Raw genomic sequence first — 72089 nt, 5'->3', positions numbered from 1 at the left:
GGAAAGAGGAGATTCGTATCACTGAACATGCAGAAATGTTGAACATGGCATCACTGCACGCGTTGTTACTGTGGATGACTCTCCAGGAACGTACTTAAAACAGGTGACATTTGGCAGAACAGCCCCCACAAAAAAGACCATGTTTCAGAAATGACACTTGGATATCAGTGCATTAACATAGATTTCCTATTTTAACTCATCATGTAGGAACAACTTGGAGCGGGGTGCGAGGGTTATTCCGCAACATGGATTTACTGACGCTGAGGGACTAGTACTTATGGATGCAAAATTAAAGCATTAGCAATTTCAAGAGGGCCTTTCTGTACCTGCTGGAGGAGAGAACCCTAATCCCTTGCAAACAACGAAAATGTGCCCTTGGAAATAGTAGTCTGTTACTCTGACCCAGTGGGGCTCATTTTATCCAACCTGATGAAAGGCTGAGCCAACACTGGTGGGATTTCAACTCCAACTCTGAGCTTTCACAAAGAACATTGCAGCAGGCACACCGGGCCACTGAGCTACAAAATCACCACTTGCGAACTGACCTCAGTGTAAACCTGCGTAGGACGTAGTCTGTGGCCATTTACCAGTGGAATGCCATTTACAAACGAGCTCAAGCAGATCACGAAACGTTACAACTTACACATCTTCGCGGCGTCGGCCTTCAGGTGGAAATCCCAGTCCCGGGCGGGCAGCCTGAGGGACATCTTCAGGAGACCCTTAGGAAGGATTGTATCCGACATGGGCAGCAAACTCCAGGATCCGCCTTGCTGCAGTGCTCCTCTATGCACGGGCAGCACCAAAACACGAGGCTCGTCTGTGCACGGTCCCTAGCACTGTATGAAACTGCTTCCTCGCACGCTTAGGCCTCTGCTTCCTTGCCCGTACATCTGCAGGGCCCTGCCGGGCGCTCCTCCGGCTATATGGACCCAGAAAGCCTGGTGCTAATGCTATCACCCCACCGGATAAGCCGACCTCGAATCCCGCGCCCGCCCTCACCTCAGCAGGAGGCAGCCTTCCCCTCAGCACTCTTCCGCGCTTCAGCGAGTAAGTCGGTGTGTCGATAAAACGATACTTTCGGCGGACGGGCACGTGTCGCAGCTTTCCTTGCTGAGATGATACCGGTTCCGGAAGGATTTCCCAGCCTGGTACAGAACCTCCCCAGAGCCCAGAGGAACCAGTAAGGAGACTCAACTGTGTAATTTGTGAGTCACAGTGTGGAGTCCTGGCAGGGCTGACTCTCAGCCTTTCATCCTTCTTAAGGCCAATAAAAGTACCGGTTGCTTTGGTAATTACATGTTTATTGGCAGCCCTTGGAAGTCCGAGTGCGGTGTATGCTTTATATAAAAAATAGTTATTATGATTATACCATGTGTGCGTGCAGGAGCATCGACGCAAGAACATGAAAAACAAACATTCAGTTAAAGTCCATTTTTACTGAACAGCAGCAGTCGGGTTCCTCCTAAATATAAAGCAGAGCAGAGGCAAGGCTGCAGAGCTGTGTTACACAGCGTAATCTGATTGGTGTCACCCCCTGGGATGGTGTCACCCGGTGCGGTCCGCACCCCCCGCACCCCCCTAGTGACGCCACTGCTCCCGCGACCGGCGTTAGCCCGCCGCCATGTTCCTCAAGCCCCAAACAGAAAGAATCATGTTGATGCAATACCTCGGTTGTTCGAACTGGCTGAGGAATTCGGTAAAATCTCTGGCTATAAGATCAACCGAGTGAAAACTGAAATAATGGAGTGGAATTGCTCGGATACCATACAGGGGGCAAAGGGACAGATGAGATATCTGGGGATCCATCTAGCCCAGAAACTGACGCCTATACCTAAGATCAGTTGGGAGATGGTATCGAAGGATGTTTGCAAGTTATTACTGAGATGGGGGAATCTGCCATTGAATATATATGTGCAAGTTAATCTCATAAAAATTATAATTTTGCCACAAATAACCTTTTTGTTTAATACAATTCCTTTGCCTTTTAAGGATCTCGCTACCCTTCAAGGTAAAATTGGCTCATTCATCTGGGCTACCAAAACCCCTAGAATAGCATGGAAAAAATTAGGGAGAGGGTTGAAGCTAGGGGGTTTGGCCCTACCCAAACTACTCTCCTATTGTCATTCCTTCCATTTTAAGGATTTTAGAATACTAACCAACAAATTAGATTCTTCCTCGCATGGCCTCTTATCTCAGGCAATGTTACATGATGTGCCGCATGGACAGGATTTTTTTCTTTATAAATTTGGTGACGCAAAATTTTACAAATAGGTCTGGCTCAAGATCTTGTTAGCTGCCCTTAAGAATTGGGGGTATATCAGGAGAGTTCTGTGAATATTGTACTATACTCCACATGCTCCGATTTGAGACTCCCCCGGCACCGGACTGTCTCCGGGATCAACTCTGTCAGCCGCTTAAATTAGCTGCTATTGCCACGTGGGGTGATCTATTTAAAAACTCACAACTTATGAGCTGGGAGTCCCTTTCCAATCTGACTAACGGGACTTTAACAAGATTTAAGTTTTGCCAGCTCTCCGCATGGTGGGCAACAGAGTCATGGGGTAATGAGGAAGCCAGTATGTTCACCAATTCTGTCTCCAGGGTGAGTCCATGGAAATGTGAGGTCTCTTTCTGGTATAGGGCCATCATCGGAGCAGGAAACTGCTTGGATGTGGAATTGGGGAACCTCTGGGGCAATGTTTTCTCAGGTAACAGGGAAGGATTACGGAAAATCTGGTGTGACTCCTTTACTATGTTACAGACAGTGATCAAACCAGCGACGCTCAGGAGGAACCATCTGTACACCATCTATAGAGCATACTGGACTCCGGGTAAACTATCTAAGGTGACAACAAGGATATATCACTGTCCCAGATGTAAGTACCCAGCCGCAGATGATCAACACATGTTTGCGGAGTGCCCCAAGATTGGTTCATACTGGACTGAGGTATGTGGCTTCCTGGAGGATGTGTTATTGAGGCGGATTGAAGTAAGCCTAAGATTAAGCACTCCTGCCTCAAAATTTGTATTCTATGTAATAGTTATTGCCAGAAGGGAAATTTGTAGAGCATGGAAATCAGGGGCTCCACCCTTATTTGCGGAATGTCTTAAAAATATCATTATGATCAGTCAGTCAGATATGGCCTGCGACAAATCAAGTCCCAATAAGATCTGGGCAGCTCAAGAGTCCTGGTGAGAGAAGTAAGATTGATCCAATGATTATGCCAGAGGATTTTCCGGTCCTCCCTCTTAACAGGTGGTCTGTCAAGTATGGTGAACAGGAGTGGGACCAGGAGACAGCCTTACCTCTGGGCGAACTCTGTCTGCTCGGCACAGACTACCAGGGCGGTTATTGAATATGCTTGTATGGAATGCGTAGAGGGATCCCATCTAGAGTTTATTTGTTCTGGTGGCATGTATGAGGACAAAAAAAAAGGATGTTAATCTTACAGTGTTGAAGTGTAAATATGCCTAGGAAAACAGTGGCTTTATAATTAGGACTAGCCGCAATGGTACTTGTCTCTGATTGTGAGTAAAGGAAATTAAAAAGGGAAATGCAAGCCTTTGTTTATTTGGTTGTTTAAGAAATGCAAGCCTTTACAGTAAAATTTAAATCAACCTTCAAAAATTCTACTGTTCACATGTACCCGTAATGGGTTGAACATTTTGTCCGCTTGTAACATGGGCTTGTGAGGTGCTGCAGTGTTTGAGCTATTACTCATACCAGCATTGTTCTTAATTTTTTATTTTTCTCTTAGTCGGCTTGCCATAAAAGCGTATCACAGCTTGCATGCATTTGCGAATGTTCAATGCATTAAAAATGGGTTTTAAAAGCAGTTTCCTGAACTCCTTGACTGCAGGGCATGCATGTAGCAGGTGAGTTAATGTTTCATTAAAAAAGCTGCATAATCGACAGTGCGCTGCTTGTTGTTTGCTTTTCCATGATGGCTGTAAGTCCATTGAATCATGCGCGCTCAACCTGTAATAAATAAAGTTTTTTTTTAAATCAATGCTTAAACGGGTTACTAGGTAAGCTTGAGGCTTTACAAAGGTGTAGGAGTATATCACTGTCCACCCATGACGGCATTTGGAAATTTCTTTTTTATCTTCAAAAAAAGATTTCTTCTTTGCTGCATCATTGCCAGATTTGCAAAAGTTTGCCTGATCTACCATGCTGTCCCATGTGTATTGTATTTCAAGCTCAGCCAAAGATTTTCTCTGGTACGCTCCCCATGAATTGGGTGTTTCTTGATTGATCTAGTTAATAATATTTTCACAGCATAGACTATTCAATGAACCAGGCTCGGATAAACAAAATTTATGGCATAGCTCCATGAAGCCATTCATACCCCTGAATCTCTGATCCTGGTGGCCGAATTCCAGCCGAACCTGGGCCAGGGAAGTGGACTTTGGTAGGGTGAAAATGGGCTCGTAAACCTTTGTCTGGAGCTCATTTAAGGGTTCAGCCTCCTTACCGCACCAGGTAACTAGAACATATGACAGAGTGGGGAGCATTTGAGCTGCCATCACTTTTAAAAGGTGGTTATAGTTCGGGCAGCCCAATTTTTTGTTTAATAATCTATATGCAAATATTAGCGATTGAGCTTTAGCTCTTAAGTACATTTTATGTTCCTTGTGTGTTGTTCCCTGTCCCAGTTTTATTCCAAGGTATTTATAGGACGCTTGCTCTTGTCTACTATTGCCCCTTTTACGAGATATTTGAACTTTAATTTTTTGGGGGCCACTAGGCGTACAACCCTGGTTTTCTATTTGTTTAGTTCCAGGTTTTCCTGGTCCAAGTAAGTAGCTAAGTCGTTTATTGCTCTTTGTAATCGAATGGGTCTTTGGTTCAACACCACAATGTCATCCGCATACCGTAAGAAGGGGATTGGCTCTTTGGCCAAGTTTGGTGGATGGCAATCTGCTGCGTTCATGTATTTGACGATATCTGTGAGGAACAAGTTAAATAGGCTCGGAGCCAGGATGCAGCCATGTTTTCGGCCTTGCTGAGTGTAGATACTGGTGGTTGCACAACACCCATCGCCTAGTTTTACTCTTGCCCAAGTTTCACTGTGTAGGACGATTATAGCTAACAATAATTTGCTCTGTAACCCCCAAGTTTTTCGTTTTTCTCACAGAGGATTTCTGCTTACTCTATCGAACGCTGATTTCAGGTCGACGAAACATGCATACAACCAAGTTTTCATTTCATCTGCTTTTTCAGTTAAAATAGCCAAAATAGCCAGATTTGTTGTGATGACCATCCCTGGCCTTAAGCCCATTTGAAACTTAGGGATTATGCTCTTTTCATCTATCCAATATCGAAGGTGAACTAGGAGACATGATGCGTATAGTTTAGCCTCTACGTCAATCAAAGATATCAATCTGTAGTTTTCCTGCTTGTTATGATTTCCTTGTTTAAATATTGGATGGATTATGTTCCCTTTCCAGGATTTGGGAACCTTATTATGGCTATAAATGTGATTAAAAAGGGGAGTAAAATAATCTGACCAGAAATCTGGAGCTTGTTTGAAAAGTGCTATTGGGAAGCCCGTTTGGACACCCTGTCCCTTCCGTTTTTAGTTTTTTTTTTATTATTCCTCTTAATTGTTTGGTATCAGTTAAGGTATTTGATTCATTGCTGCTTGTCACTAGTCCTGGTTCATTACATTCTGCCTGGAGCTGGGTAGTGATTTTATCTTCATCGAGCCACTGTTCTTGAGATGTTTCTAAAGCCGTCGTCACTGTAGCTTGCTTTTCATGCTCTTTCCTATCATGCATGTTTTGCACATGTTGAATCCAGATCTCTTCTCTGATTCCTGCTTCTCGTTGGAGTCTTAAACCCTCTGTCAAGTTATTGATGATGCCCCAGAATTCCCTGCTATTTGGCAGATTTCTTGCCCAGTGTAGTTTTTTCCAGATTGTTTCTTTGTACTCTGTTTTTGCTTCCCTCAGCTCTTCTTGCAATTATTCCGTATTTCCTTCAGTTTACCATTGTCTATTTTCCTGCCTGTTCTTGCCACACGAGCTTGTAATCCCCCTTCTCTTGTGATCCATATCTTTTGGTTTCGCAATTCAATATTGAACCATGGCTCTCTTCTGGTGTCTAATTTATTTTGGACTTCCATAAATGGCTGGGGATTTTTTAATTAGAACAAGGCTCAAGTTTTACTAGCTTTTTACTCTGTCCTCTTCTATCGAGACCACATTTGACTTGTGTATTCCTTAGGTGTGTCCAGTATTATCTTCATGTCCGATCCTCACCTCTTCAATTTCCAAAGGTTAAACTTTTCTGGGTGTTGTACTAGAGAGTTTATTTTTTAGACCTGAGCGAGAGTGATATTGATGTTCGTCATGTGCGGAAAGTGATCCCTTTTTATATATGGGCAGACTTGAAATGAGTCATGCCAGGCTGCCTGTGCCTGGATGTTAAAGCCCCTGTAGAGAAGAAAGGCAGGTAAGCCGGGGATCAGCGGGGGCGCCTTGAATAGCAGTTCGATACAAAAGGAGATGATGGAGCAAATCAAACACTCACCCCCAGTCAACTGATCTGGGTTTAAACCATCACCATTCTTTAGCTTGCTTAGCCACCCCAGTTCAGACATGGCCATATGCAAATCAGTCTGACCCTGTGCCTTATGGGAACAGTCCAGCCCGAACTGCCAAGCCATGTCTTCCCTGGACCGGAAACAAGCATCCTGGGAACGGTTTGGAATTCATAATCCTCATCAGCCAGGCTATCTTGAATCCAGTGATCAAGTGAGCAAGGGGCTCACGTCTGAGCATACCCTGCCACACTTAGGGCAAACAAAGCGATACAAAAGGGGATGATGGACGGAGCGTTTGAGCAAATCAAACACTCACCCCCAGTCAACTGATCTGTGGTTTAATCCATCACCATTCTTTAGCTCACTCTGTCACCCCAGTTCAGACATGGGCATATGCAAATCAGTCTGACTATGTGCCTTATGGGAACAGTCCAGCCCGAACTGCCAAGCCATGTCTTCCCTGGACCGGAAACAAGCATCCTGGGACTGGTTTCAGATTCATAATACTCATCAGCCAGGCTATCGAATCCAGTGGCCAAGTGAGCAAGGGACTCACGTCTGAGCATACCCTGCCACACTTAGGGCGAACAAAGTGATACAAAAGGGGATGATGGATGGAGCGTTTGAGCAAATCAAACATTCACCCCCAGTCAACTGATCTGGGTTTAATCCATCACCATTCTTTGGCTCACTCAGCCACCCCAGTTCAGACATGGCCATATGCAAATCAGTTTGACCCTGTGCCTTTATGGGAACAGTCCAGCCCGAACTGCCAAGCCATGTCTTCCCTGGACCGGAAACAAGCATCCTGGGACCAGTTTCGGATTCATAATCCTCATCAGCCAGGCTATCTTGAATCCAGTGGCCAAGTGAGCAAGGGACTCACGTCTGAGCCACATTTAGGGCTAACAAAGCGATACAAAAGGGGAGCATGGACGGAGCGTTTGAGCAAATCAAACACTCATCCCCAGTCAACTGATCTGGCTTTAATCCGTCACCATTCTTTAGCTCACTCAGCCACCCCAGTTCAGACATGTCCATATGCAAATCAGTCTGACCCTGTGCCTTATAGGAACAGTCCAGCCCGAACTGCCAAGCCATGTCTTCCCTGGACCGGAAACAAGCATCCTGGGACCGGTTTCGGATTCATGATCCTCATCAGCTAGGCTATCTTGAATCCAGTGGCCAAGTGAGCAAGGGACTCACGTCTGAGCATACCCTGCCACACTTAGGGTGAACAAAGCGATACAAAAGGGGATGATGGACGGAGCGTTTGAAAAAATCAAGCACTCACCCCCAGTCAACTGATCTGGGTTTAATCCATCACCATTCGTTAGCTCACTCAGCCACCCCAGTTCAGACATGGCCATATGGAAATCAGTCTGACCCTGTGCCTTATGGGAACAGTCCAACCTGAACTTCCAAGCCATGTCTTCGCTGGACCGAAAACAAGCATCCGGGAACGGTTTCGGATTCATGATCCTAATCAGCCAGGCTATTTAGAATCAAGTGGCCAAGTGAGCAAGGAACTCAGGTCTGAGCATACCCTGCCACACTTAGGGCGAACAAAGCGATACAAAAGGGGATGATGGACAGAGCGTTTGAGCAAATCAAATACTCACCCCCAGTCAACTGATCTGGGTTTAATCCATCACCATTCTTTAGCTCACTCAGCCACCCCAGTTCAGACATGGCCGTATGCTAATGAGTCTGACCCTGTGCCTAATGGAAACAGTCAAGCCGGAACTGCCAGGCCATGTCTTCCCAGCAGTTCAGCGGTTCTGCATCTTCCTGCTTGCTCACTTGCACACTGCTCATTGCTTACTGCAACATGATTGATAATGTGTTAAATACACTTTGAACTTGCATAACAATAGCCTCCGTGTCATACTATAACATTTTGATTTTTCACAGCTTGCTTGGCAGAAAATCAGAATTTTATTAAGAACATACGGGCAGATTTATGAAGGACTTGCGCGGCCGGTGTGTCACTTTTTCCCATGTTAAAAATGATGCACCGGTGGCGCAAGGCCTTCATAAATCTGCCCAATAGAGGCTAAGATTATCCCTCCACTTCACATTGTTACCCTCCTGAGTGGTATTAAATATATGATGTCACTTATTATCTAAATTATTTGGTTTTCTTTCAGAATAAGAAGTTACCTCTGTTTGGGATTACTACTGGTGAACTGTTATCAACCGAAGTTTAAGTTTCTTTGGAGTTATCTTGTTTCGCAGAAAAAGGAAGAAGGCTGTGATGGGGGAGACTTTATACCTTGTAAGAATGTTCCTTAAAGTTCTATATTCTTTAATTGTTGCTACTGTGAAATGGCAAAAATAGGAGATTTGAATAATCCTAGCCTCTGTGTGTTTCATAAAATCCAGATTTTCTGCCTACCAGGCTGTGAAATATCGAAATTGTCCTGCTGGGAAACCTGATCTGCACCCAAGGGCATGCCTGGTGAAGACTGTGCCTGCTGTGCTATCTGGGACTACAACTTTGAGGAGTACAGAGTGCACTCTGTGCAGCTACACATTAACAGAGCTTAACTGACCCTTTTCCAGCCAAAGTCCGCATCCTGGAGTGTGTCTAGCAGAGTTTTAACTGGTTGATAAGTGCATTGTGAGAAATGAAGACCAGGCCCGCCAAAGATAATATAAGAGATTTCAGACCCTTAGATTTGTGTTTTAGAAACTTCAAAACCACCAGTAGACCTGCTAGAAGGAGGACCATAAATTTGGGAAAGTTTGGGAAACTTTTTGGAAAAAGCTCCAAGAGTTGACCGACCCGACCTGAAGAACCGGGTTTTAGAACCCAGCGGTGCCAGGGGAAAACGCCCGAAGTCTCCGGATTCACCTGTCTTAGAGTACAGAGACACGGGACACTTCTTGATGATGTCAAAGACCAAAGTTTATTGGCTGCAACCAGGAACAGAGGACTAGGAAGCACACACAGGTGGTTCGCTAGAGACTGCACAAATTCAATGAGCAGCGCATGGTCTTTTATGCCAAAAATCAAATTCCAAAGTAGCATCAATTATATACAAACTAGCCAATCACAGTGTGACACTTTCAAACATATCGCATAACGACAATCCCACTTTCCGTTGTCCAGCCCACCAGAAATAACCAAGCACATTCCAATTTCTTGTTCAATCAGGCCAGACAAACCCATCATAAAACCTCAACCCAAATTAGTGATTATGTCGTACAGGAAGGAGCAGAAACAGATTGGAAGCAAGATAGAAAGGTGGATACAGTGTACCATAAACTTCGGCACGTCCTGCTCTTTGAACTTTATCTGACCAGCTGCTAACAAGGAACTAGCTCAGCGAGGTCAGCCTCGGGCAACGAAGTCAGTTTGGCCAGGTCATTCAGAAGTCAGCTAAGGTGTACGTGTCTCAAGGACTCGCTCGGCTGTAGTCATCGGCCTATGTGAGGGCAACCACACAAAATGGCTGCCGCACACAAAATGGAACCCGAAGGTTCAAACGAAATCCCTAAATACATAGTGTTCTCATTGATCGATTAATGCGAAAACACTTGTACATACCACATTCTTGATTTGCGGTCCGCTGACACCAAAATCGTCTATTTCCGATGACCTTTATTGAACGGGTTCGGAACACCGAACACAGACCCTCAATCTACGGAACTACAGACCCTCCTTTTGCCCTAACATAGGCAACAGACACAAACCCATGCTAATCTGAATCTAGGTCTATCATCATCAGATCATTGATATGTTACTGTAGCATCATCCTCGTACTTTGTACCTCTCTCTGGACAGGTCTCCTTGCACACGAAGTAGCACAAAGGCCACAAATAGCAGGAGCACACTGTACACTGAGACAGAACAGGAAAAGGATAGCTAAGACCATTCCAATGACCATCAGAATCTTCCATCCCCATTTGGATATCAATCCCCATAACCATCCCATCAACGACCAGTCTCCTTTATCTATATGGACAGAATCGGACATCTTATGTAGCTTGGAAATGGCCTGGAAGGCTGACAGAGCGTTGTCTGGTGTGAAAACACAGCAGCTCGATTGAATCAATTTACATACTCCACCTTTGTCTGCTAGTATAACATCAAGAGCAACTCTATTCTGAAGTGTCATAAGTCTATCCGATTGGAGCTCAGCATTCAAGTTACTAAGGGCACCGGCAGTCTCAACTATGGTAGACTCAACCACTCTCGTCAACTTGCGAATGTTCCTGCTGTTTGCCATCGGTCCCCAGAACGGCAGAAAACCCTTAAACAAATCTTCCAACTCTTGACCTGCGGTACCTTCCTGACTGAAGACACCTCTAGCAACTCTCGTCTTATGGTAATTTGCCGCAGCTGTAAAATTGGGAGGCAACAGGAAGGAAATAAAACATGTCCCCGAAAAGTCAGGGGGCAACCATGTATACACTTTGTCGTAGCAAACAAAATAAGTACCCTTAGCACCTAGAAATGCTGGGGAAGACTGAGACTTAAATACATAGGTGTCAGAACAAACGCTCTTCCCTAGCTTAGCTCTCGGATTCTTGCCACTACCCTGCAGACAATAGCGACCCTGATGGGGCACTATTCAAATCGGTGGAGAACTTTTCGCTCGTTGGTTAACACTCAGACTAACTCCATACCCAGTACCATTCCAACCAATATATGCTAGTGTCTCATCTCTCTGGATAGTCTCGTAGGAATCTATTCCTCTAATCATATCTACTATATCCTTGACCAGAGCACTATTCTTTGGATTGTCTTTCGGTGAACGTAGGGGATTGACACTATGGGCATGAATAAAAATCGTTCTGTAAGCCCAAATAGAACCATTTAAACTAAAAGGCAAAACCAAGTACGGAATACCCTTATCGGTCGTATGGGGCATTAGACCACAAATCCAACAATTCGCTATGTTCATCACTAACTGGTGTTGGTGCAAAAGTTGAATAAAGTAATTATTCGCAAATTCCAGTCGTCTAACTACCTCGTGTTCAGGCAAAGGATGAAAAGAATGAGAAGAAATAGTAGGTGGAGGTGTAGGTTGCACAGTGGGAATAAACGTCACTTTAAAAGAGAATGTCACATAACCAATTATAAATATCATTAAACTCAATAGCAAAAACAAACACAATAATACAAATCTTTTCCGTGTGATTAGCTTTTGTATCTTATTCTTGAAATTCAGTGTCCTTACAGGTCTCTCCAACTCGAAGAAATCCATCCTAACTAAATATGCTGCTCACGATGGTAAGGTGTTCTATGCTAAAAAATGCCTCTGTCAACCCAGGGCAACTCCCTTGGGCCAACCAGAACCTTCGACCTAGTGTCTCAGGCCTGCACTCCAAAGACTTTCGGCAACCGCGACCCTACAGCTGAACCCGGATGGCGGTTCGAAAAACAAAAATGAGTGGATCTTCGGTGGAGAGTTAACCTGCAAACTGAAAAATCATTAAAAAAAATATTTTTTTATTTGTCCCACGACTCTTGGTCGCAAATTATAGTGATCCTTTCTGTGAGAAGTTGGCCCGATATGCAACGTTCGCTATTCTAGCGACCGCTATGTATCGTTCCAACGACCCTTATGGTGTTTGGTTGTAAGTCAACCTATAGTCCAGCTATCCTAGTAGCGTGGATACGAGCAGTCTAAGGCTAAAGACTCGAGAGGGCGCGTTAAGCCAGCTGTTTACCACACATGTACCCCTTGAACACCCAGTGAAAGGACACCACACAAGTGTTATGAAAATAAACAGGATATTTATTAAGATTCACAACAGCCCTGGACTCTTTATGAGGACAGGGTACTAAGCACAAACCAAATCTCTTAGGAAAATACTTCAAGTGCACAATTAAAACAAGTGTCCGAGGACACGGAAAGTTTAAGGTCTCGGGCGGACCCGATAAGGCAAGTCGGAAGCGAGGGACTCGGGACCCTAGAGTAAAGAGGCTATGCAGGCACCGAAATGCCGAGTTACCTAGCCACGAGGGCTGCGGCTGCACAAGTCTTACAGGCGTCGGGGTCTTCGCTGACGAGCCAGGAGCCGGAAGAAAAGGAGTTGCTGGCCGGCGACCAGTGATGAATAGTTCGTAGGGATCCAAGCCTGGATCAGAGATTGTTGATACCTGAAAGCAGAGGGGACCAAGTTCGTACTACTAGCCAGTAGTCAGAGGGTACCAAGATGGCACCTGTTGGCCGTCACCTCGACCAGGTGAGTGGGCGACGCTAGGCTCTGCAGTCTCACGGACCAGGAGGCGTTGTCGGCGACCACGGTGGAGGTGCGAGCTGTCCCACGAAGGATGATGCTGTCGGCGTCGCTGGGCCCAGGATGGGGCAACAAGCCTTGGCAGATCTCAGGACCACGTGGTGGGCCTAAGATGGCGTCTTGAGTGGACCAGGAGGGTCCGGGGTGCTTCTCGCAGAGATGGAAGCAAGGGCCAGCCTGGAGCAACCAGACCAGCAGTGATGATTGTCGGATGTCGTCACAGAAGGACACAAGCCAGCGGCTAGTGACCAGACAACGTGCTGAGCAGCGAGCAGAAGGGCCCCACGCAGATCGTGGAGATGCTGGGAGACTGCACTTCGGTGCTGGAGCGGCTCAGGGTCGGGGCTTCTCGGACCCCAGAGCACTCACCAGAGAATTGCTTCGATGGTCGTGCTGGTTAAGAAAGCGTGCAGGTTTTGATGATGGCCGGTCCCTCGAGGTCTCGTCGCACCCACAGATCACAGCTGAGCTGATGACGTGGGTAGAGGTCAGAGGTGCCAGGGAAGCCGGTTCTCGTCGAGCTGGGCCGTCGGATTCCTTGAGGAAAGACGTACAGCAAACCGCAGAGTTCTTAGATGGTGCCCGCTGATGCAGGGTGACTACTCCTTAGTCACAAGGGAGAAATCTTGAGAAGAGTCTTGAGTGTCCTTTCGTAGAAAGTAGTTCTTGATTCAAAGATGATCTAATTTGGAAGGGTCCCCGCTCCGGCCTTTATTCTAAAGAAAGGGGTGGGTACATGACTAGGTCCTGCCCTGAGGGTGGGACCAGGAAGGGGGGTAGTTACACCCCTCTCCCCTGCCGGACTTTCCCCAGGCCAGGGCTGGTGCCCCTGGAACTGGTTCTAACCGGCAGATGCGTAGTGAGCACCGGGGTGCCACTCCGCAGTCACCTTCTCGCAAAAGCCCTACCTACCCAGAATACACAAACCCTGTCTGGGACGGTGCGAACACCCCCCTCGACAGGAAACCCTTTGTCCAAGCTCTCCTCGCTGGAAGGACTCCCAGCAGCAGGAGGTCAGACTCGTGTCTGTGGTGGCAGCATCCATTTTGTGGAGCTGAGGCTTTAGTTAACTTTAACTGGGGTTCACAGTTACGTACATGTCGTGTCCCTCTAGAAGGGCGGAATGCTAACCTCGTCGCCAGAGTTGGTGAGAGGGCAGCATCCCGATTCGTATGACACCTTACTCGACATGTCTTGATAACGCGACACCAAAGTTACCGATGTGGTACGCGTTATCATGGAACAGCCATTGGGTCTTGACTCCGCAAGCTGCAACCGGGCTCGGCTCGGGCCAGAGCCTAGTTCACACGAGCCCATGCACTCTGCCTTCAGGATTGTCAAGGCCTGCCATAGGAGTGACTGATAGGAACTCGAGTGTCCATTGTATGGTTAGATATAGGGCTACCATATCTAAAGCAAAGTGTGATTACACGACTTCGCCCCAGCTGTCATGCAGCCAGTTGTGTCAAATTTAGGAGGCCAGCCAGGGGTGGCATAATACATGCTGCAGCCCCTGGCGGCCCTGGGTACACCTATGCCCGGAGTTACAGGGTCTGATAAGGTGGCCCAGTACCAATTGGTGAATGCACCTAGGGTACATATCGTAATTTAGAAAGAGAACAGCCAGGCTGTGGGTCTGATTAGCAGGCCCACAGCCAGAGAAAGTCGTAAACCAGTGAAACAACAGCGAAAAATCTGGGTGATCATAGGATTGCAGACCCTACTCTCCTACACTTTTCAGGTAATGTTTGGTCTGGGAACAATAGTTCAGGCTCAGTAGTGTTCAATCGATTGAAAGGAGGCACAGCTTGTTGCAAAAGATCGTCACTTTCTTACTCAGAGTCTGTTCCAACCAAACGGGCATCGCTGAATGGCAAAAATCGTGGCACAGTGTCTGTTTCAGAGTCTGGGAGTCCTTCCTGGATCCACCGGTTGTACGGTAAGGGCATCAGAGCCCGCTTGCAGTGTACGACGTGGATCCAGTGTTTCTTTCCTTGCACTCGAACTGCAGAACGTGTAGACAGAAGGACCAGGTATGGTCTTGTCCAGCTGGGCTGCTCGTTCTTGCTTCGCTGAAAGTTTCTGGTGAAAATCCAGTCACCTGGTTGAATGGCGTGACCCGGATCTTCAGAAGCCTGTGGCAAACTGTCATGCACCTGTTGATGTAAGACACGCAGTTTAGCTGTCAGTTCGTGCAAGTAATCAAGCAACACAGGATATTCGAGATCACTAAACTTTGTTGGTCTTGGTACGCCCCAAATATTTGCCGGGCGACCAAACACAACCTCATATGGACTCAAACCCATTCGAGAATGCACAGTCATTCTTGTGGAGAAGAGCGCTAAAGGCAAGGCATCTGGCCATTGTAAACCAGAACTCGCTTGGATTTTGGCTAATTTTAACTTCAAAGTGCCATTATAGCACTCGACTAAACCAGCTGATTGGGGGTGATTTGCAGCGTGGAACTTCTGCCGGATTCCTAATCCCTTGCATACTCTCTTCATCACTTGACCCACAAATTCACTCCCATTGTCACTCCAGATAATTCTCGGCAATCCAAACCTAGGGAAGAATTCTTTTATAAGGGCTTTAGCTGTGGACACTGCAGTATTGTCCTTCAAAGGATAAGCTTCCACCCATCTAGAAAAGGAGCAAACAACCACCAAAACATATTTCAGGTTATTGCACCTCTCCATGTGGATGAAATCTAGCTGCAAAGCCTCGAACGGATACGTAGGAGGAGCAAAATGACCAGCTGGTGTTGGAGTTCCCTTACCAGGATTGTACATCAAACACACCATACAGTTCTTAACCAAATTGTCTGCACATTTGAGAATTCCCACATTCTGCCAAACTGAAGCCAACAACTTACAAATCCCTTTCACGCTGATATGTGCCATCCCATGAGCCATTGTAACAACTGGAAGTACATACGCGTCAGGCAACAACCATCTTTGATGCTCGGACAAATCAGTCCAACAACCACTTGAATCCAATCTACCCTTACTTTCTCTCCATTCATTCAACTCTTTCTCTGTAGCTTCAGCTTGGATGGATTTCACACTCTCAATCGTATCTTCACGCATACTTTTCTCTGGAACCCATCTCACCGGACCTGTAACAGACATTCGGCTCATCACCTTTCTCGCAGTTTCTTTCGCGACTTTATCCGCAAACGCATTTCCGCGACCAACATCATCCGTAACTCTCTTATGGGCACTACATTTCACAATCGCTACTTGTAATGGCAACGTAAGTGATTCAAGGAGATCATTGACCAACTGCCCATGTTGGATCTTTGTTCCATGCGAAGTCAAAAACCCTCGTTCACGCCACAAACGTCCAAAACTATGAGCCACACCAAATGCATACTGGCTGTCAGTATAAACATTCACTCGTTTTCTTTTTGCCAACACACATGCTCTCGTTGATGCAATCAACTCTGCTGCTTGCGCTGAATTATGTGGAATACGTGCAGCTTCAACAATCGTATGCAAAGTCGTAACAGCATATGCTGCAGTCGTATCACCATTCGGCAACTTAAAGCACGAACCATCAACCCACAAAGTACCATCACACTCTGGAAGAGGAGTATCCCTAAGGTCTATTCTCCCTTTCGTTTCTTCCTCAGTTCTCAGAAAACAATCATGTTGTTCTTCAATATCATTATCTGTCTCAACTGAAATCGGCAACAACGTAGCTGGATTCAATGTGTTGCATCGTTTAATGTGCGCATGACTCGCTAACAAGGTCAACTCGTAACCCGACAACCGAGCACTAGTTAGGTGCTGTGTCTTGGTACAGTTCAACAAGGTATCCACTGCATTTCGAACCATTACAACTAATGTGTTGTCTATAACCAAACCAGCAGACTGTCAAATTGAAACAGCTGCTGCCGCCGTAGCTCTCAAGCAACTCGGCAACGCTCTAGCTACTGGATCTAAAGTCGATGAAAAATAAGCACATGGACGTTGCTTATCGCCGAACTGTTGAGTCAACACTGACAATGCACATCCCTCTCTCTCGTGAACATACAATGTGAAAGGTTTACTGTAGTGGGAGCACCCAACACAGGAGCCAAACACATCGCATTGCGTAATTCCGAAAAGCTCTTCTGACATTCGTCAGTCCAAGGAATAGGATTTGGATTATCCTTAACAGTAAGAGCTATCAAAGACTTCGCTAGCAAGGAAAAATTAGGGATTCACTGTCTACAGTACGACGTAATACCCAAAAATGCACGTACTTCTCTCTGTGTTGTAGAAGCACTCATTTTTGCAATAGCTTGAATTCTTTCTGGGGTCAGTTTCCTTCCCTCCTTTGATAAGAGGTGACCTAAGTAGGTTTCTTCTTGTCGACAATATTGCAACTTGGAGAGAGAAACTTTATGATGAAAATCAGACAAGTGGCGTAACAACAACAAAGTGGCTTCTCTACAAATCTCTTCATTGTCAGCAGCGCCTAACAAGTCATCAACATATTGAATAAGGGCAGCACCATCAGGTAAAACCAACAAATCCAGTTGTGTCCTCAAAGCTTGGCTATAGATCGATGGACTCTCGCAATAGCCTTGAGGAGCGCGCTTAAAGCGGAAACTTCGTCCTCCTAATGAGAATCCAAAGATATCTCTACTTTCCACGGCAATCGGGATGCTGAAAAAAAGCATTCTTCAAGTCAATCACCGAAAACCATGTGGCTGTAGCCGGAATCAGAGTCAACAAAGCCGTAATATCAGGTACAACAGGAAACTGTGGAACAACAATCTTGTTTACTTCGCGAAGATCGATCACAAACCTATATACAGGAGGCTGTGAAGCATCAGTTCTCTTCAGAACAGGCACAACTGGACTATTGCACACATTACCTCTTGTTTCCTCAATCACATCCTTTTCAATCAGATCATAAATGATCGCCAAAAGTGCTCGCTCACCATCATTCAAGATACGATATTGCGGAATGCACGGTAGCTTAGCATTCGCCTTCAGCGTCACAACATATGGAGGAATCTCTAAAACACCTACATCGTTTGGACCAACATCCCCCAATGAATCTGGTACAGAAGACAATTCAGGTGGAAGTCTGTCTTTTGACATGTACATCGGAGAGATCACTCTCTCACCAACATAAGACGTACTCCTGACGGAGAACAATACAACGTTGCATACAATCTCTTCAATAAGTCCAATCCCAACAAGTTCTCACCACATCCTGTAGTCAAAATGAGGGGTGCTTCAAATTTACGAGGTCCAACAGAAAGAGACAACGGAGCAGAAGTCGGATTTGTAACCGGGGCGCCAGAAAAACCTTCAGAAACGTTCTCAAAGCCAGACAAAGGTGCAACAGGGAGTTTAGAGTGTATTATAGAACTCTTTGTAGCACCAGTGTCTAACAAAAAAGGCTCTGACACACCCGGTGCAATCACTTCAACATAGGGTTCACTCTGATCTACTGCAACTGAAACAACTCCCTCCCTTTGTCCATGGCTGTCCTAACAATCATTACCGTCCACTTCCTCACCTTCGACGTAGTAATCGTCCGTGTAGTACTGAGCTGTCCTACCAGACGAACCTTGCTGCTGATCAAAACTATTCATTGAGTTCTGTGGAGGCAAAGAACGTAGATTCTGTCCTCGACCTCTACCTCTAGGCGTTTGTTGAGCACCTCGACCTCTTACACCAGAAGAACCATTCGTGCGCTGTAACAAAACCGGACAACTATTTTTGAAATGGCCCTCTTCTTTACAATACGCACACTGATTAGGCCCATACGGAATACGCTGTTGAGAAGACTTGTTTCTTTGTGAGTTTCTCGAATACTGCTGATTCTGCTGATAATCACGTTGATTATTATTACAGGGTGGATAAGCTTGCTGTGAAAGAACTTTAGCCTTCAATTCTTTAGTCTTCTTATCCGCTTTCTCTAACTCATCTTTATGCCTATTTTGATAGTACTGGGCCGTAGCTAAAACCTGCGCTGACGTGGAAACATCCAAGCACTCTCTGAATCTTTCAGCTTATTACATAGTTCGGAAAGCAGATTATGTACAAATTTGTCGACGAACAATCTCTGACCACCTTCAGTAGCCATATCCTGACCACTATGATCTACAAAGGTCTCTTCAAACCGCGTGAAAAAGTCAGACACAGTTTTGTCTTTCTTCTGCTTACACGCCGACAACTTGTCCCAATTAACACGCACTTCAGGCATCAAAGTCTTCATATAATCAATTATCCTACCAGGGAGTTGAGTAATGATATCTTCAGGCATCGCACCTCCTACTTGTCTATCATTCGCAGCACGAAGATTAACCCATGTATCACCCTATTCCTGGTCATGATCCGTATGTAGAATCTTACTCCAAATAGGCTGTGGGACAACATTCCCAAACAACATATCTATATCTGCAAAATTCATGATGCACGAACTCACAGTCTGAGTGAGCTCTTTATAATATCCTGCTGGATTTTTTCGCAGATCAGGCAAAGACTGCTTGATTGCCAAAACTTCAACACGCTTCCACGGAACATGTACCCATACTCGCTGAAAGTGTGGAAAACAGGTGGATTAGCTTGAGCATCACCTGGTCTCCAAACTGGAGGAACCTCTCGCATCGGGTATTGACGCGCTTTTCTCCTAACTGACGAATCAGGCTCGAACAATCGCTCAGAAGGAGTGTCACTGCGAAACGACAAAATAGTTGCAACCGTTCTCTCAACATCACGAGGACCCACAACGGTCCCTTTCGCAAACTCAGAACGTATTCGGTACAACTCATCAGGAGCTTTACCTACTTCTTCAACCCATTGTTCATGGAGGAACCCAGACATCATTTCAAAAACATACCGTTGCTTTGGTGCTTCCCATTGAAGGAAGACATCCATAACACCTTCAAGATCATACTGAGAAGCGTACGTAATCCATTTATTCGCCAAATGATCCAAAACTGTACCTTCATCTGTATCAGGCAACTGACTACGTGATTGTCTACGCTCACTAACAGGAGACATACCCAATTGTCCCAACAAAGGAGAAGGAAAACCAGAAAAAGCAGCAGTCATTCTCTGTCTAGCAGAAGAAGATGAAAGAATAAGAGAAGATGGAACAACAGTAGGAGAATCCAAAGTTGAAGTAGAAGGAGTATTATAGGTAGGCGTAGAAGTAGCAGACGAAGAAGGAAGCAAAGTTTGGCGGCCCCTGAGGAGGCTGCGCCAAAGGAACAGTAGCCAACGGAAAAAGGAGCTGGCTGTGGAGGAATTTCAGGTGGCACTACAATCAGAGGTTGTGGAACTACAACTGGTAGTGGTGGTGCCATAGCATCTTGTGCATAAGGGGGTGGCAAACTCAGTAAATGTGACATTAAAGGATCCTTCGCAATGTCTTTCTTTTCTTCCTGCTCTTTAAGCGGCAAAGCTGGGTAGCACTTATCTACCGCTTACTTCCTAACCCTGAGCATCTGTTCGCTCTCTTGCTCTTGCTCTTCCTCATTATTCCTATACGCTATAGCAACTTGCACTATTGACAAACCTCGTTCGCTCTTGTTTTTCTTCGCTAATTTAATTACCTTCTGTTTGGCTTCTTTGCGCCATATGCGGAAGGAGTCAAACATTGCCGTCCGGGTTTTCTTCTTAAACAGTTTCACTTCAAGATTATATAAAATCTCTGTTTCAAAACTACCATAACGGGGCCACTGTAGGACACCGTCTTTCTTCGTATATTTTATCCAGATGTCATTATAACCAATAGGACCTACTCCATGCTTAATATAAAGTTCATAGGTTCGAGTCCCAATCGGAGGAACCAGACACGAATCTTCTAAACAGGAATCCTTAGAACAACCACAACCAAATATCTTTCCAAAACTGCTAAGACCAGGCATCTTGCTCACTAGTCTAGCTTCAAACTACGAGGGAAAATCTGAAAACTATAGTCTCGTGAATACACAAATCCCTTGGCTTTGGGGCCTGCATGTACCAAATCAAAGCGATCCACTAAAGGATACAAAAACAAACTAAGGACTAGGAGACGCTCCACTCATACTTAACCGAAATGTCGATGGCGTCACCAGAAGACCCGTCAATCGTCTCACTCTACAAATCGTCTAGGCTCCAAGACAGGGCGACAGTCAGGACAGCAGTCCTTCGTAGCCGTCGGAAAGCAGGGAACCTTGCAGCAAAGACTTTCGGACCATGACGACATACAGGGGTCGATGAAGTGGCAGGCCTTCCTCCAGAATTTCCACACGAAGCTCTCCACGATCTTTGGGCTTGGACCGGTACCGCTGAAGTCGCCCCACGTGGGGTGCCAGTCGAAGAACCGGGTTTTAGAACCCAGCGGCGCAAGGGGAAAACGCCTGAAGTCTCTGGATTCACCTGTCTTAGAGTACAGAGACACGGACACTTCTTGATGACGTCAAAGACCAAAGTTTATTGGCTGCAACCAGGAACAGAGGTCTACGAAGCACACACGGGTGGTTCGCTAGAGACTGCACAAATTAAATGAGCGGAGCATAATCTTTTATGCCAAAAATCACATTCCAAAGTAGCATCAATTATATACAAACTAGCCAATCACAGTGTGACACTTTCAAACATATCGCATAACGACAATCCCACTTTCCGTTGTCCAGCCCACCAGAAATGACCAAGCACATTCCAATTTTTTGTTCGATCAGGCCGGACAAACCCATCATAAAACCTCAACCCAAATTAGTGATTATGTCGTAAATGAAGGAGCAGAAACATATTGGAAGCAAGATAGAAAGGTGGATACAGTGTACCATAAACTTCGGCACGTCCTGCTCTTTGATCTTTATCTGACCAGCTGCTAACAAGGAACTAGCTCAGCGAGGTCAGCCTCGGGCAACGGAGTCAGTTTGGCCAGGTCATTCAGAAGTCAGCTAAGGTGTACATGTCTCAAGGACTCGCTCGGCCGTAGTCAAAGGCCTATGTGAGGGCAACCACACAAAATGGCTGCCGCACACAAAATGGAACCCGAAGGTTCAAACGAAATCCCTAAATACGTAGTGTTCTCATTGATCGATTAATGCGAACACACTTGTACATACAGCATTCGTGATTTGCGGTCCGCTGACACCAAAATCGTCTATTTGAACGGGTTCCGAACACCGAACACAGACCCTCAATCTACGGAACTACAGACCGCGACTGACAAGTCGGACACATTCAACTGCGAACCTACCCAGATTCCAGATTCATTCTACTGAAGAGCTCTGGCGGTCCAACTTCCTGAGTTTGACTGGATGTTCCCTGAATGTCAAGCCGGCGAACCCTCACCAAATGCAGACTGGTGCAGAGCAGCGAGGGCCCTTGGTGGAAAAAGCTCCATAAAAGTTTCTAAGTCCGAAATTAACATTTTGACTGAGACCTACAATGTGGCGTATCCGAGTTGCGCTCCATCATGGTCTGCCTCAAACTTTGACTTTGTCCCGGTCAAGTGCGACCAGATGTCCAGAAGTGGTGCTATTGGTTTCTGAGCAATAGAAAGTGTTTATTCTTAAAAAATTCATATCTCCAGTTCCCTGCATTGGATTTTCATATTTCCTATTTTTATAAATTGGTGTGGAATTTTTTGTGTGTGTTGTGTCTTACTTATTCAGTGTACAGGTGTATTTAAATGCTTTACATGCCTGTCTCCTAAGTTAACCTATTTATTCGGAGTCAGCTTCCAAAGGTTGAGCAAGGGACTAATTTATTCAGAAACTATTTAAGACCCAGTACCATGTTGGCCTTGTTGCTGTGAAGTAATTTGACAGCGACTAGAGTAAGCATTAGCAGAAGACATCTTAGTTTTAGCTGTTAACTTGACATTTAGTGGACTCCATCTTGTATTCCAGGCAGCCATTTTGTTTGCTGCATGCTGCCTCGTGCCGACCATGTGTTTTGTCCTACCTTCTTGTCCATGACACTTGAAATCTGCCTGGCAACAAGTTCTATTTAGCATCCCCCGCTTCTGCACGTACCCTGAGGGGTCTACATCTGTTAGTGAAAGCTCCACAAAACAGCTCTTGTATATTAGTCTCCAAACCTATAGCTCCTCCCACTGATCGATTGTGCCTCTCGATATTACTTTATATGTACATAAACTGTGCTCTTGTGTTTGTACAGCCTTCTTTTGAGCCCCTGTGCGGGTATAAATAAACCACGCTTTCCTAGCTCGTGGTGCTACTTCTTGCAATGTCGAAGGGTACTGTTTGAACCGTAGCACCACCTCATGAAGTGTAATAAATATTACTTTGAAACTTGTTGTAATACTTTATTCGATACATGTATCATAAAAGTACAAACATAGAATAACATAAAAAGGGTTTATCAAGTATTACAATTCCTCCTAAAAACATGACATCATTACAAACAGTTAAAAGCTGAGGGAAAAATATCATAATTAAATTCATACTAAAAGGGGATCTGTGCAGGGGTGGGACAACAACTTTGACCGAATAATCCAGGCGCTGGCCAGAAACTTAGCAACACCTCAGACAATAAACATAGAGGTAGTATTAGTTAAAATGATGCGGAGAGCTGATCTATGGTCCCTAACTCCTAACACTCTACGGACTGGCTTCAGCCACTTAACTCTTGCCTGCTTGTATGCTTTGCATGCAAAAAATAAGTGGCCTAGAGATTCTTCCAGACATGGGCAACCTGGGCATTTTAAATCATCTTCCCTCCTATCCTTCCACCCTTCCATAAATTTTTTGGGGGGAAGGATGCCATATTTTAATTTCAGGAACAAGGTTCTATCTCGAGGTGTCTGAATGAAATCCAGAAATGGCTCTAACTTCCCAAGGAGCTTGTGTTCAAACAATTTGTTCGTTAAGGAACCCCAGTTTGGGTTATGCAAGACCTTGGCCTCTACCCACTCCCAGTATAATTTTTTTACTGTTTGTTTTTGTGGGGGGGATTGGGTGGCCCAGGAGCCCCTCAGGCCTATCGATTCCACAAGCTTCTTTAAATTGTTTAGCCACTTTATTTTGTTTGAAACATTCAAACTAATTAGCTCGTCCAACACTAAAGCATATTTTGCTAATTCAGGGGTCCTTCTAAGGCGCACCCAGAATAGCAGTGGACGGAGTTGAACTATTTCAAAGATCGATCTTTTGCCCATATCAAGAAACAATGGTTTCAGAGGGGTCGAGAGAGGGAGCGAGACTATGTCTCTCATGAACTTATTCTCTGCCACTACCAATGCCTTGGTGTTCTCAACGCCCCACAGTTCGGATCCGTAGACTGCAGAAGCTAACGCCAAGGCAGGGGTTATTGGTCTACTAATTGAAAGTCGCTGTTTTTTTAATATTGCACCAGAGACCCTTTTAAGATTTAAAACCATTTTGGACAAATGGGATTCCCAGCTCATGTTGTTACTAAGCCTAACCCCGAGATAATAAAATGTTTCCACTACCTCTAGGGGGGACCCATTCATACAGAGATAAGCCTTCCTATGGTTTCTTTTGGTGGACATGACCATCAGCTTCGTTTTCGCAGTATAAACCGTTAACCCACGGTCTTTGCAAAAGACATTAAAACGATCAAGCAGTTTTAGCAGGCCCTTGGGGGTTTTGGACATCAGGAGGGTGTCGTCACCAAAGAGGAGTGTGGGTGTTTTCTCGCCGGCAAGGACAGGGGCATCAGCTTGATCCTCCATCAAATGGTCCACCACCCCATTTATAGAGAGGGAGAACAGGGTCGGGCCAACACACATCCCTGCCGCACCCCTCTACTGACTGGGACCCTCCTAGTCAATTGGCCCTGATTCCCCCATCTAATCCTTGCATAATTTCCTTCATGGAGTTTGATGATAAACTGCAACAGATAACTAGGGAACCCCATATCCAAGAGGACCTCCCAGAGTTTAACACGTGGGATGACATCGAAGGCTGTTTTCAAGTCTATAAAAGCCAGGTATAAACTACCCCTGGTAATAGACACTGACTTCCAATAGACTGTACAGAACCAAAAAACCTGGTCTATGGCGCCTACATTGCACCTAAACCCTGCCTGGAAGTGGGTCAAGATATCCTCCTCCATTAACCAAATCTCTGTCCGGTTTATGATGACCCTGCCAACTACTTTTTGGATGGTATCAATTAGACTTATTGGTCTGTAGTTGGCAGGGTCCTCTCTGTCACCTTTCTTGAATATGGTAATGACCTCTGCACCCTTCCAGGATTCAGGTACAGGGTGACCGGACTGAATTAAATTCATTAAACTGGCTATGAGATCAGCCCATAATTTGGGGTCATGCAATAATAGATCACCCGGCAGGCCATCTGGGCCAGCAGCCTTACCCGGGATTATTTTTAAGATGGCGTCCTGAACTTCTCGAGGTGAAAAAAACTCTTGGTACCTAGCTCTAAGGTGGGCTCACTCTCCATTGCCGTAACTGGGGATTTTAGGTGGCCCTCATCACAGACCTCGCAAAACAAATTTAAAAAATGAGAATACCATTGGTGCTCAGTTATGTGATTTAAAATATGCTCTGCCCCTCTTCTATCAAGAGTATTAATTAATTTCCAGAAAAGAATGGGGTTTTTTCCACAGGCTGCAGCCTTAGGTTCCTGCCAGTGCTCCTCCTCCCAATCCTTTTTAGCTGCTGTTATACTTCTATGGTAGTCTTGTCTAGCTATTCTCACTGCTATGGGGTCCTTACTTTTTATGGCCAGCGAAATAGCTTTCCTTTTGTTCCCGCAGTTTGCCGTGTACCAGGGATTACCCTTATTTGATTTTTGATGTGTCGAGGACGTCCCCTTCGGTTTTTTGGAAAATAACTTTCCTATTTTATCTGTTAAGTTCTTGTACGCACTGGTAAATTTGGTCCGGAAGGATGAGGGGCTGCTAGAGCAACAGATGCCAAGCCACGAGTTACAGCCAAAATTAGCTCTTTAATAGTGTTAAGTTTCCCCTCTTTGCACCTAACTACATTCCACTTAAGCTTACGGTTACAGTTTGAGGGGAGGACCTCTTTAGGGATCAACTCTGGCTTTCCACGTTTGCTGATCCCATTTTCCCAATGGATTTCCATACATAATGGGTTGTGGTCACTATCTGTTGATTGTCTAACCTTCATATCGACTAGATTGACCCATGACTGAGTGTCCAAAAGGATATAGTCAATCCGGGATGGGCAGCCTAGTCTATTAAAGGTCATTGCTCCGTCACGATCGGAGACAGTTCGTCCGTTCGGGGCCCATAGGTTATGTTCTAAAACCAGAGCATTTAGCTGGATTGCTCTGGCAGTCCATTTCTTAATAGGGGCAAGGGCTAGAGGTGGTATAGTCTGTCTCCAATTTTCGGAATTAAAACCCAATATCTCCTCATCATCCAGGGGTTTGAAAGTACAGTTAAAATCCCCCCCCCCCCACTAATATTTTGGATCTTGGAGGGAGGGTTGATAACTTCCTATCTAGCAATTCTAGTGTTGGTGAAATTTGGCCACCCTGTAAACCTCCTGCGTATACACAAAAGAGTTCTAGTATGATACTCCCGGATGGGCTTTTTATGGAAATATGCAGAATATCATTAGAATTTGCATTATGGGAGGTGGCAACACAGTTCAAGTTTATCTTTACCCAGATATGCAGACCACCAGATGGTCGACCTTTCCCAGTCGTAATTGCGGGAATATAGTAGGTTGAGTACCTATTTTTATATTGTGGCAGGGGACACAAAGTTTCTTGGAACATGCAAATATGGAAAGTGTTTATAAAATCATTCCAATCGGGATTATCAAGGTTTTTTTAAAACCTGCTATGTTCCAAGACAGGATGTTAATGGAAGTGAGGGCTGCAGATAGTTCCTTCGATTTGTTTGGTGTACTAAGTTCCTTTTCTCCTCTGCCTGGACTGGTAGTACCCATACTGGTTAAGCCATCCCTACTAATATTAATACGTGCCCCCGGGGAAACAGGCACCGCTCTCTTACCAGATAGTACAGGGGGCTGGATTGGGAGTCAGTCCACCCCTTCCAGTTCGCTGTAACAATTGTAACAGGGGAATAGAGGATAGTTAAGCTGAGGACCCATCCAATCCCCATTGAGCTGTTGACCACCCAAAATGAGTCTCCCTGCTCTTCTTCGTACTAGCTTCCAACCTTCCTCATCTTTCCCACCCCACTTGTTGGAAATCTGGTAATTTGGACGCTCCAGCCTGTTCCTCCCTCTCCCGCTAATGGAAGACCTCAACCAACTCCACCTGTTGTCATGATGATCCGTAGACATATAAAAGTATGACAGGGGTTTGACCATAATCGTGGTGTTATTGTCACATGGGGGACCAGAACAAATATATTCCACCAAACGTTTGGCCTTTCTTTTTCTCACCTACCCAAGGGGCTCTCTCCACCATGAGCATTTTATTGTTTTATCCGGGAGGCGAAGGAAAGTTTCTGTCTAGCCAATGACAAACTTTGTTTTTGAGTGCCCAGAATGGTTCAGAGGTGGCAGGGGCGAGTTCAGGGATGCCTGTCAAGACTATCACATAAGGACAGTCGTCCAGTGGTAAACTGATGTTCCGGCATGGATTTGGCTTCTCAGGGTGGGGTAAGGAGGATTTGGGGGCTGGGGTAATTGGGTCTGTTGCACTTTGAGGGTTAGTGGGTGCAACAGTAGTTGGCTGTTTGGTGCAAACTTTATTATCCCTAGGGATGGGTATTTTGGGAGGGCGGGTCTTGCGGGTGGGATTGTCCCCTACAGAATGCTTCTTGGAGTTGGGTGGAAGGCTACGAGCAGGAGGTGGTACAGTGGAGGCCGCATGGGCGTGATTAGTTTCCTTGGGTTGTTGTACCAGAAGAAGGGGCTCAAGGTGGTGTTCAATGCCCAGCAATCTAGTTTCCAGGGGTAAAAGTAGGGACTTAATAAGGTCAGATAAGGAGTTCAAAAGTGAAGCATTCCTATCCTCTAAATCCACTGAAGATTCGTCACAACTACTGTCGTCAGGGATGCTAACCAAACTACTATTAGAGATTGTGTCATCTGGAATACCCAATGGCAGGGTATGGGATACACGTTTAACATTATCACTCCCTGCGTCGTCGTTGTCATCCGAATGGTCCCTCCCTTCTTCGGTGGTGCCACTTGCACCTGCAATGCCATCATTATATCCTAACATCTCTTGAGAGACTAGGTTGACAGTATTGGCCTTATGGGTTATTTGAGTTGTTTTGGGGATTGCACCTTCCAAACTGCCCTTTTGGGATTGATTAGTCTCATGATGAACTACAACTGGTATCGATAATAGATTGTTACTCAAAAGGGGAGGCGAAGTTGGTGCATTCACAGATAGAGGGTCTAAGGGGGATAATTGGGTACTGGTTGAGGTGTGGGGCCTGGCCTCTGACTGAATAGGATTGGAGTCAGAGCTACTAAGAGCTTTGGTCGGGGAGCGCGCTAGGGTTATATTGCCTAATGAGGACCTTTTAGCTTGAGCGAGGTCCAACGAGACCCTCCTTTCCATGAGGATAATTCCCTGGTCAATTAAAGAATTAGTGCGAAGAATTAATGCGCAAAGGGCTGATGGTAGAAAAGATAGTACTCGTACAGGGACGATGGCAATAGACTAGCACAACAGCGGGAAAAGATAACAAATGAAAAAGAACAGGGGTCCGGGTCCAGTCCAGGCTCTACAGGCCTCGGAGGGCCTCAGAGGGCCTGCCCTTTGTCCGGGCTTGGTCCCATGCTACGTCCCGCACACGCGTCCCGCTAACGTGCGATGAGTCCACCTAAAATACTGGGAACAGGCTGAAGGGGAGGAGACACGGGAAGAGGCGGCAGGTGTGCGGGATGTGGAAAACGCACTGCCTGGTGGGCCTCGCAGTCCCAGTCTCCTGCTGATGACCAAAGTTCCAACACACAATCACAGTCCCGGCAAAGGCAGGTCTTCTCCAGCACGATAGTAACAGGGCAGCAGAATCCGAAAACCGACTGCGAGCGGCTCCCGCGGAGCGGGGGCCGCGAGTCGTGTTTCTAAAGGGCCAGGTAGCAGGAAGAGCAGAGGGAAGGAGACACGGGAAGAGGCGGCAGGTGTGAGGGATGTGGAAAACGCACTGCCTGGTGGGCCTCACAGTCCCAGTCTCCTGCTGATGACCAAAGTTCCAAAACACGATCACAGTCCCGGCAAAGGCAGGTCTTCTCCAGCACGATAGTAACAGGGCTGCAGAATCCAAAAACCGACTTGTCAGGTCTGAAACTGCAGCAGGTAATGAGGTGAGACGTCAGGATTTAAAGATGCAGGAGCCGCTCAGCAGAGAGCACAGCTACAGAATGCAGATATTACTTTTGTATTCTAGTTTCCGTGCCAAGTTCTTTCTAATGGTCTGAGGACTTGTGCTGAGAAGGGCGAACCCCTTGCACTTGCACTTGCACTAGCGGGTCTGGCTGACGCCAGCTACATCAGCTGGCGTTAGGAACCTACCTACCACTCCATATAGCCCACATTAAAACACTTACCCAGAGGTGCTGTTGCCTGTTGACTAAAGCTGTCGACATTGGAACATGAAGTCCCCAGTATCGAATCCTGGCTTTGGAGCAGCAATTTGTGTTTGTAGGCAAATCAATTCATCTTCCTTTGCCTACAAAGGAAACAATGTTTAACATAAGTGGGGCCTGTTGTAAAGTGCTGTAGTACCCTTTTGCCAGGTTTCTGCTATTAGAAAGGATGGACCATGAACACTACAATCCGAAGAAGCTCTAGCAGGAAACCCACCCTCCTTCTTACAGTGTGCATGTGTGAGAAATCATTTACTAAGCTGGTGGGCCATGTTCAGGACCTCATCAAAGGTGAGGAATCTGTGGTGGCAGGAAAGTTGTGTGACTCCGCCGACTCTTTCTTAATTGACTCAATGTAATCTGAAGTGATGAATGTATTCTCATGGAGATTAGTACTTTTATTTGCAGACACTGTCCCATGTATGCATGCTGGTATTAATGTATAGCGGAACAGATAACATGTTGCATGCTGTGCCATGCTACTAACTAATTATCAGCTCCTTGTCAAGTAATCAAAAGTGAGGCTGCTAGGAGGCGCTATATCTTCTCTTACTCTAGATGCATTAATACTTTCAACGAAGAGGTAGCACTGCTGATGGTGAAAAGGTAAAGCTGTACCAAGTATAGCTAAGCATTTGAAATAATCGTACAGAAAGTGCATATTTTATTCTGGACATGGTGAGTAGTTAGGTGCACCCCAGATCGGCTACTGATATACCCTTGTTAGTCCCTAGTATATGGTTCTAAGATACCCGGGGCATAGGTACATCAGGGGTCCCCATGGGCTGAAGCATGTATTATGCCACCCATGGGAGACCATAAATGATGTTGAAGGTATGATTCCATGCACTGTAAAGCTTCTCTGGGAGGCCCGCAGTGCTCCTGGTACCAGCTGTCTACACCTGGACCTCATGAGGTGTAATAAATATTACTTTTGTATTCTAGTTTCCGTGCCAACTTCTTCCTAATGGTCTAAGGACTTGTGCTGAGAAGGGCAAACCCCTTGCACTAGCGGGTCTGACTGAGGCCCTCTACATCAATTGGCGCCCACGTGGGGCTCATCTGCGACTCGGATGCCCGAAGGACTGGTCGCGACGAAGGATTGGGTTCTCACTGCGAACGCGTACATATGCCAGAGGAGACCCGAGTCTTGGCATCCAAGGCATTTTTCCCTTCTTTCCTATCTGTCCATTCAGGTGGGGCCGGTCCTCGACTGAGATCTCTTCTGTCGATTTGCCGTGCAGTGGCCGTTTTGTCGAATTTAGAACTTTGCAGTTGGAACCTGGACACCCTATGATTGGTAAGGGCCGTTTTACGGCATATACTATGGGTTTGGATGCCCTAGTATGGTAAGGTAGTTTTAGGAACACTGATATATGTGCTGCAACACATAAAGGCAGGTAATGTGGAGATTTTTCTCCCAATGAGTCAATATTTGAATGGCGCAACGTACTAGAAGTACCTTAAGTGCCACTTGGTGTATAATACTGCATATTTTGCATTATTTTTAGCATGCCTGTTTTCAGCGCACTTCGAAAGATGTGCTGCTTTTGTACCAGGCCCGATTTAGACTTGAAGAATCACAACCAGCTCCCACAGAGGGGACGCCTAACAGAGATATGTACATAAAAATCGGCCTTTCTTCCATAATGTACAGCACATTGTGGAACAAATACACAAAGCATGGTCCTGAATTACGTTGGCCTATGTGTGGGTCATTCGATGTGTGAAAGATTGAGTATGTGGAGCGATGTATGTTTGAGCGGAAGTCTAGACGTGATATGTTTGAATGTTTTCGTATGTGGGAGAAAGAAGTGCGTGAACGAGCGAGATGTGAGCAAGCCTTGACTGAGAAAGAGCAGCGAAAGAATGTGTATGAGAAAGCGCTGGAGTTGAGAAAGAAAGAAGTGAAAGAGCTGAAAGAGAGAGAGGAGAAAGAACATAGATTGCAGGTATCTGGCCAATATCCTGTCCGACAGCCTCTCTATCCTGTCCTTAATAATCTGCAAGATGATTTTTCATTACTAGATCGACCTCCACTCCGTATGCCGTTCCGTCTGCTCCGTTCAAAGGTGGTGTCTAGATCGACCTCCGTATGCCGTTCCGTCCGCTCCGTTCAAAGGTGGTGAGGGATCCAACTCGCATCAACGAAAAGCACGGGACACTCGATCTATGCTGTCTACACAACGTGCAGCTGATATCAGACAAGCTGGTCGTAAAGCATTACGTAGTACTGATTCTGATCTTTTAAATAGTATACAGGGAAGGACGGAAAAAGAGCAATTGTATTTTACTGAAACATTTGCTGCTGAAGTCGTTGAATTATTTCTAAAGTTTTCCCCAAATTTAGAACCTGATGATGTAGTAGCTGATTATAAGAATATGCCTGACGGTCTTCTTGTTTCCTCTCAGGTGGCTGATGCGATTAGACGGTTGGTCAAACTACGGGCTGAGGCGGTTTACTTGAAGGAGCAGAAAAAGCTCGCAGACGAAGCTGCGCGAAAACCCCAGTCTGGAGAGTCACAGTCGCCTAACTCCGGAACAGATAAGCAAATGGCGGTCTATATGAAGCCCATGCGGGAAGCGGCGCCCTTGTATGTTCCTCTTAGAGGAATGGGTGATAATGATGATAAAGATTCTGTTGACGCTAAGGGTTATTTCATTTATAATTGGGCATATACTCCTTGGAATAGGGCAGATGTAATGGCGCTAAAAGCAGCATTGCCTGATCCACGTAAAAATCCAGCCGCCTTCTATGAGGAAGTTGAAGGCGCTATAAATTCTTGTACTATGACCTTGTGTGATATTGATTTATTTTTCTGGTTAATATTACCTCCGGATATGTGGAGGACTGTTCGTAGAATTGATGATCGTGCCAGTTTCGGCACATAATGGAAAGCGCTCGAATGATTAGATGTGGAGAGGGAAACGCTTAAAAGCCGCATCAGCTAATATTGGATCTCCCTGCAGCTATATTAGCTAAGCTTAAAACAGTTATCCCCCCTAAAAAGATTGACTGAACTATTTTAGCATTGTGCAAACAAAAAGTAGATGAATCGGTTTCTGATTTCTTTAGACGTTTTGAAGACCGATGATACAGGCACGCACTTGTTTGTCGATAAATATGTTACAAATTTGTTACCAGGGATAGCTAGCCGTTTAAAAGCCACTGAAAGTTCTTGGGCTACATCTTCTCCAGCATCTGTTTTAACAATGGCCCAATATCACGAGCGTCAAGAACTAGAAGCGAAAGGTAACGAAGATAAGAAATCAAAGGATTTAAAAACAAAGGTTATGTTAGCTCAAGTTTATGGTCCGCCTAATAGAGGCTATGATCGAGGTGGCCGTGGTTATTTTAATCCCCCTTACCCTCAGGCGAATTTGTCCATTAATCAAGGTGCGTATTGTAAGCAATTTGGCCACTGGATGGCCGATTGCCCAGTTCTGTGTACTCAACAGGGCTCGCGAGGTCATGGACAAATGAGAAACCGTTTTGGTTACTCAGGGCCTAGAGGAAATATAAATGATCGTGCTCGATTTGATGCCAATGTACGAGCACAGAATACGTTTAATACTTTTGACAAACGTAACCAGTATCAAATGTCTGATTATGTGCAACCCGATCTTTACGATTCAGTTCATGCATAGGATTGCCTAGGATGGGGGTAAGGAATCAGTTGAAGTTCCAGTAGATCAGACGGGTCCATGTGTTACAGCACATGTTTTGGGTTCTACTGATTGGTTTCCGGTTGATACAGGAGCTACTCGTAGAGCTTTGTGTAAACAATTGGTTCCGAGGGCTCCCCTCTCTGGCGTAACTATTACTTCGATAGGTTTCGATGGAACACCTTCCCTTAGCCCATTATCACAACCACTTGCATTTCATGTAGATAAATTTAGTGCTCCATGTCCGTTTTTGCTTTCCCCAAACACACCAGATAACATTGTGGGTCTTGATATGCTCAAGTATTTTAGAGCCACAATACGATGCTCGCCTGAAGGAGTGTGTGTCATTTTGAACGATAATTATTCTGTACCTGAAAGAGCTTGTCTTGTTAAAGAGGATGCTGCCTTAGCCGCACTCCCTAAATCTTGGTGGGCCACCTTGGACACTGATGTGGGACAAATGGTCATCCCACCAGTACACATTACTGTCATGGAGGGAGCTGTGTTACCACAATTGGCTCAAAACAGAATTTCACAGGAGAGTGAGGAAGCACTCACACGAATTGTACATGATCTTATCCAAGTGGGAGTTGTTGAGGAATTCCCATTTAATGTCTGTAATAGCCCGATTCTTCCGATACTGAAAAAGGACACTGATACTACAGGTTCAATATAGACCTTAGAGAGGTGAATAAGATTGTCGTACCACAATATACTGTGGTTTCTGGTATAACAACACTCCTTACTTTAGTCCCTCCAACAGCGACCATGTTCACTGTTATAGACCTGAAAAATGCTTTCTTTTCGATCCCTACTCACCCTGATAACCGATATTTGTTCGGTTTCACTTTGAATAATCGATCGTATAGGTTTTGTAGAATTCCTCAAGGCTACACCGAGAGCCCGAGTATTTACAGTCAGGCATTGAAGAGAGAACTTGATTCCTTTACTTTACTTGAAGGTGTGGCTTTCATACAATATGTCGATGACATCTTGTTGGCAGCCGATACTCAGGAACAATGTGAAACATGCACTCTATCTTTGCTTTCATTTCTTGCATCCCATCATCATAAAGTGTCACAGAAGAAATTGCAATTATGTAGACCAAAGGTAACCTACTTAGGTCATCTTTTGTCTAAGGAGGGACGTGCATTGACATCAGATCGTATACAAGCAATTTTAGATACTCCAGTACCTACCACACAGAAAGGAGTGCGTGCATTTCTTGGTCTTACTTCCTTTTGTAGACAATGGATTTTAGGGTTTTCATACATTGTTAAGCCTTTGTTAGCACTTGTGACAAAAGATACTCCAGTGCCCCTCCCTTGGTCAGATGAATGTGAAACTGCTTTTCGGCTGTTACGACTAGCCCTTTGTTCAGCACCAGTGTTAGGTACACCAGATTATACGAAGCCTTTTACACTTTATGTACATGAGAAAGATGGATGCGCATTGTCAGTTTTAGTCCAGTTACATGGCGATAAGCAACGTCCCTGTGCATATTTTTCAGCAGTTCTTGATCCTGTTGCCCGAGCGTTACCTGGATGTTTCCGCTCAGTTTCAGCAACAGCTGTGTCAATACGACTGAGTGAAGGGATAGTTTTGTTGCATACGTTGTTAGTGTTGGTACCCCATGCGGTCTGATGCCCTTTTAAATCAGACAAAGACACAGCATTTAACTAGTTCTCGTCTGATAGGATATAAACTGACATTGCTAGCTCCTCATATTACATTGAAGAGATGCGCAACTTTAAATCCAGCTACTTTGTTACCGTATCCAGCGACTCAGCCTCAGTCACAAGAAACACATGATTGTATATTTCTGACTGAGGAACAGACAAAGGGTCGCATTGATTTGAAGATACGCCCCTTCCAGATGTGGATGGTGAATTGTGGGTTGATGGGTCTTGTTTGAAATTACCGGATGGCACGATTTCAGCCGCGTATGCAATCACCACGCTTGAAAAAATAGTGGAGACAGCTCGTATACCACAGAAATTGGCTCAAGCAGCTGAACTAATAGCCTTAACACAAGCATGTGAGCTTAGTAAAGATCTATGTGTGAACATCCATACAGATAGTTGTTATGCCTTTGGAGTGGCACACGATTTCGGCCTACTCTGGAAGGAAAGAGGTTTTCTTACATCTCATGGAATGCAGATAATGCACGGAGACTTAGTGCATAATCTTTTGACTGCAATGACATATCCAAAGAAACTAGCCATTTTTAAGTGTAGTGCACACAAGAAAGTGACAGACAGGATTGGACAAGGTAATGCCTTTGCAGATCACGTGGAATGTGAAACTGCGACGCAGAGAAGCACTACTTCTAGGTATGTTGTGAAGTCACAAGCTGAACGTTGGCATGATACAAGGTAGGAAGTACGAGAGAAACAGAAATCTGCTTCTGAAAAAGAACGTGAACAATGGTCCGAAGAGGGAGAGTTGGATGACGAGGGTTGTTGGTGGAACAAGCAGATGGATAGGTGGAAGCTGCCTATAGCTTTTGTATAACCTATGGTTCAGATGGCACATGGGCTAGCACATGTTGGAGCTTTAGCAATACCGAAATTGCTTACGCAAGTTGGGGAGCATCCAGAAATTGCTATCACAGCTAAGAGAGTAGTACAGTCCTCTTTGATCTGTTTGCAATATAATCCAGGACAGGGCACTCGAATTCCAGCTGGAGGATTTGTTACACCAACTGCACCTTTTGAAGTCCTGCAAATGGACTATATCCAACTTGAGCGTTGTAATAATTTGAAGTATGTTCTAATAGTGGTTTGTGCTTTCAGTAAATGGATTGAAGCGTACCCCATGAAGGATAATACTGCTATTACTACGGCTAAAGTGTTGCTGAAGGAATTCTTTCCTAGATTTGGTATTTGCAAACTCCTATGGAATGATAACGGACCTCATTTTGTTGGGGAAGTTATCAAGTATGTCCTGAAGGGATTAGGAATCAAACGGAAGTTCCATGCAGTGTTCCATCCACAATCAGCAGGGTTGGTGGAAAGGTATAATGCTACTCTGAAGCTGAAAATAGCGAAGATACAGGCTTCTACAACTTTGACTTGGCCAGATGCGTTGCCTTTGGCATTATTGTCTATTAGATCAGTGCCACATTCTCGAACAGGCCTCACTCCCTACCAGGTGGTGTTTGGAAGGCCTATGAATGTCTGGGGAGTTCCGAAACCGAGTTCTATATGTGATGTACCTTGTGTCTTAATGAATGACTATTTGGCACAATTAACTGGCAGCTTGGTTTCCATTCATCAACAGGTTCGAGAAGCACTTCCCGACAGATCTGCAGGTGATGGCCATGGACTCAGACCTGGTGACTTCGTTATGGTGAAAATCTTTGAGAGGTCAAGCAGTTTGGAGCCAAGGTGGCGTGGACCAGAGCAAGTGCTCCTCGCTACGAGAACAGCGGTTCGAGTTACCAACAAGAAAACTGGGTGCATAGTACCAATTGTCGCAAGGTATTGACGACCGTGGTGGAACCTGCTGTGCTGACCGATCATCGAGAGATCCTGACTACGGAGAAAGGCCAAGCTGTATCACCTAACGAATCTGCGGAGTTCATCCCGAACCAGACGACTCCGGGAGCTTCGCGATACAACTTGAGGCCGAGAAAATAGTCTACAGTTTTTTCAGAGACTGGGTAGTGGAAACGGAATGCCGATATGACAAGGGGGGGATCAGCCCTGCCTAGTGTAGTGACGCCCGTCTTGATCTTCGGTGAAGAAACCAATGTCTACCCTCGGGAGAAGAGCTCTTAGAATTATTTTTGTTTTTGTGTTTTTATCATTTTTTAGAAATAGTTGATTTTGCTGCTAAAATGAATGAAAAGAAAAGTTTTGGTGTTATAGGGTTCTTTGCTACTTTGACAATTATAGCAGTGATCACTTGGTGTATTGAAGTGATGATCGGTGCTCGTGAACTATTTGTTGCCACTACTCCTGTTCCAGACGAGCACCAGCATTTTACTCTTTCGTATCATGGACAGAAGTACCGTCGATCCTACCTTAATAATACGTTTGTTCAGATGCTGCACCACACACACAGCGCTACTAATACCACTAATTGTTGGATATGTGGTATGATTCTAGCGCATCAAAAGAAAGGAGGAACCCCTTTTGTCCCACTTCCTTTTTCACATAATGGCTCTTGTCGAGCCTGGTAGACTTTGCCTTTCTCGACTAGGAAACCTACAGTAGGAGGACTTCTTTTCCATTTGAATAAAGAATGTTATCAGGACAAAGATGGGTATCCCCAAGCGAATGGAACTATATGGGAATGGGAAGAATATCGACCGGACAAATCCTCTACGCCATATGTCTTCACTCACACAAGAGACTTTGCCAAAAACGAACCTTTTGTAATTTCTGTAACAAAGTCTAAAGCAGACTTAGGTGTACAAAGTACTGGACGAATTCCAGTAGGGGTGAGTGAGTGTATTACAGTATTAAATATAGATGGAGCGAATAATAGCTCATTTTTAGCTTCACATAACACATATTTAGTGTGTGGCAGTAACGGATATCCTCAATTACCAGTTGGTTGGTCAGGAATATGCTACGTTTCTTTTCTATTACCACCTGTTTTCTTGGCACCTGCATCGTATCATCGAGACTTTTTACTGTATCAGAATGTTTCATTGAACAGGAGTAAAAGGACTATAAGCACTGATGAAGTGGATCAAACAGACACTAGTCTACAGCAATATGTTGATTTTAATTTGGGATTGTTTTCTTTTGTGGGCGCTGCACTGAATAGCAGAAAAGTAAGAAGGCTAACTAGAGTAGTAGAAGCTGTCACTAATCAGACTGCAATAGCACTAGGGAATATCACCGAAGAGCTACAAGATGCAAGAATTGTAGTGTTACAAAACAGAATGGTCCTTGATATGATGCTAGCAGATCGAGGAGGAGCATGTACAATTATCGGTAGTAGTTGCTGTGTTTGATATACCTGACAACTCACCTTCAGTGTATGATGCAATTTTTAAATTACATAAGATACCTACAGATATTCATGAAAAGAATGGTACTTGGTCCTTTTCTGGATGGTTTTGGGCTCTAGTCACTGCTTGGGGTTGGAAACTATTGACAGTTCTTTGTATCGCAATTGCAGTGATATTTACCTGTTGTATGTGTATTCATTGTGGCCCGATGTTATGCTCTATGTGTATTACTACTTGTATGCCAACAAAAGAGAATATTGTGAAAATGAAAGCACAGTACATACTGAATAAAGAAGTAGCTGATATGATGCGAATAGATATACAAGATGAGTATTTAGATTATCCTAGAAAGGCGAATGTCTACAGCTAATGCTGAAAGGGTCGTCTGAAGTAATTTGACAGCGACTAGATTAAGCATTAGCAGAAGACATCTTGGTTTTAGCTGTTAACTTGACATTTAGTGGACTCCATCTTGTATTCCAGCAAGCCATTTTGTTTGCTGAATGCTGCCTCGTGTCGACCATGTGTTTTGTCCTACCTTCTTGTCCATGACACTTGAAATCTGCCCAGCAACAAGTTATATTTAGCATCCCCCGCTTCTGCACGTACCCTAAGGGGTCTACATCTGTTAGTGATAAGCTCCACAAAAGAGCTCTTGTGTATTAGTCTTCAAACCTATAGCTCCTCCCACTGATCGATTGTGCCTCTCGATATTACCTTATATGTACATAAACTGTGCTCTTTTGTGTGTACGCCTTCTTTTGAGCCCCTGTGCGGGTATAAATAAACCACGCTTTCTTAGCTCGTGTTTCTACTTCTTGCAATGCCGAAGGGTACTGTTTGAACCGTAGCACCACCTCATGAGGTGTAATAAATATTACTTTTGTATTCTAATTTCCGTGCCAACTTCTTTCTAATGGACTGAGGACTTGTGCTGAGAAGGGCGAACCCCTTGCACTAGCGGGTCTGGCTGAGGCCCTCTACATCAGCTGGCGTTAGGAACCTATCTAACACTCCATATAGCCCACATTAAAACACTTACCCAGAGGTGCTGTTGCCAGGTGACTAAAGCTGTCGACATTGGAACATGAAGTCAACCAGTATCGAATCCTGGCTTTGGAGCAGCTACTTGTGGTTGTAGGCAAATCAATTCATCTTCCTTTGCCTACAATGGAAACAATGTTTAACATAAGTTTTAAAGTGCTGTAGTACCCTTTTGCCAGGTGTCTGCTATTAGGAAGGATGGCCATGAACACTACAATCCGAAGAAGCTCTAGCAGGAAACCCACCCTCCTTCTTACAGTGTGCATGTGTGAGGAATCACTTACTATGCTGATGGTCCATGTTCAGGACCTCATCATAGGTGAGGATTCTATGGTGGCAGGAAAGTTGTGCGACTCCGCCCACTCTTTCTTAATTGACTCAATGTAATCTGAAGTGATGAATGTATTCTCATAGAGACTAGTACTTTTATTTGCAGACACTGTCCCATGTATGTATGCTGGTAATAATGTATAGCGGAACAGATAACATGTTGCCTGCTGTGCCATGCTACTAACTAATTATCTGCTCCTTGTCAAGTAATCAACAGTGAGGCTGCTAGGAGGCGCTATATCTTCTCTTACTCTAGATGCATTAATACTTTTAACCAAGAAGTAGCACTGCTGATGCTGAAAAGGTAAAGCTGTACCCGGTATAATTAAGCATTTGAAATAATTGTACAGAAAGTGTATATTTTATTCTGGACATGGTGAGTAGTTAGGTGCACTCAGATCGGCTACTGATATACCCTTGTTAGTCCCTAGTATATGGTTCTAAGATACCCGGGGCATAGGTGCATCAGGGGTCCCCATGGGCTGAAGCATGTATTATGCCACCCATGGGAGACCATAAATGATGTTGAAGGTATGATTCCATGCACTGTAAAGCTCCCCTGGGAGGCCCGCAGTGCTCCTGGTACCAGTTGTCTACACCTGGGTAGCATACCATGGCTTCTGCCGATCAGAGACACAATTCTGCCTTTCTGCTGCTGAGCCAAGCTTGAGCAGGGAATGCAAAACAATAGGTTTCCTGTCACAGGGAGGTGAGACCACCTCCCAGACATGACTTAGTGTCTTGGCAGAGGGTGGGGACACTGAGCACCCACCCACCACTGATGTCACCACTCAGGTGACACAGTTCTAATAAAAGAGGTCGAGCGCACGTGCTCTGGGCCAGTTGTGCCTTGTAGCTGATGGTGTCTGCATCAGTCCTTTCAAGCATGAGGGCCCAGGGCCGCCAACAATACAGACCCCACCTCATAACGTGGCTGCAACGTATGTTGAACGCGATTACAGGTTACACATACCCCACTCAAGTAACAAGGTTAACAACATAATGTGTAATGTGATATTACAGTCTAATGCTCAGTGTAGCATAAGTTATCTATATCTATACTACTATTATAAAGAGAGAACACAAACCTTTGAGCCAGGTAAACTCGGGAACCACAGCGCCAATTCAAACACCCCATACATCATTGTAATTGTCAGGGTGTGCAGATGGACATAGGCTATATAAATAAAAAAAATATACGTTGTTTAAGAAATGTAAGTTAAATAAAAAAGTAGTCCCTCCAAAGTAGCGCCGGCCGCGTGCGTGCTGACATCAGGAGCAGTGGAGATCAGCGCGGGGAGGAGCGGTGACGAGCGGAGGAGCGGGTGCTTGCGGCAGAGAGCGGAGGAGCGTGGAGGTAAGGCAAGGGCACGTTTGCAGATGACACCGACTGACTGTGAGGATTCTGGCCGACGAGGTCGGAGTCAGAAAACACATGTGTACCTTGTGACGGCTGTCGGAGTCTGTATGAACTGTGCAACCTGAGCGATATCCCTGCCATCGCCGCAAAATACAAAAGCAAACGTGAGCGACATGAGACCATTACAACCTCTGCCCTCTGTGCACACACCTCCTTCTGTGCAGACTCCTGCCTCCGCAAGCTGTGCACACTCCTGCTTACACACACTGAGCACACTCCTCCCTGTGCACCTCTCCCATCTCTGTACACACTCCTCCCTATGTGCACACTCCTGCCTCTGCACACTGTGCACACTCCTCCATGTGCACCTTTCCCCTCTCTGTGCAAAATCCTGCCTACACACACTGTGCACACTCCAGCCTCCACACACACTGCACCTTGCCCTTCTATTATCCACTCTGGGTTCAGCCCCGGCCCCTCTAGGCGCTATCTGCCGCCCCCAGACACCGACCTGAGGCAGTTCTTGGCCCGCTGAACTCTCACAGGGGAGCAAGCAGAGAGGCCGAGTTCGGAGCCGGGGCAGGGTCAAGACTCGGCACCAGCTCTACATCCTGTGATCTGGGGCAATCCCCCAGCGCATAAAGGAGTGTGTTCCTGTCGAATGTCACTGGGCCTCGTGTAAAGCGCTGGAAAACCCAGTCGGCACTATAGAAAAATTGTAAAACAAGCTCTCCCCTCTGTGCACACGCATTACCACTCCCTCAATGCACACTCATGCCTCTGCCCTCCGTGCACACTCATGCCGCCTCCTTCCGTGCACACTCATGCCTCTGCCCTCCGTGCACACTCCTCCCTCTGCCCTCCGTGCACACTCATGCCTCCTCCTTCGTGCACACTCATGCCTCTGCCCTCCGTGCACACTCATGCCTCCTCCTTCTGTGCACACTCATGCCTCCTCCTTCTGTGCACACTCATGCCTCTGCCCTCCGTGCACACTCATGCCGCCTCCTTCCGTGCACACTCCTCCCTCTGCCCTCCGTGCACACTCCTCCCTCTGCCCTCCGTGCACACTCCTCCCTCTGCCCTCCGTGCACACTCATGCCTCCTCCTTCGTGCACACTCATGCCTCTGCCCTCCGTGCACACTCATGCCTCCTCCTTCTGTGCACACTCATGCCTCTGCCCTCTCGAGGGTTTGCCTGAAGAGTTTCCCGTCTCGGAACATTTAACAGGACTTGCTTGGCTCCGTGCTTTGAAGGTCTCTATTTAGGGCATTGGGAAGAATTGGTTGTTATGAAACAAAAAAGGTGTTACATGGGCACGGTATATAGACGATATATTTGTGGTGTGGAATGGAAAAGAGGAGGAAGTTAAATAATTTGCCAATGTCCTTAATAACAATGGTTTTAACTTAAAGTTTACCAGCCAGTTTTCAGAAAAAACAATTGAGTTTTTAGATCTTAAACTCACAGTTGTTGAAGGGAGACTGGAGAGTAACCTCTTCCAGAAAGACACGGCAGGAAATAGCCTGCTACATGCCTGGAGCTGCCACCCAGACACTCTTATTCAAAGTATCCCCTGGGCAGTGGCGTCACTAGGGGGGTGCGGGGGGTGCGGACCGCACCGGGTGACACCATCCCAGGGGGTGACACCAATCAGATTACGCTGTGTAACACAGCTCTGCAGCCTTGCCTCTGCTCTGCTTTATATTTAGGAGGAACCCGACTGCTGCTGTTCAGTAAAAATGGACTTTAACTGAATGTTTGTTTTTCATGTTCTTGCGTCGATGCTCCTGCACGCACACATGGTATAATCATAATAACTATTTTTTATATAAAGCATACACCGCACTCGGACTTCCAAGGGCTGCCAATAAACATGTAATTACCAAAGCAACCGGTACTTTTATTGGCCTTAAGAAGGATGAAAGGCTGAGAGTCAGCCCTGCCAGGACTCCACACTGTGACTCACAAATTACACAGTTGAGTCTCCTTACTGGTTCCTCTGGGCTCTGGGGAGGTTCTGTACCAGGCTGGGAAATCCTTCCGGAACCGGTATCATCTCAGCAAGGAAAGCTGCGACACGTGCCCGTCCGCCGAAAGTATCGTTTTATCGACACACCGACTTACTCGCTGAAGCGCGGAAGAGTGCTGAGGGGAAGGCTGCCTCCTGCTGAGGTGAGGGCGGGCGCGGGATTCGAGGTCGGCTTATCCGGTGGGGTGATAGCATTAGCACCAGGCTTTCTGGGTCCATATAGCCGGAGGAGCGCCCGGCAGGGCCCTGCAGATGTACGGGCAAGGAAGCAGAGGCCTAAGCGTGCGAGGAAGCAGTTTCATACAGTGCTAGGGACCGTGCACAGACGAGCCTCGTGTTTTGGTGCTGCCCGTGCATAGAGGAGCACTGCAGCAAGGCGGATCCTGGAGTTTGCTGCCCATGTCGGATACAATCCTTCCTAAGGGTCTCCTGAAGATGTCCCTCAGGCTGCCCGCCCGGGACTGGGATTTCCACCTGAAGGCCGACGCCGCGAAGATGTGTAAGTTGTAACGTTTCGTGATCTGCTTGAGCTCGTTTGTAAATGGCATTCCACTGGTAAATGGCCACAGACTACGTCCTACGCAGGTTTACACTGAGGTCAGTTCGCAAGTGGTGATTTTGTAGCTCAGTGGCCCGGTGTGCCTGCTGCAATGTTCTTTGTGAAAGCTCAGAGTTGGAGTTGAAATCCCACCAGTGTTGGCTCAGCCTTTCATCAGGTTGGATAAAATGAGCCCCACTGGGTCAGAGTAACAGACTACTATTTCCAAGGGCACATTTTCGTTGTTTGCAAGGGATTAGGGTTCTCTCCTCCAGCAGGTACAGAAAGGCCCTCTTGAAATTGCTAATGCTTTAATTTTGCATCCATAAGTACTAGTCCCTCAGCGTCAGTAAATCCATGTTGCGGAATAACCCTCGCACCCCGCTCCAAGTTGTTCCTACATGATGAGTTAAAATAGGAAATCTATGTTAATGCACTGATATCCAAGTGTCATTTCTGAAACATGGTCTTTTTTGTGGGGGCTGTTCTGCCAAATGTCACCTGTTTTAAGTACGTTCCTGGAGAGTCATCCACAGTAACAACGCGTGCAGTGATGCCATGTTCAACATTTCTGCATGTTCAGTGATACGAATCTCCTCTTTCCGCCAAAATCAGTATTATGAGGCCGCTTGCAGTGCAGACCAGAACGCACAAAAGGTCAGAGGTTTCTTTCATGATATCTGCAAAGCCAGTCCGCCCACCAGCAAATATCTTTCTGCGAGTCCTGCAGAAACGTTATTCCTCGCATTCTTGTTAAGTTTTAAAAGGAGGGCAGGGGCCATCTTTGTGTGACTTCAAAAAAGCAAACATTTGGTAATATTGAAGAGTGATGTATGTATAGTCTAGCAGATGTATTTGGTGTTTAGCTTTCAGGCCGAGCCAGGTTCGTTCTTGATGCAACTCTCGCAGACTTGAAGCACATGTTATTACTATGTGAAACTTGAAAAGGGTTAATTAAGAGCCATATTTTTTCAAACACTTTTGAAACTGACATCATCATCGTTTGTTTCTTGGTTTTCTATTTTCTACTTATTTAACTAATCTGTAAAGCGCTCTGATACTCTCTAGGGTCAAGTTTGCGCTATATAAAACTTTATAAATAAAATAAAAAATAGAGCCAAAGGAATAGGGCACCCATCCCCTGGCTTGGTATAATAAAATATGTAATTGTAGTGTAGTGAGCTCCCCAGTCCCCCGATCCCCGGTGTCACTACACCTGATGCACTATCAGTAGCTACGGACTGAGAGTTTGGATTGCAATAGCCTGGTGATGTATTGTCCCAAAGAAGAAAGTGCTCCAATAAGATCTAGGCCATGTGACCCTTAGTCTCCATCCCTTCTGTGCGTCTTTCTGGCCCTAGTCAGGGGCGTAGATTCCATTGGTGCAGCAGGTGCAGTGACACTGGAGCCCAGAGGCCTGAGGAGCCAACTGAACCCCGACTATCGCTGTATTTCAGTCAGCGGTCAGAGGGCCAATCGTCTTCCTTGCCCTAGGGCCCAGGCCATACTGGCTTCCACTGTCCCTCGTCTGTGCTGCCCTGTCTTGACAACATAGGTTCCCAAGGGTTTGTGTATGTAGTACGATATGATAAAGGATACGCTGAATTCAGACATAGTTTAGCTCAGAGAAAAACAATGCAATGGAGAGCCAACATGGATTTATTTCCAATTCTAGGGAAGACCTTGAAGTCTGTATCAAAGGGTTTCCTACAGGTAAGTGTCCTAAAATGACATAATAGTATAGGTGCAACAGGAAAACTAGCGTACAAAGTCTCAGGTAGAAAGCTTAGGGCTACTGCTGTTGTTGCACTCGTCTACAAGAGTCAAATGGAGAAAATAACCAGTCAACACTTTCACTAGTGCCTATAAGCAGGCCCACTGGAATTGTGCAATTCCATGACTGCTGGGAGTTGCCTCACTTGCTGGCTAAATCACCATATACAGTGCTCAATTCCCCACCCCTCGCTCTCTCTTTGCCCTCCGTGATGTGTGTTGTTTTCTGCACGCAAATACACTCAGACAGGGCACCCATTATCTTGCAGTTTTTGCAGCACGCCGTGCGATTAGAATATTAGCAGTATGATTAGAAAAGAAACAGTTTTAGATGGATATTGGTTTCCACAAACAGCGGTTGCCAAGTGTGTGTTCCGCCCGCAGTAAGGGCTGCGCTTTCAAACCCCAGACTTTTTTGCAATGGCTATTTACTGTTTTTTTTGTTGCTTTCCGTGGGGCACTAAGGGCCCTAGTGCAAGCAGGAGGAATTGCGACCACCACCTCCGTGTGCGAAAGCAAAAAATAGTGACAATTGACGGCACTTTACACCCCAGATCCCTGGTGCCACTGCACCTACTGTACTAAGAACAGCTACGTACCTATTTGCTTTGTCAGTCTCGAGGTACTGTATTAGGAGCTTTCTCAGCATTTTAACGTAGTAGTTAGTTTCGCCCAGAGTGTGCCGTGTTGTCAAGCCAGACTGTGTCATCATATTGTCAAGTGTGTTGCTGCCGTGTTGTTCAGTGCAGTGTCTTTCAGTCTAGTCTTGCACCTACCTTTGCAGTGTGGTGCTGTTTTTCTTGACTAGTGCCACATAACATGGGGTGAGGTCTAGTGTTATGGTTTTTTGAGGATTCTTGAGGCCTACTGTGGTCCGTATTACTTAGTTTTGTACCACATTGTTTAGTCTGGTGCCATATTGACCAGTGTTGCGCCATCGGGGTATCCAGAGTGGTGCCATTTTGTCTAGTGTGGCCTCATGTTGCTAAGCTGGTGTCACATCATCCATTGCTGGGCCATTGCGTTTTGTGTGGTGACGTTTTGTCTATTGCAGTGTCCTTCTCTCTAGTGTGAGGCTGTGCTGTTCATTGTGATGTCATGTAAACCAAAGTTGTGCCATGTTGTTTAATATGGTGCCATCACATTTTCCACTGTGGCTTCATTCTTTCTAGTGTAATGTCCATGTTGTGTTGTGCGTTGTGGCTCCATGTTTTAAGTTGTCCAAAGCAATGCTATAATGTGGATCTCTGGTGTTGACCTTGGTGGTATGCTGCCATGTTGTCTAGTGTTGTGTTGTGTTGTCCTGTGGTCCCGTTATTTGCCAAATGTGTCCACTGGCGGACTCGGAGCGGAAGAGGTCCATGTGGTAAGTCGTGGGGGGGTGACACCATGAGTTACCCGCACCGGGTGACACCAACCCTAGTGACGCCACTGCCCCTGGGAGAATTACTACGAGCAAAATGCAGTTGTACTTCGTAGGGGAGGTATGAATTAGAGGAAGCAGTTATGACCAAAAGATTCCTCCAGAGCGGGTACACGGAAGCCACCATCAGAAAGGCGAGTACGAAAGTTAAAAAATGCAGTAGATTGGATCTGCTTGCTGTTAAAGACAGATCATAAGAGGAATCTAATCCGAGGGTTAGGTTTATCACCACTTTTAGCAGACAAGCTAAACAAGTAAGAAAGAGCCCTGAAAAGTTTTTGCAAGTATTAAGCACTAACAAGGATTTGATACATCGAGTGGAAACGCACCCCCCAAATAACCTATAGGAAGGAGAGATCTCTCAAAGACACACTATGCAGAACCGTAGAACCATCCTTTACCAGGAAATCAGACATAAAAGCTAAATGTATATATGTGCATGTTATAGTATATCATTTTTAAGTGAAAGTGACATGAATATTTTCTGTTATGTTTACACAAAAGGTTGAATACAATGCAGAAACAGAAGAACATGAAGCAGTTGCCACCAGACCATTTTATTAATTTGAAATAATGCATTTAAGTATTTCCGCCTAACGAAATGGCACACCATTTTGGGGTAAAGTTGATTATTGAAATGAAAGGTTTTTCTTACAAGTGTATGCCCACTTGGGCGAGAACCTACTAGAATGAATTAACGGAAGCACACATGAAATGCCCACTGGGCCAGAATTGGCGTTTTTATTAATGGGACTCAGCGAACGCCGTAAAGTATAAGCACACTTCAATAGGAGGGATTTTTTTTGTGGCGAGAAAAACAACCTCCCTTGTGACGAGGGTTGAATTGTATACGTAGCAAGGGGAACGATAACATTTCCTTGGCACAAAAGTCAGCTACTCTCTATCGTACTGCTGTACATAAACATGGGAAATAAAATATTTATAAACATGAAGTGTTTTGGCCAAAACTGCTGAAATGTAACAATGTTGCAAGAACAGAAAATGTCTATTTTATTTTATTATCTGTATTATGTATGAAGTAACTCGTTAAGTCGTTCTACCATGTTTTTTGTATTACATGATTGTTTATTTAAACAAGTATGACACAGACATCTCTACTCGTGATCAAGGGGTTCTCCTCAAAACACATTGAGTTTGTCGATAGCTTAATAAACTACCACTTTGCAACAACTTGAGTCTACCGTCTTCTGCTTTTGGATAGACGTATCAGCATTGGAACTGGTACATAGGGACTCGCCGTCCCGCTGCATGAGGCAAGGGTGAGGCAATTGCATTGCTTTGCATGCTCGGCTGTGGGATATATATATGTATATCTATATCTATACTACTATTATAAAGAGAGAACACAAACCTTTGAGCCAGGTAAACTCGGGAACCACAGCGCCAATTCAAACACCCCATACATCATTGTAATTGTCAGGGTGTGCAGATGGATATAGGCTATATAAATAAAAAATATATACGTTGTTTAAGAAATGTAAGTTAAATAAAAAAGTAGTCCCTCCAAAGTAGCGCCGGCCGCGACGTGCATGCTGACATCAGGAGCGGCGTACACAAGCGCGAGGAGGAGCGGCGGAGATCAGCGCGGGGAGGAGCGGTGACGAGCGGGTGCTTGCGGCAGAGAGCGGGAGGAGCGTGGAGGTAAGGCAAGGGCACGTTTGCAGATGACACTGACTGACTGTGAGGATTCTGGCCGACGAGGTCGGAGTCAGAAAACACCCGTGTACCTTGTGACGGCTGTCGGAGTCTGTATGAACTGTGCAACCTGAGCGATATCCCTGCCATTGCCGCAAAATACAAAAGCAAACGTGAGCGACATGAGACCATTACAAGTGAGCAAAATACAAGAGGTAGCAAAAGATGCATTACAAAAGTGACAAGGAGCAGGTGCTTGCAACAGAGAGCGGGAGGAGCGTGGAGGTAAGGCAAGGGAACGTTTCCAGATGACACCGACTGACTGTGAGGGACGATGCATTACAAAAATGACAATCGTGAGACAGTATGAGAAGCAGGTGCTTGCAGCAGGGAGCGGGAGGAGCGTGGAGGTAAGACAAGGGCACGTTTGCAGATGACACCGACTGACTGTGAGGATTCTGGACGACGAGGTCTGAGTCAGAAAACACCTGTCTACCTTGTGACGGCTGTCGGAGTCTGTATGCACTGCAACCTGAGCGATATCCTTGCCATCAGAGCATGTAAGATTTGAATTACACAAGGGATGGCTGTTCTATCTTAGGAAGGCTCAGGGGGACCCACGGACAACGTCAGGGCAGCGGGGGCCCTGAAGCCTGATTCCTCCCGGACAACGTCGGGACGGGCTGCTAGTCACATATATAACACTAGATGGTACAGCAATCAGCGTTCCTTACTGAAAAGGATATGACATGTTACCTCAGAGCAATGCACAGTTTACAGCAGAAGCTGCCGGAGTTTTGGATTAGTTTAATATCAGCGGCAAACTTCATGGAAGTCAATCCATGGCCACTTCTGCAGTGTCAGGACATAGGCGGAAGTAAGAAGTTAGTGATTTTTATGATTGTAGATCCAATAATGTTAACGACAATGATGATAACAAAATAGGAACTGGAAGAACAAAAATCTTCATCAAAAAACAAGCGACCATCAGAAGAGTGAGGGGCATTCGTGGAAGGCGGTGTTAATAACAACATGATGTCTCGATGAATTATGTAACTCCTTGACAAATAAACAATTTGCTAACTCACCGATAAGATTTCTGATGAACTGAAGTCTACTACACTGTAGCGATTGTTGTAATTAAATCCAGAGTGCCCTCTGCGTGGCAAATTCGGTGCTGATTCCCCTTAAGTGAGTTGTAAATAACACGAGGACGTGATCTGACAGAGGCGGCCTGTAGTGCACACCATGAGAAGGGAACTTGGAGGCGAGCAGTCACTTACCCTTAATCCGGAGGAGTACAGTGCGCGCACCAGCATACAACGTTATGTAATCATAGTGGGTTATCTTACGGGCGATCCAAGGGCAGGCCGCATTCTCGCCACCTGCCCGCCTGATGATCCAGGCAGCACAGTGGCGAACCACCTATGTGCTGCCACTTATGGTAATGATTATACTCACGCCCCTTGCGGCGTTGCTAGGCAAACCCCCGGTTGCACAGGCCCACAACTGCCCGAAGGACTACTGGGGCGCCGACATGGGTTCCCGGAACCTCCCCTGAGGCCCCAGGTCTTAGGCTCTGGCACCCCTATGTCCCCTGCTGAGGTACAGTGCTGCATCTCTCTGCTTCCGGGATCGTCCTGTAACTCCGCCACAGCCTGGCCGGCGGCAACCGTCCCCGTCCGGGCCCCCCACTACCTAGCTTCCTTCCTACCTGCAACCTCTTAGCTGGAATGCTTCCTGCCGGACTAGAAGAAAGGTCCACCCCACTGTGAGAGGTGAAAACCGTTCCCCTCAAGGTGGCCTAAGATGTTACATAAATCATTTATTGCCGGTCAAGTCCAAGTCACAACTGCTTCAGGGAGATGCTGGAGGCGGCCTGTATTAAAATGGTGTGAGCTGCATGTGCCAAGAGCTTCTTAATTACCGAAACCTCCATCTGTCTGAAAGGCACAGGCTGCATCAATGGGAGTACAATAGCAAGGAAAAACTTAAGGGTTGGCTTGGCTGGCCAGGAGAGTGAGATGCCGGGGGTTCAGCACTCACCGGCAGGTGGGAGTATCCAGCAAAAATGATGTACCCCTCGTGTAAACCGTGGAAGAGACCGTGAGGTATACCTCAGGATGGCACATGTCCTAGCACACTGATGGGAGCGCGTAGCTCTCCGGGTATAGGCATGGGAACAGCACCCCGCTAGCTCCGCTGATGGCAGACACAGGATTGCAGTGACTGTTGTCCAACCCTGGCCTGGGATGCTACAAGCCCCCGAATGTGTCACAGATCCGGGTCCCCCTTACATGCTGGTCTGCTGAGCAACTAAGGGGCTCATTATGATTGCGGATTTTCCGCATCCTCCGGGCCGGCGGAAGCCACCGCCGGCCCGGAGGATGCGGAAAATCCGCAGCGGACCCACCAAAGACCCACCGCCACATTAGGATGGCTGGTGGGTCCCGGTTTCCGTCCGCAGCTTTTCCTCCGCGGTTGGCTTACAACCGCGGAGGAAAAGCACTAATCTGGTGACGGTGTCTCTCAGACACCGTCCGCCAGATTAGTATGTGCCTGCAAACATGCTTTTCTGCGGCGGCTTTTCCGCCGTGGAAAAGCATGTGTAACTTCACTGCGGGGGCCCGTTGCGGGCCCCCTAGGTGAAGGGGGGGTGCGGGGTGCACATGGGGGGTACCTATGGTACCCCCCTGCATTTGCATGCAGAAAGCGGCAGGCACCGCGCGGTGCCTGCCTCTTTCTGCATGCAAATGCAATGCGTGCATTTTTAACATTGCCGCGGGTGCAGCTTGAAGCCGCACCCGCCGCAATGTTAAAAATAGAGGATGTGACCGCCACCCTGGCGGTCACATCCTAATCGCACAGGAGGGGACTCCGCAGCCCATGCGGACGTCCCCTCCTCCTCAATGATCGCGGACGGACGCAAGTCCGTCCGCGATCATAATCGGCCCCTAAGTCATGTGTTCATCCTGCCCCTCCCTCACCGGATTTCACAGGGTCGGGCAGGTACTCCTGTATGCTCGTGGGCAAGGTCGCCTCAAACTCTGTTACTATAATGAGGCTGCCGTGTATGGTAAAGGGACTCGACACCATCGCTGGATAGGTATCGCAGCAGACTGCAGCTGCTTACCGACAGAACACCCCAATTATTGCCCAGTAAATCAACAAATTGCCCAGACATGTACAATGTTCTACAAGAGCAAGCATCCAATTATTGTACAGGAGCTACCTGCTAAGCTCCGGTACCCCAGTAGACTACGACAGTAATACTTCCATGGGGTGCAACCTGTTTGCCCTACAACATGCACTGAATCGGAGCCACATTCCGCCCCATGCCGGGTGCACTACTATGTTCATAGCATTCCACAAATGCCAACACCATTGCTTATTTTTCTTCCAATTTTTTATTTTTTGTCCATTATTTCAGTTTTCCATCATTTGCAATCCAAATTGTAACAGTTTCATTCCTTTTGCGCAAGTCACAGGAAAGACTTTTTACGTTTTCGCCATATTCTAAGCGATACAGAAGTGTTTATCCAAAATTTATCCTGCACCCCGAAGGTGATCATAAATCCTTAAGCATAACTTTAGTTTACCCAATGCATTTCGGACCCTCCATTCGGTCCTTCGTCAGTGGTTAATGTATCTACAATATACAAAAACATGGTTCAGACTCTTTTTCAATCCCTCTTCTCTCAGTTTAAAAGCGCACCCCCGCCCTTATGCCACATATCACAATCAACGTCTTCCTGCAATAAAAACATCAATTTTTACCCCACTCATTGTCTTTTAGTGCTTTCATAGCTCTTCTTCTGCGTTACCCTCCTGCATGACATATCTCCTCTCCCCCATGATCCCTTTCTAAGTACCCTCCCCAAACTTTCAACTCCATACCTTTCAACTCACTCATGCTTGCCTCGATCCCATCATCTCACACGGAGATTGACAGCAGCTTCCGGTTACTCGACCCTGCCTTCTGACCTCCTCTTTCTAGTTCAAAGAGACTGTCTCCTCCCCTCTTCCACACCTGTATTACATCAGCCCCTCCCCCATACATCATCCTCCTACTCTGCAAGTACCTTCAAAACCCACAATGCACTAAAACTCATTATTAAATTCAAAGACTCCAGTTTTCCGTTTGTATTATTGCCCTGCCCACACTCACAGTGCCCTACAACATGGACATTAATGACACCTGGGGAGAACCTGAGAGTCCCAGACCCTAGCAGACTGCCCCCAATGTGCTATAACCCTTAAACTGATAGTTCCGTTGGCCCCCCCAGGAGTAGGGCAGTTCTCCATCTTGGTTCCTGCATTAAGATAAAAACATCCATTAGAAGCCCTGCCCTCCCCTCATATACTAATCTGATCTCAGCAATGAGACGGGAGCCATCAATGCCCCCACGCTACCCAGGCCAAGCCTGTTTGTCAGTTATGAGTACTAGTTTGTCCACCTGATCCTCCCGAAAGGAGTTAGGTGGGCAAAGCATGCGTACCTCCAGCGCCTGATGCAGTAGTGTGGTAGTGGCGTGGGCCTTCAAACTGACCTCAAAGTTCTCCTCCTAAAGAGACACTTCCAACGATACTACATGCCCTCTCCAATATCTGATGGCAGACCTTACATATAGCGAATTCTACTCGCCTTGACTATGGAAGTGTCTTCACAGTGTGTCCGTGATGTTTGAGAGTCTGACATATATTGCAGTATGATCTACTACCTGTGCTCGGTACTCTTGTGTAACATGCACCTATTACTAATCCCTTGAACACGCTGATTGCTACCTTTACAACGTGATGGCTACCTGTAATTGCACAAGTGCCACCATTGCCTACGCAACGTTCGTTCCTATGTGTGACTGTCACCACAGGGTTGGATTGTGATCACAATTCATCCCTGGAACCCCTTAAAAAAGTGGCCCACGTTCCCGGCCTTCAACCAAATATAAAACAGCATATGCTGGTCTCATTGGACTCATTTTGGGGAAATGTTAGATACCTATCATATTTTAAAGCTCATAGGAGCAGACACATAGGTGAAAGCTAAAAGCACTACTTTAGCGGGTAAAGTGAGGTGGGATAAAATGTCCGAACGCCATAGCTCTAGATGCAGTCTTAGAACTTGGCAAACAGGAGATTATTTTATTGTAGTTTTAGAGTTAACTCAGCCCGAGGGCAGAGATTATAAAAGCACCAGTCATAATAAAAGATCAAATTAATGTTCGTTTTGGGCAAAACTTGCCCACCATCACAGCCTGTTCCGCTGAAGCTGTGACCTATTTCCAAAATCAGCAGCGCTGACCCTAACATTACATCATCTCAATTTAAAAACATTTTTTTTTTTTAAGATGCCTCACAACAAGGCCTATCCAAACACGCACTTGTCCGTCTACCAAGACCTGAAAGACTCTACACGTGCGTTGAGCCGACCCTAGCGCGGCGACCCTAACCCCCAGGGCCTGAAACTTAATCACAGTCTGCAACCACCCATAGCTCCACTCACCCTACAGAAAGGCCGACCTGGAGGCCGAAAGCAAACCCCAGGGGGGGGTTGTAAGCAGACAAACTACTATGGCTGGACATCATGCAGGCCTACGCACAGCCACCTGAGAGCCCGCATACCCAGCAGCACACAGGATAGCTGCAACAAATCCGGACAAGGTTAGAATCATCTGGCCCCTAAACCAAGGGGCAGATTTATGTTAACTGGCGCATCCCCAGGGATGCGCCAGTTAACATGCGGCACAGTGCGCCACAGCTCCGCCACCCATGGTGCGCCGCATTTATAATGCGGCGCACCATGGTGCAAAAACGGCACAGATGCGTGACGCATCTGTGCCGGAAATGTGGCGCATTGCTGGAGTTGCGTCGCAAGCGCGACGCAGCTCCAGCAAGGCTCGGGGGTACACCATGTGCACAATGCTGCGTCAAGACCTACGCCTGCTTCAAGCAGGCGCAGGGTTTTGACGCAGCATTGCCCTGAAAGTGACTAAGTGAAATCTCATAGATTTCACTCAGCCACTTTCAGGAGGCGTTCCTGCGCAGGAACGCCCCCCATGCGCAGGAACGCCTCCTTATGGCGCAGTGCTTTACAACGTGACGCATCTCCTAGATGCTTCACGTTGTAAATAGGGCGCATTGTTTGCGTCACAGTTGCGTCAAATAAAGTGACGCAATTGCGGCGCAAAGAGGCGCAACGGCCTCATAAATCTGCCCCCAAGTGCCTACCATGCAGAGGAACCTAAATCACTACGCCCGAGGCGCCTTCTGCTGGCCATTTCAGATCCCAGTGACCTACCTAGACTGTACCGTTATGCACCTAATTATTTATTTGTATTTACAAGGTAACAAGGGTAGCAAACGGTGCATGACAGGAAGAAGAGATGACGTGTATCCAGGTCACTGAAGCGCACAAACTAACATAAAGGTACCGCGCTGTAATAATGGAGGACACTCCAACTCAAGAGCAAAAACGCCACGTGGCACAGTTGGCACCCGTGCAGGTGACAAAAGCAAGCAAACGCTAGAGTAGGATACAGTGTATATGAGGAAGAGCGACGTGTGCATTGTACTAACGCAACCGGGGAAGGGGGATGGGGGGGCATGACCCTCAATTCTTTCCCCCACCAAGCAGACTCCCTCAGTCATGCCAAGCAAGGCAGACAGTGACAAGCTGGCGATAAATGAGAAACCACCAAACAGCGTGACCGTGCCACCCAGTGGCATAAACACCTCATAGCACTCTGGGATAGCATCCGCAAGCAATGGTTGATCGGCTGTGCAACCACAAAATAACGCGCATACCGAACCACTCTACCCTAACCTGCCGAAGGTTTAGGCAATACCCATCTAAGACTAGCGCTTGCATATAAAATGCCCATAATTTACTGGTGCTGCATGCTATCAGGTTACTCGCAAGAAAACCTAGTCATGCCCGCATACAGAAAGGAATTAAGTTAAGGTGCCAACTCGCGCTCGCAGGGAAACTGCGCTGGTGTGCAGGCATGGGGAAAAGCAGTGCGGGGAATGAGATTTTAATATCTTTTATGATCAATTTGATAACTTATCTCATTCGACAATTTTGGATCGCTTATTATCTGTCATTGAGTAAAAGACAATCCCCACATAGTTTAGATAAACCCCATTAACTGACACCACTCTGAAGGACCACTTACAACTGGTGAAGTTTTAAGAGTTTTATATAAAATCAAAGTTAAAAATGCATATACAATCCTCTCGGGATCAATCTCAATTAGCATACAAAAAAATACAATGAATATCAACTCCAAATCTCAATGATTAATGCATCGACTCAATGTGGTCTCGTTGCGTCATCTACAGAAAGAGAAAAATAATCAAGTTAAATCTGTCCCTACTCTATACTAAGTGACATCCCTACTTTGCAAGTTCCTTTCCTAAAAAGGTGTCAGCAGTTTGACTCCCAAAGAAGTTCAAACTCTCTTAGCCTTTAAAGGTAACTTAAGTTTAAGAAGCAGTACCCTCTCTGCCTACCCATCCGCTCTCTAAGGGTCCTCGGCCTACTGCTCCCTTGCGCTCTGATCTCTCTCAGCGCATCTGCTCAAGTCATCTGCCCTTCGCCCTACTGTCTGAGCTGTTCGCCTTCGCCTTCGCTATCTTCTCCCCGGGGTGCTGTCCCTAAAATACACAATCACAGTGTGGGTGGAACGCCCCTTCGACGCCCACCACGGACTTTCCCCGTGAGGTCATCTTCTAGCTTTTTCATTGCTTCGTCTCTTCTCGTCGTCCGTTAAGTTGACCCTTCTTCTTAGACGCCATCTTCGTCTTCTTGTGGGTGACTTCATTCAACACTTTCAGATCAAAAGTCAATAACCTTAACAGAACTTTAAACTTTATGTCTATGATTGTAACCCTTCTAGGTCCTGTGAATGGTCATTTCAAAACAAGACTCAAATTCCAAGCGTCTCCTCTCACGTTTAGGCAATAAACTTCGTCCGGCATTGTCACCTTAAATCTAACAAACGCTAGACTCCTTGGCTCTCACGTCCACATCAAGCTATTCATGACTCCTGTGAGCCCACTAAATTACATACATCGGACTACACTCCTGCGAACCCTTGGTCAGTCAGGTTATAATCACAAATGACCTAAACTCTACAAAACTCTTCTACACAGTATAACCTTTAACACACATTGATATATAATTGTATTTTAGCAAAGTCTTTGATTACAAGTGAATACATTTTTCATAGAATATATAGAATACGACGTTATATTCTCGTTCGTTTCATCGTCATGTATATATACGTTCTGCACATTTCTCCATGTTACATTTCTCGCCGTTTCTCCATTGAAAGTTACACACGTACATGAATTCTACTTTGCACGTTCTACGTTTCGTAAGCATTTCTACACATTTCTACATTAGCCCATTATGTATACGGGCCTTCTAAATCTAATGCATATCAAGTGTGAATACATTTACATTTCCTATATTATGTTGTCACATCTGTTAACTTTATGCTATTGGCGTCAACTTCATGTTACGATATACATTTCATTCCTACGTTTATGCTATATGCTTCTAAATATGGCTAGGATATACGTTTTATTCAAATTGCGCTCTCTCAGTTCCCCCCTTTGATGACTTTTAGGAGTCATCACTAAATGCAATTTGAATAGCATCTTTTACACAGAACTAGTTACAACATTCCCTCTTTTTATCGCTTCGAGTGCTCTCAAACTTTTATACTGTTGATCTTGTAAAACAGCTAATCTCCTTTCTTGTTCTCTCATTGACCTTTGTAACCGGTTCGACCTATACCACTTATATAGTTTCACTAATCCCAATAATGTGATTATGCAGATTAATACTATTAATACAGGTTTTAGTATATACCATACTATGCTTTTACCAAGGTTAGCAAACCAACTCCCAACCTTTCCTACTCCATGTCCTACTTTTTCCCAAACATTTCTTTTTGACAAATCTTCGATTTCTTGATGAATCTGTGTAATGTTGCTTATGACCTTCTCAAGTGGTTTTGAATTATCAGGAATATAAGTACAACATTCCTGAACCTTCAAAGCCTTACAAACTCCGCCTTCTTTTGCTAATAGTACATCTAAAGCAAGTCTATTCTGAAGAACCATTGCTCTAATCGATTGCATCTCGCCTTCTACTAGCATTAATGACCTTGCAGTACTTGCAGATAATCTATCTACAACTGTAGCTAGTCTCCTGATCTTAACATCGTTAAGGATTAAACCTAACAAAGGAAACATCGCTCCAAATACATCTCCTACTACCTCTGCATCTCCTACTTCCCTTTTCGCTCTCGTCGAAGCCTTTCCTTCTATGATCGCTAAATCCTTTGCATGATATATTTTGGGGAAGACAATTGCCAAGTAACACGAACCATACCAATTGTCAGGCAGTTTTACATAGGCATTTCTTCCACATACAAAATACACATTAGGAATAGCTTGCATCCCTTTCATGAAATCTTTCGTATAGTACTCTAATCTAAAAGCATGTTCGCAATTTACTTCACCTACAAATACACTCTCATAATATGTCTTGCTTCGAGTTAAACATAACTTTCCTTTCTGCGTTCTATCCAATGCTATTGGACCATTGATACCTTTCCTTTTATGTGCCTTCTCTTCTTCGGTCCAATCTGTTTTCCATTGTCCTGACATTTTTAGAATCTTCTGCCTTCTGTACCGGTCATCTACTTGTCCTATGAACTTTTTCTCAACCTCTGACACCTTGCAAGTCAGATTATTTCTGCGTGCGTATGATGTATCTAACGTATCCCAAGGAAGAAAGAATTTGGCTAGTCTATCCTCCTTTTTGTAATAGTCCCACTTATTCATTTGCTTATAATTCGGAACTTCAGGCAGTACCGAATCATAATTTGAAAAGTAGTACTCAAACCCTTCTCTACCATAAAATATACTCAGCAGTAAACTACATGTTATCCCATAAGTCAATGGGAGGTGATGATATCTAATGCCCTCATCTACAGAAGCCGGCAATTGCATACAAACGTAGCAATCTTTGGCCTCCATGGCATCGATATACTCGTACAACAGTTTAGCATATGCGTTTGACCTAAAATTTCCCTGTGACTCGTCTACGTGTAGTCTACGAGCTTCATTTGCTAGTAACGCTTTTTCACGTATAACATTGCTTTCCTCCTTCTTCCCCACAAGAGCAGGTTTCAAAGTCGTTACAGGCTTAACATCTACTGTTTCCTTATCACTTTCATGTCCTATTATGTATGATATTGTCACTACTGTAATTATGAGAAATATTACTACTGCTATAAGTGTACCCACTATACATCTGGCTTTCCTGTGTGGGTTGCCGTTCTCCATGTTATCAAAAACTGTGTAGCTCGTTCTTTAGAGAAAAGTTTCCTTTCAGTCTTTGCTTGCCTTATTTGCTTTCTCCGTCTTTAAAGTGCTCTTATCAAAAAAAGTCTCTTTTCGCAACAAATGTCTTTTTCTTCAACAACAGACAACCCTAACCCTTCTCCGTCCGCTAAATGTAATCCCTAATTTTATTCTTCTTTCCACTCGGCGCTAGGTTATCTTCTTCTTTATAGCTTATATACAAAAGTCTTTATGCATCCACAATTATTCTCGTACCTGCAGCTTTCGCAACAAGTTCCAATAATTCAAAACGAATGACTCTTTCTTCTTCTTCCGGAATTTGATGACCAAATGTTGGAAATTGTAATCTATTTAGCACTAGATCTTTGATCCGACTCAAGTATGGGGGTATGGGAAGTGTGAAAGTCAGTAACCCCTCAGTCTCGAGTCCAGGCGTCAACATCCATATTTTCACTGCCACAAATGGATCGAGATCGATTACTTTCACGTTCTTCACTCTCCCAGATTTCTGTCCCCAAGACATCTGCTAGATAAGTCCACTCCGGGGTGGCGTACCTTCTGCAGGGCACACGTACCCTTCTCGATCTTCTTGGACTCTCGATTCCTGAGTCTGTAGTTTCTTCTTCCTGATCCGATTCTTCAGCGATCGGGACAAGAGTTCTTTCTTGTTGTGCCTTTAAGCTTGGCCTTCTCCTTCTCTCCGGCCAACTGGCTTCGTCACTCCTTGTCCTCCTGCTCCTTGTTTTTGGACTGGTCTCTTGGTCACTCTCAGCTTGTTCAGTATCTGATTCGATCTCCCAGTTACTTTCTTCTCCTGAGGCGACTTCGGTCTCACTGGTATCCTGACCTTCGTCGACCTGTTCCGTCACAGTCTCAGTCTCTTCGATCACCTCCACAGCTTGGCTTTCCCCCTCTGTGGCTTCTCCGCTTTCCGCCGGATTCTCATCCGAGAGAGGAGCTGTTTCTTCTAGAGGTGTTGGCACTCTTCGGGTGTGTGAGGCATGTATCCAGTTTGGCAGGCCTCCACACTTTACCGCAGTGTTCGTCACAAGTATGACTTGAAACGGTCCTCTCCAGCGCACGTCTAAGCAGTTCTTCCTGACGTGTTTTTTCACCAAAACCCAGTCCCCCGGACTCAGGTTATGGCACAAATCTTGTGCTGATGGAACCTCTGCAGCTTGGACCTGGAGGGACACAGAATTAATGGCATCAGATAATCCCTTGCAGTAGTCCAAGATCAAATCGTCTGTGATGTTCACTAGTGCTGCAGTCGGAACCGATGGCAGTCTCATAGCTCTCCCCATTAGCACTTCATGTGGAGAGAGACCTGTTTTTCTATCTGGTGTGCTACGTATGCTCATAAGAACCACTGGAAGTGCGTCTGGCCAACTCAGGGACGTTGATGAACAAACTTTGGCAAGTCTGGACTTGATTGTACTGTTGATTTGTTCTACAATCCCTGAAGCTTCTGGTCGATAGCTGCAATGTAACTTCTGATCGATACCCAAAGCTGAACATAGCATCTTCACTATTTCGCTGTTAAAATGAGTTCCTCTGTCCGATTCCAAAGAGGATGGCACCCCAAACCTCGGTATTAACTCTCTAAGTAACAATTTTGCTACTGTAAGTGTATCGCACCTTCGTGTAGGGTAAGCCTCAACCCATCTAGAAAATATACAGACAATCACTAAAACGTATCTGAGTCTATTGCATTTAGGCATTTCTATAAAATCAAGCTGCATTCTATTGAAAGGCCCCCCAGACCTCCCAATGTGACTCAATGTAACTGGTGTTCTCTTTCCTACGTTTAGTTGCTGACAGATCGCACATCGCTGACACACTGCTTCTGCCGCTACCCTAAACTTTGGATTGAACCACGTTTGTCTGAATACTCTCACCATAGCATCTCTACCTATGTGTGCTGATCCATGCAATTTCCTTGCCATTGGACTAACAAGTTCATTTGGTAAAACTGCTCTCCCATCTGTAGAGATCCAAAAGTTCATCTCACTTCTAGTACAACCCGCTGTTTCCCAACTCTTTTTCTCATCATCTGGTGCATTTTCCTGAACACTCCTTAGCTCATCCCACGTATCTACAGTATCTAACAACATTGTCAATTCAGTTCTTTCTTGGATTCCCCCCACTTTTACATCAGTGTGAGAATATCCCTGTTCTGCGCAGTAACGCGCTACTTCATCCGCATAGCGGTTGCCTTGTGACACAAAATCTACATTTTTTGTATGCGCGGCACATTTGACAACTGCAATAGCTGTCGGGCCTTGCAATGCCTCTAACAAGAGTCTCACGAATTCCCCATTCCTAATGGGAGAACCCGAGGAGGTCATGTAACCTCTTTGAGACCATAACTGCCCGTAATCATGAACTACCCCGAAACCATACTGGCTATCGGTGTATATGGTGACTCGAAGTTTGTCGCCTGCTAAACAAGCACGCGTCAAAGCGACAATTTCAGCTACCTGAGCGGAGTGTACTCCTTCCAGGCAAGCGGCTTCTATAACTCTAGTAACGGTGCAAACTGCATAAGCTGCTCTCAGCTGACCGATATCGTCTCTTACGCATGAACCATCGACAAAGAAAATTTCATCGGGGTCAGTCAATGGCTCATCTACGATATCGGGTCTCGGTTTGGTGCATAGTTCAGTCACATCAAGGCAGTCATGATCTGTACAAATTTCATCATCGATCTCATTTGGAAGTGGCATCAAAGTTGCAGGATTCAAGACGGAGCATCTTTTTAGGGTCACATTCTCGGCAGCCAGTATGACTTGCTCGTAGCGTGTGAGCCTGCTATTCGTCAGATGCTGAGTCTTTGTCCTGGTCATTAACAATTCCACAGAATGCGGCACGTACACCACTAACTGATGTCCCATCACCACGCTTTCAGAACGTTCAATGCTGACACCCGTTGCAGCTATGGATTTGAGACATCCGGGCAACGCTGCGGCTACTGGATCTAATGTAGCCGAGAAATACGCAACTGGCCTACGCGCTTCTCCATGTATCTGGGCCAAAACTGCTAAAGCGCATCCCTCTCTTTCGCAGCAGTAAAGCAAAAATGGTTTTGTGTAATCAGGCATTCCCAAAGCCGGGGCGCGACATAAGTCCTCCCTCAGCTGTAAAAACGCCATCAAACAATCTTTGTCCCATGGTACCGGATCACTTACTCCTTTGTGCGTCAGTTGTAGTAACGGCTTTGCCTTCAGTGAAAAGTTGGCTATCCACTGTCGACAATAACCGACCATGCCTAGAAACATCCTGACTTCTCTTTGGGTTGTAGGCGCGTTCATCTTCATAATCGCCTCTATTCTGTCTGGAGACACCTTCCGTTTTCCCTTTTCAATCCTATGGCCCAAGTATTGCACTTCAGTCTTACAGTATTGCAATTTACTTGGAGACACCTTGTGCCCGTTCTCGGCCAAGTGATTTAACAAGGTTATGGTGTCTACTCTGCAAGCTTCCTCATTTTCTGACGCAACTAGGAGGTCGTCTATGTACTGGACCAGAACCGAATTCTTGGGCAGTACTAGACTTTCGAGATTTCTCTTCAGTAGCTGGTTAAAAATCGATGGGCTTTCTGTATACCCCTGAGGGATACGACACCATGTTAAAACGCGATCTTCCAGCTTAAAAGCGAAAAGATACTGACTCTCTTCATCTAATGGAATCGAAAAGAAAGCCTGGCGCAAATCTATCACGGTAAACCATTCAGCTTGGAACGGTATCTGAAATAATATCACTGATGGATTCGGTACCACTGGACAACATGAGACAACAATATTATTAATCTTTCGAAGGTCCTGCACTATTCTGTATTTTCCACTAGGCTTCTGCAAACCCATAATCGGGGAGTTACATGGACTACCCACGATCTCCTTCAGTATTCCCTGTTTAATCATGGATTCGATCACGGGCTTTATTCCTGCAATCGTCTCCGGCGTCAACTTATATTGTGGTGTTCTTGGATACTCAGCATTGGGTCTTACCAGGATCTTTACCGGTTCTACCCCTTTGATCAATCCTATTTCTTCACCGGTAAAATCCCACACCTCAGCTGACACTTTCTCCCTCAAATCCTGAGGAAGCTCCTCCACTGTCAAGGTAGGATATAGTTCCACGCACTCCTGTGAGTTCACAACTTTGAAATCGGCATCCTCATCGTTAGTCTGCACTTCTACCCCTTCAGGTGTGCAATGTATTGTGCAATTCAGTTTACACAACAGATCTCTTCCTAGCAAACACACAGGGCTAGAATCACAGATCACAAACTGATGTTCGTCACTGTAGTTCCCTATCTTCACTGACACTGGTTTGGTCAGAGGGTTCGTCATCCTCTTGTTTGCGACTCCTACCACCTGAATCATTTCTCCCGATATTGGCAGACCTGGGACTACCGCTGATCTCAACGTGGATCGAGTGGCCCCCGTATCCACCAAAAAGGTTGTAGGACATCCAGCCACTTCAGCCTCTACGTATGGTCCTCTCTGATCTACTTCCAGGGCTGCTCCTAGAGTACAGTCTTCCTTCCTATTCACTTGTTGCCCTGTAGGAGGATCAACGTAGTAGCATTCTTCTCCTCCTACGAACAATGGCATTTGTCTATAGGTTTTCCCTCCATTTGTAATGCGAGGTGGTTGAGGAAACGGGGCTCGAGGAGTCTGAGTCCCCCCTTTGATAAACTTTCCCTTCGGGACTGTTGCTCCCTTAACCACGTTATTCTGAACCTCTTCCTCCTCTTGTTCTAGTTCCCCTGTCTCAACATTGTAAGGACACTCGCGTCTCCAATGTCCCACCTCATTACACTGATGGCACCTCGTTGTCTTTTTCAGTGTCGCAATATCCATTCTCGGTCTTGGTCTTTCTTCCTCATCTCTGCTCTGATTATTCTGTTTCTTTGCTTGCGTTCCTGTTCCCTGTTGCCGCTGTCCACCCTTTCCAGCTGCTTGCATTTGTACTAGCATTAGCTTTTCCTTGAGTTTCTTTGCCTTCGAATCTATCTCATCGCTACAGTACCTTGCATACCTCAGAATCTCATCTAAAGGTTTGTTCTGCCAACAGATCAGATGCTGTTGAATCATTAGGCTTATGTCTGGTCTCAATCCGAGAACAAACTTCGACACAAACTGTCCTATGTCTTTAGGATCCATCACGTCTAATCCACTGTACTGCTTGAATGCTTTCAGTAACCTCTCATAGAACTCGTGAACTGTCTCTTTAGGCTCTTGAGTTGTTCGATCTATCTTAACCCAGTCTATGTCTTGCACCGGCACTTTCTCTTTTAGCCATGTTATTACTCTCTCGTATTTTTCCATGACTCTCTCTGATGGACCATTTGTCTGAGTATCTCTCGGAGGCTCACAAGTGGGCCATTCAATACTTAGTTTGCATGCCGTCCACAAATCTCCGGGTACTACGATATCGAACAATGTGTTCAAATCGATCCACAATACCTTAGAGATCTTCACGAACCTCTCTACATGCTTGTACCACTCTACGGGATTTTCTCTAAGCTTTGGGAAGGAATTAGTGAATGCCGCTAAATCCCCCCTACTCCAGGGCACATGAACGTAGTTTCCGTTCGCGATTTCTCGCAAAGGGAAAGCTTCCATTCGCATTAGGTCTGTATCCTGGGACTTCACAAGTGTACTTCGTCCGACAGATCCCTTCTTGGACCATCTTTCCTCCCATCTATCCAGATCTCTCCATATCCTAATACACATTACTACTTCCCTTATGTGTACCGTTAGCCCAATCGTTCTGCGCTCATCTAGATCCCGATCTGTGCAATTTAGCCTATGGTTTGGCTGTAAAGCTTTAGTTCGTGTTATGTCTACCATATACCTTTCTGCCAATTCCGATAACTTCTCATGAGCTGCTCTCGCTTTCCGAGTAACATCTTTAGATAAAAACAGTATTTCATCTGGCGCGTACAGCTCTAACCTCTCGATTGCCACTGTGCCGTCAATTATTTCATCCAAGTCTGATTTTAAACTCATTACATCAATCCGTCTTGCTTTTATTTCAGCTCTCAGTACGTCAGTCCTAGGTTGATCTCTCACACCCCTCTCACCTCCACTATGCGCCCTACGCCTAAACACAGGTGAGTTATGAGGAGTTTTTCTTCCATCTCTTTGTTCCCACCTCTCTAGATCCCAAGCCTTTCCATCTTCCCGTGGGGTGTGGTGGAACAATGCTCCATCCCCCATCCCTACATTCCGTCTTTTCGGCTTGGTTTCTCCAGATACGAGATAGGATCCACCGTTCTGTTCTATCCCACTGTAACTCGCTTGCTGTCTGATGACGCTCAACAAAATGAAAGGTCCTCGCCAGTCTTCCATGTTCCCGTGATCTCGTTCTTGATCACCGGAAGTATGGCGAGACGTTTCGCGACTCCCTATATTCTCATGACTTCGCCCATGATCACCGGATGCATGGCGAGACCCTTCGCGACTCTCCATGTTTCCGTGATTCCAATGTCGTACATTCTCATCTGGGGTATGGTGAGTGCACCTAAAAGTATTTCGGTACTCCTGCGTCCTTCGTTCTCCCTCACTAAAGGTGACGCGAGGCACTTCGCCACACCCTGCACTCCTATCGTCGCACATTTTCCTATTGCCGCTGATAGTAGGGCAAGTATCTCCTCTGCTTTCTTGACTCCCTCTCTCCCACTCCGGGCTGCTTTCGCCAGCTCCACAATGAGAGAGTATCCTGTTATCCTGGTCTCTCCACTCTGCTCCTGTTTCTAAGCTTTTATTCCGAGCCTCTTCGGCAGTATCCCATTCTTTCAGGTATTCCCTTAATTCCTTATAGGATTTCGGTTTAGGTCCCCTTAAATCCATTGGCCCTCTTTGACCTCCCTGTTGTATCCTGGGACCCGTTGCGGAATCTAATGGGGTACTCCGACTCATTGGTGCTAGTATCTGCCTCTGAGGATTTATCATGGCGTTCCCTTTTCTCCATCTCTGCCCTTTCCCTGTCCCATCGTGCCTGTTCCTCCTGCTGGACCCCTTCTGGGTTGTAGATTGACACAATAGGGCCTATGGTAACGGGTACTTGTAGAGCGTCTGGCATTTGATACGACCTTGCACATTGCGTCTCTGGCACCTTCTGGACCACGAATCTTCCCACTACTCTCTGTTCGGAACTAGATTGGGGTATTTCCTCACTCTTGTTGGAGTCCCACTCTGTTACTGGGATCGAATTATATTCCCCCCACCTAGCTCCGTCCCCTTGCTGTAATATGGGACTTGCGGTTTCGCTGTTGTACGGAGGTGGTCTATCTGTTAATAGCCTTTCTATCAGATCCTCCTCCATCTCGCTTTCTTCATCTTCCTCTAGAGGTTTCTTTTCTCCCGTGGCTTCTATCATTGTGAACAGTTTGTCCGCTTCTATCTTTTGCACTCTCCACTTCTTAGCTTCCTCATCCCATTTTGCATCCTGTACTGCCTTTACTGATCGTCTTACTCTTTCTTGGCGCCTCTTTACGCTCTTTTCGTGTGATGCTCTAAACCATGCACTAAGGGCTTCAAACTGTGTTGGCCTCGGTAGAGGTCTCGTTGAGAGCATTACCGCTTTCAGTTGGTTCAACACATCTAGCTTAAACGTTCCGAATCTCGGAAACGTCAGTTCCTTATCCCCTTCAGTTAGCCTATTCCACTCGGAGATCCATAGTATCGAGTGTAAGCCTACATTTACTGCCATATGATAAGCTGGTGTGCCTTCTGGTGGAGCTTCTTCTCCGGCATATAAGTTTCTTCTATTCCTCCTAAAGATTGTTTTTAAACCCTTAAAACACTTCATTTTAATAATCTACGATTTTCACTTATTAATTCTCTTTCTTGTTTACGTCCTGATGACAACCACCAATCGCTGTGCGACTCTCGCTAATCAGCCTATCCCAGTGCGGTTCTATGCCAACCGACCAATCTCAGCGCGGCTCTACGCTGACGTCACTCGTCCCCTCTGCAGCAGTTCCCCTTCTTTTTCAACTCGTCTCGCGGTCTTGCATGCGTTTCATTCATACACCGAAAAATGACTACTTCCGTCCAAGCGATCACTTTTCTCTGACTGTACGGCCACAGTCTAACTGTAATTGCTACCTCAACTGGCGAAACGTCTTCCCTCTGACGGTCGGACGCTTGCCTTAACTGATAGGTTACTTACACACAGTAAACGTACGACCAGCGTCCGTTACTCATACACTCACTCTTACGCTCCCCCTATCATCGGTCTGTCGGGAAATCAATGGTACCTCATGACTCCCTTTCAATGGTAGACAAACTACTCTGGGTGTTCGATACACCCGAACCACTTAAGTCCTTCCCTGGAGCTTAAGATTTCATCCGGTTGCGCGCGCTCACAACCTTCCCTCAATCACACTACAGGCATTCAACTCCGCTTGACATTACAACACAGGAACAACATAGAACACCGCAATCTTACAACGCATGACCCTTATACTCACTCTCGACCGACTCTGCTGCTTTTCTCTCGACGCACCGTCAGCACCGTCTTCGGCTGGGATTCTTCTTCTGGTCGTCGATGACTAGGGACCTTGGGGTAAACTAAACCTGACCTAGGTTGTCTTCCTCAAGAAGATAACCATCTTTCTCTGCTACCAACTGCGGGGAATGAGATTTTAATATCTTTTATGATCAATTTGATAACTTATCTCATTCGACAATTTTGGATCGCTTATTATCTGTCATTGAGTAAAAGACAATCCCCACATAGTTTAGATAAACCCCATTAACTGACACCACTCTGAAGGACCACTTACAACTGGTGAAGTTTTAAGAGTTTTATATAAAATCAAAGTTAAAAATGCATATACAATCCTCTCGGGATCAATCTCAATTAGCATACAAAAGAATACAATGAATATCAACTCCAAATCTCAATGATTAATGCATCGACTCAATGTGGTCTCGTTGCGTCATCTACAGAAAGAGAAAAATAATCAAGTTAAATCTGTCCCTACTCTATACTAAGTGACATCCCTACTTTGCAAGTTCCTTTCCTAAAAAGGTGTCAGCAGTTTGACTCCCAAAGAAGTTCAAACTCTCTTAGCCTTTAAAGGTAACTTAAGTTTAAGAAGCAGTACCCTCTCTGCCTACCCATCCGCTCTCTAAGGGTCCTCGGCCTACTGCTCCCTTGCGCTCTGATCTCTCTCAGCGCATCTGCTCAAGTCATCTGCCCTTCGCCCTACTCTCTGAGCTGTTCGCCTTCGCCTTCGCTATCTTCTCCCCGGGGTGCTGTCCCTAAAATACACAATCACAGTGTGGGTGGAACGCCCCTTCGACGCCCACCACGGACTTTCCCCGTGAGGTCATCTTCTAGCTTTTTCATTGCTTCGTCTCTTCTCGTCGTCCGTTAAATTGACCCTTCTTCTTAGACGCCATCTTCGTCTTCTTGTTGGTGACTTCATTCGACACTTTCAGATCAAAAGTCAATAACCTTAACAGAACTTTAAACTTTATGTCTATGATTGTAACCCTTCTAGGTCCTGTGAATGGTCATTTCAAAACAAGACTCAAATTCCAAGCGTCTCCTCTCACGTTTAGGCAATAAACTTCGTCCGGCATTGTCACCTTAAATCTAACAAACGCTAGACTCCTTGGCTCTCACGTCCACATCAAGCTATTCATGACTCCTGTGAGCCCACTAAATTACATACATCGGACTACACTCCTGCGAACCCTTGGTCAGTCAGGTTATAATCACAAATGACCTAAACTCTACAAAACTCTTCTACACAGTATAACCTTTAACACACATTTATATATAATTGTATTTTAGCAAAGTCTTTGATTACAAGTGAATACATTTTTCATAGAATACATAGAATACGACGTTATATTCTCGTTCGTTACATCGTCATGTATATATACGTTCAGCACATTTCTCATGTTACATTTCTCGCCGTTTCTCCATTGAAAGTTACACACGTACATGAATTCTACTTTGCACGTTCTACGTTTCGTAAGCATTTCTACACATTTCTACATTAGCCCATTATGTATACGGGCCTTCTAAATCTAATGCATATCAAGTGTGAATACATTTACATTTCCTATATTATGTTGTCACATCTGTTAACTTTATGCTATTGGCGTCAACTTCATGTTACGATATACATTTCATTCCTACGTTTATGCTATATGCTTCTAAATATGGCTAGGATATACGTTTTATTCAAATTGCGCTCTCTCAGCAGTAAGGAGTAGGACAGTAAGTGGGGACTGCAAGACTACATTGGCATATAAAAAACTTCACACCGCCCTAACAATAATGCGTCTCGGGCCTGGCTTGCCACTTGATCGGTAATTTCCGGCCTGGCCCGTATGTATGTGCTAAATTGGGTAGAAAAGTCAATATCAGGGGTTTTTATCCCCTTCAGACTGAAAATGGAAAGCCCCAAATATAAGATACAAACACTCCACATGAATTGTAATTATATTTAGATTCCTCATAACTGAGGAATTCACATATCTAAAACGTATTGTATATAATTGCTATCTCCTGTCCCTGCAGAACTCCAAAACACACCCAAATTACTAATATGAGAAAGGTGCCTCTAAACCTAATCTTGTTAGTTCTCTCCTGCGCCTCACACCAGGGAGTCCTGTGCTGTCGAGGGAGCACGGCACACATCCCAGCAGTCACTGCTCGCTCTAGGCATTACCTCTGCATGAGACTGCGACCCTATCCTGCAAAAGCGGGTGACTCCAGCTACCTCCATGTTCCCGGGCCCTCTCCTAGGCATTCACCTGTGAAGGGCTCTGAACATTGAGAGGACTATCAAGGGCAGCCACAACGACAAACCAAACATGCAACCGCTACGTTCAGGGTAAGTGCCAACCCAGCTGAAACACTGATCACCCACAAATTCACACCCTTCTCATACGCCTTGCACAATAAGACTCAGGCCTGAAATGAGCCCCTGGGGGCAGCCTACACCGGCAACGCTACCCGCAGTGCGACGGAACCGTGGATGAAATGGGACCAACTCACTGCACCATATGCCAAGGCTTCTCGCGGGGACAACCCGCGGTGGCGATGCGACATACAGAGCAAGGCCAGGAAGGCGGTAACCCAAACACAAACCGTGACGGACCTGCAACAACCGGAAAGAGTGCCCAGTGTCCGAGCCCCTTCCGGCCCCATGCGTCCACCCCCACAAGCAGTGCATGTAGGGGTAGGCACGTCGTGACCACGCATCCTGTACTTGCGCCGCATCCATCGGGCATCAGACTGCTATTGCGGACATGGCCCCCACCTAATATGCTCAGTGAGAATCAACTCCAGTTACACATGTCTCTTGTCATTCCACCTAGCCCGCGAGTCCTTGCCCTCCGCAAGGGTGACCCGGAATTAAAGCCAAGACCAGGAAAACACAATACTATACTTAAACTGGGTGCACAGATGACCGTGCTAATCACCTTACTTGTACAGAAAAGCCAGTGAGGGCCTGCGCGAAATGTATCTTATGAAGCCGATATCATGCCTGCTAATTACCTTCTAACAGCTGCCTATGGCATCCTAATGGTCTAGCATATAGGTAACATGACATTGCGCTTTCTACCGTAATATCTTGATGTCCCGGGTGCTTGCGGATTGAGTCGGCAAGTAACCGGCCTAGCACAGCGAATGTAATCGACCCATTGCGTGGGTTGCGGGAAGCTGACCTCTGCCCACGGAAAATAGAACCAGTGGGATGGAGGAGACAAAAGCAGCCAATGGCTGAGATCCAGAGGGCCAAGGCAGGGCTAGCCTCCTGCTGGCCAACTATATAGGGCATACAAATGTGATGTAGTGTGACACACTTATCCTCATCACAACTACCTCATATTTAACTGTTTAAATGCGGTACAACCTCAAGGTGTAAATCATTATTTCTCCTTGCTGCAGCTTGCCTAGTGCGATGAACAGGCCCGGACTGGTGAATCCGGGCACCGGGCAATCCCCCGGTCGGCTGGAGGGTTTTGGGGGCCGGTTTTTCAGAAAAGGGGGCCGGTTTTGTGTCTGGGGGCTGATTTTGCCCCCCTCCCAGCAAGCGCTGCAAGCCTGATTGTGTATGTGCACTGCAGTGTGCAATTTGCAAGTCGGGTCCGTCCGTAACCGTTTTACTGTTAGCCAAACAGTAACATAAACAAATGAAGGAGGAGGGGGGAGGTGCCTGTGCGCAGCGCGCAGAATTATGCCTGCCCCCTCATCTGCCGCGTCTGCGCGCGGCGCGCCTCACTAGGGTGCGTCACTGCGGCTGGTCTCATTCTCCTCCTTCCCGCATGCGCATTGGCAATTTACTGCGCGTGACTGACGAGAGGAGCGAGCAGCCAGCAGCCAGTCGGTGCGCACGTCCCGCCAGGCCCATAAATTAATTTTATTCTAGTGGACTGGCTACTAGGCCTAGCCCGACCCCCCTGTGTCTGCCACAGTGCCTGTGCCGCCCACCGTCCGACCGTGACTGACACTGACCGTCCGACCCCAGTCAGCAGACACTGGACAGCAGGCCGCCGCCTGAGTGAGGTGAGTGACGATGACGATTCAGTCAGTTTTAATTTCTGCCCTGCCCCGCGAGAAAGTAAAGAAGCAAGCAGCTTGCTTCTCCAGCGCTACGTGACCAGGCCCTGGTGGCAGTGGACGACGGTGGACTTGTTGCATGGTGCGTGATGCCAACTAGTCGTCCTCTGAAGTAACTGAAATGAGACGCGCAGCACTCTATAAAATATGCAGCTGCGAAAACAAAGCAATTGTACAGTTAAAATAAAATGCCAACTAAACCGGTTAGATTGAAAAACAGAAATTATGAGTTTTGGGGGCCACTGCTAGACTACTAGATGACGACAAATACTGTATTTGTGTGCCAACTGTTTCCACGCTGTTCTTTTTTTTACCTAGAAACAGGTGATTCTTTTATGATAGGCCCCCTTGGGGTTGTCAATGGCTCTTACAACACTCTGGCATCATACACCGTCAGTGCTGTCTACTAGCCCACCTTGAATGACATGCTTTCCTTCTTGTCACCTTCCTTTGAATTGTGCGTGTCCAGGAACCATTTACACTAAATTAAGTTTGCAGTTGTTGTGAAAAGCCAACAGGGGTGAAAGCTGCAAAAACACTGACTGGCAAACTTTGAAATGTTAGTGCTCACAAACAACCCTGTTTCCCAAGCTCAAATCCCGTGACTGACTTGTAACACTACCTGATTAAGTTATAAACTCTCGGCTCAGCTCGCCCGAGACTGAGGTTATAACTAATCAGGTACATAGTCCCTCCACGGGGAGCCTTTCCACCCCTACAACCAGCACCGCTCCTTGGGTATTACTGATGCTTGCTAGTTGGTTCTACTTCTAATGCACAATTTTCGGGCATTTGATCCTGAAATAATCTGATACATAGTGAGTATCTCTTTCTGGTACCAGCTCTAAGGCACATTGCAGAGTATTTGATGCTGGTACTAGTTGTAATGCAGAGAGCAGGTATCCTATGCTGTTGCTAGTTCTATCGAGCGTTGCAGGATTGTTCTCAATTCAACATATATATGTGTCTTGATGGTATGCACATCGTCATGGTAAGTGGATGTGTGTGTGTGTGTGT

Source organism: Lissotriton vulgaris, unplaced genomic scaffold (genome assembly GCF_964263255.1).
Source record: "Lissotriton vulgaris unplaced genomic scaffold, aLisVul1.2 SCAFFOLD_987, whole genome shotgun sequence".
Classification (NCBI taxonomy): domain Eukaryota; kingdom Metazoa; phylum Chordata; class Amphibia; order Caudata; family Salamandridae; genus Lissotriton; species Lissotriton vulgaris.
The sequence above is the reverse complement of the archived record's forward strand: the minus strand, read 5'-3'. Positions refer to the sequence as shown.